The sequence below is a fragment of the Drosophila takahashii genome, chromosome 2L (genome assembly GCF_030179915.1).
Source record: "Drosophila takahashii strain IR98-3 E-12201 chromosome 2L, DtakHiC1v2, whole genome shotgun sequence".
Classification (NCBI taxonomy): Eukaryota; Metazoa; Arthropoda; class Insecta; order Diptera; family Drosophilidae; genus Drosophila; species Drosophila takahashii.
The window spans coordinates 11,247,813-11,316,156 of NC_091678.1; the positions used below are offsets into that span (position 1 = coordinate 11,247,813).

Here is a 68,344-nt window from a genome sequence, read left to right on the forward strand (position 1 = left end):
GGGGGTCAGACCCTCCCCCTTCCCACAACAAACCCCCTAAAATGTTACTTGAAGCGTGGCAGCCTTGACTTTTTGTAGATTATTGCGCATACGCCCCGTGCAACGCAACGTGTAATTTAAATGCAATTAAAATAATAATTTATCTTGCTCCGCGCGGCTTGTCAACCTGAGCGATGTTGAAGGTGGGAGGATCACACACGGTTCGCTCTGCACACCTAAGCCGTCCCCATGGAGAGGTATAAATAAATACCAACGCGATACATTTGTCGGTGATAAATGAGTTGAAACTGACAACTCAAATGAAGGTCTGAAAAAAGGTGCTACCGGAATTTTTAAGTGAGTTGTAAGGTGAGTGCGCTTAGAAACCACATCATTTGTTTCGTATGCATTAAGCCATTAGCTGTGAATGGAGTCTCGTTAAGTAAAAGAAGGGAATAACACAACAGGGTTGGAAAAATAAATAGATCGTAGCTTACTCATTTACAATCCAAAAAAAACGTATCTCGAAAGTTTTAGTTTTAAATATTGCGTACTGAGTAAGTACACAATAAGTTAGTATTACAAAACATGTAAGACATAATACGTTAAGAATGCCAATGAAATTGTTACGAAAGAGCACAACAACATTATGCATTTTAATACGTCGTCCATAAATGTTTTAATTAAATTATAAAAATAAACGCTGCACAATAAATCAAATGCGGCGCTGAACCCAAAAATATTCGCATCGCGTCGTCTCGCCTGCACCGTAATCAGAAAACAATAAACAAATAAAATAACAATTAATTGGATTTTTACTACCCTTTTGTTATTGTCACCTCGCCCCCGGGGCTGGGGCATTTAAATTTTCATAATAAAATGTAATTTATTGCATTTGCATAAACCGTGTGCGTGCGTGTGCGTGCAATTGAATCAACACCGAGCAGTAAAGTAGCCAAAGAACAAAAAGCTGAGGAAATAAAGAACAGCAACGGCAACAGCAGCAACAAAGCTGGAATCCTGGCAATAAAATGGCCACCAAACTGTTGGCAATAGCCACCGGCTGCCACAATAAAAATCCCTTTTTGATTTATTCGCCTGCCGTCATATGGGAGAAGATCGAGTGGCATGAATGCGAATTAATCGCTTAATTGCTTTGCCAGCGGGACTAAAGGAATTTTAAACACGGTAGTTGATCAAGTAAATTAAGCACGCGACCAGATTAAGATATTCATAAAGAAGGTCGGTTTTAAGTGCGAAAACCACGGCAGGCTGAGTTATTTAATCCCGTGTCGTGCATGAGGTGTCATAACGAATTTCAGAAAATTATATTTTTAATTAGGCAGTTGACCCACTACCACCGTCAGTGTTGCCAATACAGCTTTTTTATAGCATATATTTTTTGTATGTGAGTTTTAAATCAACAAAATATTTAATCTTATGTTAGTATATTATATTTAACCAAATTTATTTTTAACAGATTTGTAACTTTTACGTGTTTTAAATAAACAAAAACCTCAATTACTATTTTATTAAAAATTGTAAGCTATTTTACAAAATAAATGTCAAAAATGTTATTTTTTTAACACCTGAGATGCAGATTCAATTTTTATAAACCATCTTCGGCTGGCAACACTATTTTCAGCCAGTTGTCCTCGCTAATGGCTAAACAAGCGCCATCTGGCTCCCATCCCAGGACCCCTAAACCAGTGACATGGTTGTGCGTGGTTGCGTGGCGCACACTCTTTGGCGGTTGAGGTGCCACTAGCTCTCGTCCCCTGCCCCCTGACACCGCATGACCCCTTACTGACCCCCCACCACCTCACCCCCCTGATGATGCATATAAAAACACTTGTGGCTGATGGGCGGCTGCTGGATGGCGGATAGTGCATCATGTCATCGCACGGCCAACGCAAATGCAATTTAAAGCAAACAATTTTTTGAAATGACCTACATCCTGGGCAGGACACAGTGCACGCAGTGCACAGATAGCAACAAAATGGGACCTGTTTTCACAGCACCGCACACAACATCATTAAAAATTAATTCACGCTCGATGTCCTGCGCCTGCTAAAAAATAAAGGGAGAGCAAGTAGAGTAAAGTGAAGTGCAGTCCGACAGTAAGTGCACTGAAAAAACATGTATCACCCTTAATACGAAATTAATTTTTACAAAATTATTTGTCTTAATTTAATTTTAAAAAGTTTTTGGCTTTTTCTTACATTTTTTGGATCGATTATTGAAAAAAAAACCATAGTACAATGACAGTGACAATAAGTTTGTATTTTCATCAATACTGATTTCAGGAATTTTGATTTTAGATTTATTTAAGAGCTGTATTAAACTGAAAATTATTGATCAAGAAATTTCAACTTTCCTAATATCCTTTCTATTTCACATTCGATTTCGCAGTGGATGAAAGGGGAACTGTGCTAGGCAACAACAGCAATCGAGTGCACACGTTTTGCGGTCGCCGTGCACTTTATAATGTTGTCCTGCCCGGCAAAAAGGATCCTCCCCTTCCTCTCCCCCACTCCGACCACGACCAGGACCAACGGCGGGTCCTGGCCCATTTCGTTTCGTGATGACTTAATGAGCATAATAAGCTCAACGCCGAAATTACCTTTTTAAATGAACATGATGCTGCCCGTCTGCCACCCAAAACAGTCTAGTTTTAGGTGTGCGGAAAACAATCCAACACCCACTCACACACACACGCAGACACACAAATGGATAGCCTCACAGGACGAAAGGGACACACAGGTGGGTAGTGCGCCAAATGGGGATTAAAAGTAGCATAGACAAGCGGTTACATATTCAAATTAAGATTTTAATGTTCACACAAAAGGCGGCCATGCCAAAATAACCATTTTAAATGTATACATCTGTGGGTGGGTCCTGGCAAAATGAGTGTGTATGTGTGCGGATGGGTGTGCTTTAAAGGATGCCAAAGAAATGCAAATGCAAATTAATTAGTTCGCCGTTTGATTGAGCTACAGTTAAGTAGCTTACCGAAATCGTTTGTCTCGATAAGGTTTTTGGAATGGATAATGGCGCTGTTAATGGCATAGACACACAATAATAGCATTGGTTAGATAATTCCCAGCTCAATCCCTATTATGGAACGAACACATATGCATACGCAGAGAAAATTGATTTTAAACTGATGTACTTATTGTATCAGAATGGAAATGCCACTGGCTTAAATTTGATGTTATTCAGTACATGGATAACCATTGAATCTGTATAATTGGCTACAAAACCTTGTGCGATATTGAATAAATAAATCTTTTTAGTGAGAGTTGCAAGATTATAAAGCGTTTCACGAATTTGAAAATTAAAAACTCTTAAGTTGATTTTCTTATTCGAAAGAAGTGTCCTTTTAGGAAACTATATTTTCAAAAAATATTGAATTATAAAAGCATGTTTATATAAATACCTACATTATTTCAATATTTTAAAAATACACCTCCATTAAACTCCTTGCAACTCGTTCTTTAATTTAACTTTTAAAGAATATTTACACCTTCTGACAAAGTAAAATATTATTTTAAGTTTAAAGCCACTGAAGTGCAACAAATCTTTGGAGGTCTTAAAAGCACTCACAATTTTAAATTGGAAGTAAGAATCGTCCAGGCGTCGACCGAATAATCTTTAGCCATCCTCACTGCGTATACGCTACGTCAACCACACACACTTTGCAGCACCATAATCAAATTAAAGCATAATTTTTTACGACGTCATAGTCATAAATATGAACGATGAGAAATTGTGCCCAAAACATGGATCGTAAACGGACGACTGGGAGGAGGGGTATGAAGGATGCAGGTCCTTGCAAGTGATTTCGCATTTCCGCTAAGCGGCTGGGCAAGAAAAATAAAATTAAATGCATAAATCATTTCGGCGATGCTTTAAAATTGAATACGCATTCGTCAGCAATAAATCGCCGAGGCCAAAGGACACGGCTGCTGTAGTTCAGTGGCCCATTTTGAATCCAGGATCTCTTGGCTTCGAGCTCGGTCACATATGCGCTTTTGCGCCTTTGGGGAAATTGCTACAATTCGTTTCATATTTCATGTGGCTTCGGTTTTGGGTTTTGGCTTCCGCTTCTGTTTGTGGACGCGAACTCTCCTCCATGAGTTATTATTGGCAAGCGCGGATACCCGAAGAGCCAGCGGAGCTGGAATTGCTTGCAGCTCATTTGCATATTGAATGCAATGGAAAATGCTGCCTTATTTATGGCTAACTTTTTGGCTGAGCACAATTAGCCCGCTATTGCTGGCCATACAAATAAGGCATACTTTTGTGGGAAAGTCAGGTTATATCAATTAAAGTACCTTGTGAGATTTATAAAACCAAATGAGTCACCTTTTCAATAGGTGTATCCCCAGATCGATTTATTTGGGTAGTAAAGATTAAAAGTGTTCGATGTCTAAGTAAATAATTGTGATTAAAGAATTTTCTGACATTCCGCACTCAAATGTTCTTGATAGAAATTATGAAAACAATCTGATATTTTCTAACAATTTACTGGATTTTATCTCATACTATCCCATTCATAAGAGGCCAGCTTTTCTTATTGATTAAAGTAATTACCACCTGTAAATATTTTTTCATTAGGTGCTTATACTGATAGTGCTCACAAAAACAGCAAAAATTTCTTGATAAGAAAAATTCAGGTGCAGTCCTTATACTCTTTGTATTGCCTCATCCTCAAGATAAGAATAAGTTAAAAAGTTTATGTCGTGAATGGTTTTACAACGCGTTCCATTGTAATGATTTGGTCACGGTAATATACATCAAGTTTTTATGTACTTTCCCGCAACCATTCAATAAAAAAGTTATATGACTTTTTCGAAGAAAGTCGTCGGCCTTAAAATAATCTTAATTACTTTTAATCGGCAATTGAAATTGAAGGCATCTGCATTACGGTCAATACTTGATAATGGGAATTAGCTCATTATTAATTTTGATTCCATCAGTTAAGAGCTAATTAAAAATTGATGGTCATGTGGATTTGCAGTAGTTATTTCAAGCTTTTGAAGAACTTTTTTAAGTTTGCTGAAAATTAATTTTAAAACGTAAAATTATAGTAATTTTATTTCCGGCACCATCTGCATAACACTGCAGCGATCACCGAACTTGTGCCTTTTGCAATCTCATTTTGCCATGTAAAATGCCTTTGGAAAATTTGTCGCTGCTCCTTGGTGTATGGTAATTTTCCCCAAAACATGCTCGCACACCGCTCCCGAGGTCTTTTTTTAATTTCGGATGAAACAATGCGCAAGGGAAGACATTGCAGGATATTCGGGTGGAAGAGGGCAAACCGTGTCGTCGAAACGAACGAGAATCGAATTTATGGTCTAACAAGCGCTGTCAAAATGTGAGAATTGAGTGCCTCCGCCGAGGTCCTCGGTACTCCTGGCTTCCGTTCCCTTGGCCCAGCTGCTCCCCAGACATTTGCATCTCGCATATAAATCGCATTAGCAGCACGCAATTACTAGACCTCCGCACATGGGCGCACGAACTGCGGTTTCGGAGCTCTGGAACCCGAAACACTGCTAGTTCTTGCCCCCCGATAAGAAATTATCAGAGACAATGTCATAAAGGAATATTACTTTAATTTACGTTTCTTTAAAAATAGTACAGACCGCAGTGACAATGACAGCGTAGATCAATAAAACCGATCTAATCGCTTCAGTCGGTGCCCGAAAAAAATATATATATATCACATTTGACTAGGTACACAGTCTACCCGATTCTGGATCACAGCAGAATGGGGCACTTGTACATAATGTTAATCTTATCAATATCCTTGGAGCTGAGACCCACGCGCTGTCCAATTGTCGCACTGGCATCCAGGGGCACTATTGTATCCTCGCCGTTCACGGAGAAGGCTCCGGGACGATAGTGCAGACAGCTGTCGTAGTCGTAGCCCATTTCGAAGTCGGTCACCACGTTGTCGGCATACTTCTGGAAATTGAACTCCTTGCCGGGCACAATGTTGTCATAGACCACGTTTATGTAGCCATCCCGAATGGCCGAGCTCTGCTGGTGATAAAAGCCCAGGGCGTGCATAAACTCATGCAGGATGGTTCCCGGCCGGAAGCATCCTTCGCCCAGCGGGTAGATCTCCAGATTCATCTCCTGTGGCCTTCCTTGGTAGCCCACTGCCGTGTAGCAACCTCCCGACTTGGCCGTAACCGTCAGATAGGCCGCATCCTCGTCGGTGGCCTCCCTGAATCTCAAACAGGTGTTCTGCTCCAGGGTCGAGATGCCGCTTTCGATGGCCCTCTTGTGCGCCGCATCGAAGTCCTCCGATATCCTGTAGACCACCACATTGCCGGGCCATCTCTTTTCCGTATTGATAAGTCCATTGCGGGCCATGGGAGCTCCGGGCTCCAGATTCCTCTGCTGCTCCTCCGTCAGCATCATGTCGCCCTCCACAAAGCCAGCCGCCTCCTCCGGATCATAGACACCTGCTGGCAGGGGTTTGCCAGAGTTAAGCACCACTTGCAGCAGCAGAAGGTATATTATTCCAAGCCGCGACATCTTGCCAGTTGGGTTCCTCGAACTACACTAGTAAAGTGGCCAGGGCGAACGGCCAAATAAATATAAAGCTCTCTCGACGGCTGACCATACATTTCCGATTAGATACAAACGGGCAAAAACCTATTTCGCAAAATGATAGTGACAATCAAAACGCCCAATTAGATCAAGGTTTATGGCATGTCACCTTTCCGTGAGCCAGGCGCCCTGGTGAAAACCTTCCATTAGTCATGTAAGTTTACGATAAATATCTCTAACATACGTCATGATTTGTCTTTTGGATTGTCGCAATTAACAGCGAGTGATAGCGAATTATATGTATAAACCCCAAAATTCAAGTGGCGCAGTGATTGGATTCTCAAGTGCGGACGAAAATACCAAAAACAAATATATAATTAAAACCTCTGCTCCCCCGAATATGAGTAATTCCTTTAAAATCGTCAATTGATAACGGCCCAACAACCACGACACGCGTAATCGTTCTGCCAAATACAAGTGTTCGTTGGCTTGTCTATTAGGTGCTCAAATTCCAGGTCTTATCGCTGCACAGGGTTCTCTTCGATTCTACAACCCGGGGACTACGTGATAAGCCATTCAAGGCGATAAATACAGCAATCATAAGTTCTTAACTGAGTTCTCTAGAGAAAATATAACTGAAAAGAGAAAATTGAATTAAGAGTATTCTATGCTAACTTGCTACTCTCAAAATAGGGAACAGTATTTTATAAAAATTTGTTTTAATTAAATGTTAAAAATATATGTTTAGCATGATTAGCGACAAAATATAATTTAATAAATTGAAAATACGTTTTTTGTGGCTATAAAAAATGTTGGAACGAAAATATAATTCCACGAATAAAGTTTGTTGAGTTTAAGCATAAGAACAGTTTAATAACATTTTAAATCGAAATATCGTATGTTGCCTAGACATAACCGGGGCACTTGTACATTTTGTTCAGCTTCCGAATATCCTTTTCGCTCATGTAGAGTCGCTGACCCATATTCGTGGCCCCTTCCTTCAAGGGCTCAATTGTGGGCAGACCGTTTTTGGAAAACGCCTTGGGAATATAGTGCATGACACTTTCGTAGTCGTAGCCCTCACCAAAGTCGTGCCACGAGGTAGATTTGTCCTCGTTAACGAAATTAATTTTGTACTCCGGATTAATATTTTCCCACTTGATGCGAACGTACTCGTTCCGATTGCTTGCCACATGCTGATGCTCGAATCCTAGGACGTGGAGGAGTTCGTGTATTATGGAACCGATACGAAAGCAACCCTCTCCGAGCGGATAAATTTGTAGGTTCACTATTTGCACCCGATTCCTGAAGCCCAAATAAACGGAATTACAGCCCGCTCCTTTCGAAGTAATGACGAGCGCCTTGGAACGTTCTTCTGCGGTGGCTGGCTTGAAAACAACACACGACTTTGCCTCTATGATGGAAATGGCCCTAAGGATTTCCCGACGATGTGCTTCGCCTTTGATGATTTGGTCAGAGGAACTATATAAACAAATATATATATCATACATACCAAAGTCGTTATCCTCGATTACATACTGCACAATGCCGTTCGGCCAGTGAAAAATCGCGTTGCTTATTCCGTTTCGGGATCGAAAGGGCACACCTATGATGTCTCCTTGAAAATATTCCGACTGCAGTTCCGGATCTGTGGCAGGCTTACCAAAAACTTCGCGATCGAACAGGAAGATTAGAGCCAATGCCAGGGAAAACATGTTGAAGCCGATAACCAAACTGCACTGAATAGCTAACCGTAGTAGTGGGGATTATAGACTCATTAGCCCATGCCCGATATAATATACCATGATAATATATTGAAATATTTATTGTACCAGGCAATAATGCATAACAAATGCATTGAAAAAGCTTTGGTGCCTACTATTAGTTGATTTAAATTAATGCTGAAAAGTACAACTTTAACTAATTCACAGCACAAATGTTTGCATACTTTTAGATGTATACCGAAATATTTTACCATATTGTCTTACCTTATGAATATTTCATTGCCTTTGCAATTGAACGAAGGTTCTGGGACTTAAATTCAAAACTCTTGCAATAATTATTGCATTATAATTATAATAAAAGCGTTTTTATTTTTAAAAACTCCTTCTACTTATTACACCTGCCTGGGGCACTTGTACATGACATTCAGCTTGTTAATATCGGACTGGGTCATTTGCAGTCGCTGTCCCATTAGCTCCTCGGCTCCCTCCTGCAGCGGCACAATGGTCATCTCGCCGTTCTTAGAGAACGCATACGCCGTGTAGTGCAGCACACTGGAGTAGTCGTAGGGTTCGCCGTAGTCCTCGACGGTTTCGTTATCGTACTTGTTGAAGTTGCCCTCGGTGCCCTCGGTAATGTTCTCCTCAGCGATGCGAACGTATTCATCGCGATTCCATGTGCTCTGCTGGTGGTAGAAACCCAGGGCGTGGAGGAACTCATGGACAATTGTGCCCAGACGGAAACAGCCCGTGTCCAGGGCATAATTCTGCAGATTCAGCTGCTGCACTCGGTTGAGATGGCCCACATATGAGTAACATCCTCCCGCCTCCGAGGTTACGTTCACGTAATATGCCTGATCAGTGGTGGCCTCCTTGAAAACCAAGCAAGAACTTTGCTCAATTATGCGAATGCCTCGCAGAATGTGGTCACGATGTTCGGCATCTGAATTGAAAATATGAAATATTTTTTACGGAATTTACTAACTTTTCTAAAGTCCTCACCAATATCGCGATTGATGTGGTAATAGACAATGCGATTGGGCCATCTGTAGGCTTCATTGCGAAGTCCATTCCTTCCCTGCGGACTGGGAACCATGTCGCCCTCAATATAGCCAGCTGTCAGCTCAGGATCGGTTTCAATCCTTGGCTGGTTAGAAGGAGCAGCCCAGCAGCAGCTGGCCAGGAATAGAACCACTAAAGTCAGGGACCAGGTCTTCATGTTGATGGCTCCACGGTCGGCACGTTACTGTTTAGGGCGCCAATTATGAGGTGACAAAGCGGTATAGTTTGCCAATGGATAATTTATGGTATTTGCCATAGTTAAGCTTTTATGGCCAGCTAAATTGACCAATGGTCAGCGCTAAGATGGTATCTAATCGGTTGAGGTTGCCTGCATAATATACGTCGGCATACGTAATCTAAAGTCAGCCAGCATTTCAGGAATTCCCGCTGCCAGCAAGATAAGATCTACATCCATTTTTAATAGATGATGTTGCGATGAGGAAGCAATTCGTTCGTTAACCCTATATTCCTTAAAGTATTAATAGAATTGTAAAATGTCATTTACTTTCCATCATTCAGAGAAAAATGTACTCCGTTCCTTAATTTAACTTCATTTACATAAAATTGGTCTTGCAACAACTTTACATCCCCAAGCTGTCTTTTACATTTGTTTTCGATACGAAAATAACAAAGACTAACCGGCCATGACCTGTCCCGTTGCGTCATCTTTCAGGATTCCCAATCTCAATCAGCATAACAATGCCTTACCACCCCAAATTAAAGAAAATCACTGACAAAATTAATCTGAAGGCAAGTGACAGCGACGAACATTCGCCTAATTGCATTTGTCAACACAATAAACAGATTATATTTCGCACGACAAGAAGGTGGCAATAATAAAATGAAATTTATCATCATTAAGTTGCGAAAACCGGTAGAAAATTCTGAATGGGGGTACGATAAAAAATATTCACTCCTTAACGGTGGGGCATTTGTACATGGCGTTCAGCTTTTTTATATCAGTTTCACTCAGTTCCAGTCGCTGGCCAATGACATCCTCCTTGCCCTCCTCCAAAGCCACTATGGTCCTCTCGCCGTTTTTTGAAAATGCATAGGGACCGTAATGCATTACGCTGCCATAGTCGTATTTCTCGCCAAAATCGTTGACTGTCTCTTGGGTATATTTATCGAAATTGAACTCCATGCCCTCGGTGATATTCTCCTCCACAATTTGCACATACTCATCCCGATCGGCTGCACTTTGCTGGTGGAAAAATCCCAGGGCATGCAGGAACTCGTGAACAATCGTATAGAGTCGGAAGCATCCGACTCCTATCTCATTATTCTGAAGATTCAGTTGTTGCACTCGATTTAGATAGCCGATGTAAGAGAAACAACCACCCTCTTCGGAGGTCACATTCACATAATACTTTTGATCGGTGGTGGCCTCCTTGAAGGTCAGGCACGAAATCGATTCAATTTTGTGAATGGCGCTAACAATGTGGTTCCGGTGCTCTTCATCTGTTAAAAAATAATTACAATTTATTTAAGTGTTTCATAGGATTTTTATTACTCACCTATGTAGCTATTTATATGATAGTAGATGATGCGGTTAGGCCACCGATATGTCTCATTGCGCCAAATATTTCTCAGCGATCCACTGGGCACCATATCACCCTCGATATACCCAGCTGTTAGCTCCGGATCCGTTTCAATTCGCTCAGATGGGGCTGCCAAACAGCCGCTGATCAGAACTAAAATCAGAAATAAAGAACTGTAATAATACATGTTAATTGTTAAACACCTCATTCAATACTGTCTAGCCAATTTAATGCACGAGCGCTAATCAAGCCCGTTATTAACGTTAATCTTTCGAATTTATGATTTTTAAATTAGTAGTGCCGATTTGAAGTGCTATCTAATCGTTGGGCTAGTCTGAATGATCGGCAGCTAACAAAGGGTTCTTATCTAAGGTTAATTTGTAAGGAAATTTATAAATGTGCTTGTGATAAATAGCATATTTTTGGGGTGAAACTATTAAAGAAATAAAATATTATGACATTTTTAATATGTTTGTAATATGTAAATGAATGCAGAAATTAAGATTCCGTAGGTGACTTGGTAGTTATTAGCTTTTACGGAGAAAATGTATTTTTGAACTGTATTTTGAAATGCAATCAAGAGGAATAATCTTACTGCATTGTTTTCAAAACGAATAAAAACCTCTCGCTCTTGAGAGTTTAAAGTCAGTTCAAAAATGCTTTTCCAGCTACTCACTTTGCTCTTCACCATTGGTTCTCTGGGCCATGCTCGACCTCCCCTTGAAATTCTGGAGGACGACATTGTACTCATCCCAGAACAGCAGGAGTTTTTTGAGGGAAGCCCACAAACTCGTATTGCAAGATCCTGGGCACAGTACTATTGGAAGGAAAGCACATTGGTCTATAGCTTTGGCGAGGGATTATGTAAGTAGAAATTGTTTAAATATATTATAGAACATTTTATTTTACCCCCGTCATAAATAGCTACCTCGGACATAGATCGTGTTGAAAGTGCCATGTCTGAAATATCATCTCAAACCTGTGTAAGATTTCGCCGGACAGCAGACCGTCTTGAGCCACAAGTGATAATTCAAAGGCAAGGTCCTGGTTGTAAATCCTCAGTGGGATATTTGGGTCGAGCAAACCAAACTCTCAATTTGGCCAAAGGCTGCATGTCCAGTAAAATCATTCAGCATGAACTACTTCACGCTTTGTCCTTCTATCACACCCAAAGCGATCCGCAAAGGGATAGCTATGTAGAGATCCATATGGAAAACATTAAGTCTGGTCATGAACACAACTTCAAGAAACTTCTGCCCAATGGAGTGAGTGATTTTGGCCTGGGCTACGATTACGATAGCATCATGCACTATGGTCCATTAGCATTTTCGAAGAACGGAAAACCTACAATTGTTCCTCTCAAAGCGGATGCAAAAATTGGACAGGCCACTCAGCTGAGTCCGATTGATGTGGAAACTCTAAAGCGGATGTACTGCTAATGGTTAAATATTCAGATAAGAGACTAGTAAATAATTATAAGCAATCAATTTAATTTAAATTAAAATCTATTAAATTGTATTTTATTTATTTTTTTTACCTTGGAAAATGCATCCTCAAATCAAATTGTACTTGCTTGTTAGCTAGAGATAAAAAAGCCTTTCCAATTGTGTTAATTTCATACACATAGCCAGACTACATCCTCTCTCAAAGTAATCGCAACATTTGCAATTCTAACGAGTTGTTGCACTTGACAGGAAACTAGAGTCTCCCCCCAGCCGAAAAACCTCTACCACAGACCGGTTAATCTGCAAAACAAAAAGCCCCGGCCAGCGTAGAGGAAGTGTTTGCCTTTGCCGGCAACTAAAAATTGAATATTTAGTGGTCGTAATTAAAAATTAGCGCGCCAGGCAACTAACCATGCGACGACCGAGCACCCCGCACCCAAAGTCCGAGTCCTTCCGTATTCCGTATAATCCCAGGACCAACTATCTGCGTAGAACGTCCCGTATTCTCGGCCCTCCATCTCCCTCTCCCCCTCCCCCTCCCCATCACACAAGGACTCGCATTTACATACATATATTTGGTTTTTTAATGGCACAAATTGTACTAAAGCCAAAGCTTCTCCAGAGCTACCTGCCCACAAAACGGAAGTCGTAAACATTTAATTTATGCAAGCAGTGCATTTGCTTTTTTAGTTGCGACTAAAGATGGGCCAACGTCATCCAGTACGGAATAGGTGGTTTAGCTCTTGTGTTGCTTCTGCTTTTATCAGCTTTTTAAGTGGGTTGCTCTGGCGACAAGGCATTTAAAATGTATACTTACCTTTGGAATTAATTTTGGGAGAGTGGTTGAATTTAATAAGACTTTACTTGAATAGAAACCTAATGAATCAGCTCTCAAAATTTAAGTTTTTAATACAATTTTTAATCTGTATTTAGATTTTTTATACGGTCAAATGAAATTTATGATCCTCATCACATTTTGTTTCTGATCTCTACTATTTTACTTGTTTGTATAAAAGTTAAATTCCTTATAAAAAATCATAAGAAAACCTAACTATTCCCTGCTCTTTAAACCCAAACTCAATTAAATCAGTTTTTTATCAAATTTCGTCCTTGCCCAGCAACCCAACGCGATTATCACGCTCTCAAGTCATAATGTCTTGGGAATTTCCTGCTTTTTATTTTGAGAAAATATTGCCGGCATAATAAAGAGAATTTAATGGGTTAAGGCGGCCACTAGGACGCCTGGCCATCAAGTTTTCGCCAAGAGCAGTAAAAAAGTCAGCTGGCTGGCGGCCCGCTTTCTTTTCGCTTTCTTTTCCATGGCTCTTTGTGCTGTGTATGGTGTGTTGGTCCCTCGCTCTTCTTATGATCGTTCTAATTTTATGACATTCTATTTTCATGCATAGCAAACGAGACGCATGTGTGGGTGGTTGCGGGTGTTTTTGGGGGATATTATAAGGGGCTTTCAGGGGGTGGTCCTGGGGTGGGGCGCGTGCAGCCATAGCCATTTCATAGTCAGACATGAATGCTGCGCTTTGTTGCCCTGCTACGCCTTTGTTTGTATTGCCCTCAGGGGTAAAGTTTTTAGGATAATAACTTCCTGCGACTTTACGAGCCAAGGCAAAAGCCAAAAACCCACCAGCAGCAGCGGCAACTAAAGGGAAATGAGAATACTTAAGCAGAGTACACTGCAATTAAGGTTGTCGGTATTTAATGAGCATTCATTTACCAAATTATGTGCTAAAGACTTTAAACTTTTTCTCTCTTTTATAATTAAACTCAATTTTATATTTTTAAATGGAAAACATTGATTTAAAATGCTATGAGATGTAAACATTAATGGTTTAAATAATATATTAAATGATAAAAACATTTTAAATAATTAATTAACTCGAGCATAATTTAACAGCTTTAAATGGATGAGATGATCTTTTAAAATATTCAAGTAACGTTTTAGATACCTTCTTTTGTTGCCAAAAAGTCTCGCAGTGCAACAGAGGAACTGCATATGAACAACGTGGTGGAGGCAAGCCCTGAAAAATATCTCAAGACCTCCACTTAAAGCAGCCAGCGAGTAAAAGCAAAAGCAAATGCCAACACATCAGCGGTGCTAAGGGGAGAAGGGCTGGCAGACCGCAGAAACTTTTGACGCTGTCGACAGGCATGAAAAGCTGAGAAATAGTCCTGCCAAGATAACGTTTTAATAGCCAGATCAAAATATTTTTAAAAAGCGTACAATAATATTAATATCAATAAATTTTGTTTATTTAAATAAACTAAACTAAACTAATTTAATACCTATTATAATATCTTACAACATAGTGGCCTCAAAGCACCAGCTCATGTGTGGCTTAACAAGCTTAATACAAGCAAACTGAAATTATAACATGTTATAAATAAATATTTAACAATTATTTTGTAGTAATACTACTTGCTAAAAAAATATAGTATCTTATCCTTTATTATATTTTTTATTTAAGAAAAATTCTCAGTCTATGGCGATCAACACTGTTGAGAAATAAGGCGGAATAAAATGGGATGTTTTGGGATGAGGGATGCGGTGGCATATTAAAGACAGACAGCTGTAGTAGGAGCACCGTCGTGGCTGTGGGCATAATCTCAGACATAATTACACACACAACTCACAGGACCTGGCCAAAGGAATGCCAGGACTCGGAGCCTGGTTCTGATTCTGGGCCGGAGACTGACAAATGCAGTCACACATGAATGGGCTTTCTTCGGGGCTTTTTCTAGGTTGTTTTTACTTTTAACGGGGCCAGGGGAAAGTTGACTTAAAGGTGAAAATGCCACACCTGAGGACTTTTCTCGGGAGGGCAAACTTTTAAAGTGCATTTAAAATTAATTAAGCATACGACGTGTTGCCAGCTCAAAAAGTATTGCATGACTGGTACTGGAATAAAAGCGAATCCTTGCTGCTTTATCTGGCAATTAACAAGTTTCCTCCTTTTTCCTTTTTGCTGTAATTGATTTAAGGCCTTCGAATCAAAGTTGAATCCCTGCGATGGCGAAATGGTGAAATCCCTTTCCTACTTCATTCGCATGCTGTTGCTTCATGCGCGGCTTGAAAAGTTTAGACACAATATCGCTAATGATAATTACAAGCTAAAAACTTTTTCTGCATTCCCTTTGGCCCTCTATACATTTGTGCATTTGCCTTGAGCTTCAGTTGGCAACACAAGCATAAATATAAAATTTTCAGTGGTTAGCACAAAAGTTCAGCAAAGCCAGAGGGAGCGATAAGGGATTGTGGATGCATAAACGGGATATTTTAGCCCCCTAAATTCGTATTTTTCCCAGACTCCGTCAGTTCTAATTAAGCGCCATTATTGCGACTAGCAGTCAATGCATATTAAGATATCAGACATCCCGTCTTGGAAATCATGGGATAACTTCAGGTTTTTTATAAATCACTTTTATAAATTAAATTTATAAGAAAAGTAATTTTTGTCTAGGTTCTAAAATAAATTTGTGCAATATATTTTGACAATTTATAATTCAAATATATTTTTTGTTTATTTAAAACAACAAAATAAGTGCCGTCTAAAAATGAAATACAAAATGCCCTTAGTTAAGTAATAGTTTCTTAATGGGGGTGCAAAAAAAACCCTTTTCCAACCTTCAGTTCAGTACAAATAGACTCATTAGACCTTGAAAGCAGGTCGAGAGCCAGCCCACAAGCCCAGTCGAACAACATGGCGCTAATGAAGTACAAATTGGCTAATGGGGCGGGTCGAAGCCTGAAATCGACGGCGATGGAGACGTCGACAGGGTCTAATTATCAATGAGCGGGACACGCCTGTCGAAGTTCAACTTCCTCTTATGAGGGAGTTATGGGCGGAAGATGGAGACAGGACAGCCTAAGCTCGGAGCGAGCGAGATGCATGGGCTTTTTATGTGAAAACTTTTGTGCATTTTCATGGCGAAACTTTAATGGATTAATTTACCAAAATGTTCGTGCCAGAGGAAATTGAAACATAGTGGGTGGCGGAGCAGGGCAGAGTCTGCTCCGAAGTTGAAGATTTATGGCTTACGGCATAGACGACGCCATCCAACCCCGGCTTAGTGGCCGCTGATCATTTCCAGAGATGGCAAAACATGGAAAGCTGCAAATTTATATTATTTTTTTCCAGTCTCTTTGCGTTTGGTTTGCTTGCGATATTCTAATTTCATTACCCACCATCAGTGGCAAAAGTTTTATTAACTTTTGGCAAGTTTTTGCTGCACAGAAATCATGAATATTTTATTGCATATTTTCAGGCCACTCACACACACACATTTTCTTCCTCACATGCACACATTTTTCCCAAACACAGACAGGGAAAGAGAGTAAAAGAAGCGAAAGTCAATGATGCGTGTGAGCCAGCGCCTTTTATCAATTTAATTTAATTAAAATTAATTCCCCAATAATTGACTTTTAATATGCAATCATTTGTATCAACGGACTAGAGTCGCAGAAGGAGGCAGCATTCTGCTGTGCGGCATTAAAAAAATGTGAATTATTTAATTGCTCATTTGTCGACGCTGCATCGAGGTGAGAAATGTGAAGTACGAGAAGGATGCCTGCAGTATCTGTAAAAAATGGTGATAATCGAATGATTTGGGGCGTGCTTTTTACTCACTTTCAATCCAGCCTGCAGACTAACGCGAAAATATTTCAGTCCTGTCACATAAAAGGGTTTGCTATTCATTTCGATGGCTAAATTGATAAGTTTAAGCAACCGCAGGTTTTCCTGCGGATTTGTAGAGTACTGTAGGATTTGTTCCCAGTGGGTTAGGTAATACATGGAGCTAAGTGAATCTGTCTATATTAAGAGCAAAAATAATTGGAACCATTAAAAATAATCTACACGTATCAATAATCGCTTACAGTAAATGCCAAGTTTGAACCAAGCTGGCCTAAAGAAAGCAGTTCAACTGTTTTGGCCCCAAACCAAATTGCGTAAATGTAATTTGACATGGGATTCTGTTAAAAAAATATTTAATATAAAAATTATTTTTTAAATTAAATAATTTTAATTTGCTCACCGTATAAGCCTTAAATGAGAGAGCGCACAAAAGACCAGCGGCGAAGGCAAACATGATAAAAACCCGCACAGTGTACTGGGCCTCCAACTGCTGGCAAAAATGATTTAGGGCCACATTTTTTCTAAGAGTTTTCACAATTAGTTTCTTCAGATGTTCGGCCATATGAGGACGTTCCCTGGCAGCCAAAATCTCTTGAATAGCCAACTCCAAGTCCCGTTTGAGCAACAGATAACTACCATTGAGATGAACAATTAATTCACACAGCAAACTAGTCTCCCCAAACATCATGGAGTCGATGATAATCCCCACCCACACATTACTCAACAGCAGTGGCACAAACAAATGCAAGGGATCCGAGTCAAAGGGAAAGACCATGGAGTATAGAAAGTCCTTACTTTGGTTAATGATCGAAAATACAGGAGCGATGAGGTAAAGAGAAATAACTGCTCCATACATGGCGGAAACCAATCTATTTATCAGCATTTGTCCATCGACTTTGCGAAACATTTCGGGCTCCTTTCGCGGATCAATATAGATATTGGCGTAGAATACTTGAAGAAACTTCTGAAGGCTCTCGAAGTGCAGGAGGATATGAGCACTTCGGAATTGAGCTTCCACCAAGATCAAATAGGTTGGCATGCCGGTGAGGAAGTCGTCCAAGTTCCCATTTCTAGCTTCGATACGCAGATATCTTAGTTCCGCATCGTTGTGCTGCATAAAGATCAGGCAGCCCAGAACAGCCATAACCTTGTCCAGATATCGACCCCACTTTCCAGTGCTCGGATCCAAGGGCCAGAATATGTGATTCAGGCGAAACACAGCCAAGGGCCAGGCCAACTTCACTTTCTGACCATCAGCAAAACGGGGCACGTAGCGAACCATAATGTCAAAGTCAAGACTGTTGAATGACGACGGCTCTCCTCCGACTTATATATATGCACCCGGGATTAGACGGGAGCACAGACGATGACAGTTTCTCAACTTTTAAATGAACGCTCCCATGCGTGCAATGGCTCAATTAAGTTATTATCCTCCAGTCCCTAGCCAAACGGAAACATTTGAAAGTTTCACATTAATATTGCCTCATTTACGATGTAATGGCTTGTCCTCAAATAATTGAGACAACTTTTTCAGGACCACGACGGGGGAATTGGCCCTTATTAGGGGTTATTAAACGCAGGTAATGATGTAAACAGGGGTAAACAATGAATTTAAATGTTGGAAAACATTTTAAATTATTGTTACCCAAAAAAATTAGATAAATATTTGTTCATACAATTTTAATTTCTACAAATCACAATTATTTGAACCAAATAATTCATATCCTCATCATGTACAATGCATTTTTGAACAACTGCAGGAATTATTTAAAAAGACGTAGATATTGTTTACTTAGAATAAGAAAATGTTTCATTGAACTATCAGACTTTTATTTTTTTTAATTTCTGTACGTATATTCACTGTAATCCCTAAATTAGGCCCATTTCATTTTGTTGGTCTTCAAAATTATTTTAAGTAACATTAGTTTAAATCAAACATTTCATATTAAATAAGTAAATATTTCACTGTACTAAAGAGTATACATATACCTTTGTTTTCATATTACAAAAAACTTTTTTTTCATTGCAAGTAATTTTTTTGTTGACAAATTCCTTTTATAACGAATCAAATTTTATTTATTTGCCCATCTTTAATTAGCATTAATCATTGATTAAAAGTGATTGCTTATAATATTTGAACAAGCACTGGCTTTGTAATTTAAATTAAACAAAAAAAACCGACAAGTACCAGAATAAATAACCGTATTAATTACTAACCTGGCGTAAATATTTGTCATTTAAAGCATTGTTAATGTGTGACATATTTTTGCACTTTCTGTAAAGCCAACATTTGCACAGTCATGAACTCCCCCGTCTGGCATCTGGGGCATGAAAAACTCACTTAACAAATTCATAAAAATCAATTAATTCAAACGCGCAACTTTCGCACGCTTTTGCAGCTTTCCCAGCTTTTCCGGATTACTCCCAGCGATGCCATTTGTCCCGGTCCGCCTGCATCCGCTGCGGTCTGCACTGGAGATAGTGGCGGCAACAGTTTGTGTTATGAATATTTTAAGAGGCAGCCGTCTGTCTCTCCCTTGTCTAACCGAATAGAAAAACGACAATAAGGCAGCAGGGCCAAAAGCAGCGGGTTGAGGGCGAAATATAAAGGACACCAACGGCGTAGAAACTGCAGTTTGCTCGCCACATTCATCTTAATTTCCTGTCACGACAATGACAACGAGGTTCGTTGGCTTGGTGGTTCAGTGGGTTGCCTTCGTGGGCAGTACTTGTCAGTGCTGCCATTTTGTCCTCTTTCCGGACAGATCTGTCCTTTTTTTAACGGCTTTATCCGGAAAAAATTTCAAACATCCCCTATCCGGAAATCTATCCTTTTTTCAAAAAAAAGGTTTTGAGTGTTATTTTTGCTAGTCGAAAGTGTATAAACCTGTTTTTATATGCTAAAATGCCTTTTTAACCATCATTCTTACAGTTCGGCACTTACAAAATAATTCTTTTTACAAATTATCAAAGAGACGTAAAGCAGTCAATGGATTTTCTTTATAGTACGATTTTTTCTGTAGCAAAAAAAGAGGAAAGCACTTTTAAAATTTCTTAATTTTTACTCTCTGCTTTATTGTCAGAAAAAAAATTCAGATTTGAACGACTATTTTTCGGGTTTGACGCAGATATTTAATTTTTTTGTATTACGAATATAGTTACTTGAAATGCATTAATTACACTATTCAGCATCAAAAATTAACCTCGATGAATGCTATATTTTTGGATTCGTTACGAATTCCCAAGTTTAAAAGATAAAGGGTGTATCTTTTAAAAAACTTTAACATCGAATCAAACCATGCATCCATTTGCCTCTGAGAGCTCCGCAAAGTTGGCCAATTTCAGCATTTTTCGAACTTTGAGGTCCTTTTGCTAAGAATCCTTGCGTCGGGAAACTTTTTGGAAAACGCAGTTTAACTTGGGAATGCGTAACGAATCCAAAAATATAGCATCCATCGAGGTAAATTTAAAAAGCACTAAAAATGCTGCACAGTGTTATTATAATAATTTTAGATTATTACGTATACGCACAAAAATTTACCATGGTAAAATGATCAAACAAAGAAGGTTGTGAGTCGGGCGCAGTAGATCATTACATAATTAAATTTTATTTAAAATCCATTTATATTAAGTAAATATATAACCCATTGGTAAAAACAGAAAAATGTAGGCACATTTACTTTTGTCCTTTTTTTTGTCCTTTTCTTAAATTTTTTGTCCTTTTTTTTCCTGTTTTTTGTGGCTTATCTGTCCTGTTTTTCAAGCTGAGTGATGGCAGCACTGGTACTTGTGCACTGTCCACTGAAAGTCCTGAATCCTGACCAACCAGCCAAGTGTTCGTCTAGCCAAGCGGCTGACCGAAGTCCAGAAAACAACAAGAGCCCCACACATTTCACTGCCATTTTGTATGCACTTTGCCGGCAAGGCTACAATGTATTGTTTATGAAGTTTGCCGAGGCCTGCCGACTTAATGCCAAAGTTTTCGAATGAGCTAAGGTGAGAGTCATGCATCATAAAAGTCATCGGGGGAATTTATCTTATAAATTTAAATTACCAACGTCCATTGTCTGGTATTTCTCTTGACAAAAGGTCAGGACTGTCTAAATAATATTAAAATCATTTTGCAAATACTTAGAAATTTACAAAAAAAAAGGCACCTAACAGCAAAATTTTTTTAATAAAATATTTAAATAAATATTTTTGAATGTTTTAAAAAACTATCCAAATATTATCTTAAAATAACTTAAGTATTTTTTAAAAGATTTGTTATATTGTGGTATGGTATAGAGCCACACCAGTTCGGCTTTTTAGAGGACCTCCTTTTGTCTTTCTCGATCCCAGTGTTCCGCTCATTTTTTTCGTGTTGAGCGCTTTTTAAGCCTTTGTAGCGGCTGTTGCTTTGGCTCTAGCCTTGGCATCTGTATCTGTTACTGTGTCTGTAGCCGAGCCTGAAACTGTGCCGGCTTTGTAGCCCATAGATGGAATTGCTGGGCATCCTGGCGAATCCTTGTAGTTGTTGTGCGTGGCACTGGCAATGCCAAATGCCGTCAAAAAGCAAAGGGCCAGAAGCGTTTCTCTTTCGCCCGGGCGTTTCGCATAAACTAGGGTGGTGGTGGCACGCCCCCTTTCGCCATATCCCTTCCCATCGTCCTTTGTCCGCCGTTTCGGCCACTTCCACCACCCAACTCTTTTGCTCGATGTTATCGCGTGCCACAGGATATTGCACTCTAAGCCAGTAGATGGCGTCATGTAAAGCTGGACAACATCCGATTAAAACTTTACGATGTGCGTGTGTCCGCCAGTTATACCACACCCCCTATATCTCCGCCCATGGTTTTTGTGTCTCTGTCTGGGCATGAGCATGGAGGGGGGGGGGGGCGGGGTGCGGAAGGGCGGGAAGGGGTGTGAGACGTCCCGTTGGTCAGCAAGTGGATAAATTCTCATTTACTGCTCTTTTAAGCATGCTGTTTTTGTCGCTTCTTCTTATCCCTGCTTTGCTAGTTATATTTGTTATGAAGCTATTGGGGAAACTATGACTTTAAACAAGTATATTGTGCAGTCTATGAAGATTTAATTAATAAAAAATATTAGCTAAATAATATTTAATTACTTATAAAGTTTAAATTCAAGACGCCTTTATATTATAAATATTTTAAAGTTAATAAAGTTTATAATATAAACAAAAGTTATTTATAAATAAAACAGATAGGATAACTTACTGGTGTAACAAATAAAACCTAAATAAAATATTATTTTTCACAACATTTTTCTTTTTAACCTGATAAAACTAATTTTACAAAACATTTAAAAATGTTTTTAGAAAATAAGTACTGCAAATAAACTATCTTTTTCTCGCAATTTGTTTGCTTAACCAATCTGATATCCTTCCATTGAAAATAAACCCCTCAAATCAATCTGTAAACGATTCGCTGACCCAAGCTGAATTTTCGATCGAATCAGTTGCAGGTCATTAGGTCGTTTCCCCAAAGAGCTGAGGTATCACTTAGTCCACCCCCTGTCGCCCAATGTCCGCTGTCGTTCAGTTTCAGCGTGTAAATTGTCCACTCGTTATGCGGGAGGTGGTGGTCCTGCCACAATGGGGTGGTATGGGATGGGGTTAAGGACGAAGGACGAGGGGCCAGGGGCGTCTGAGTGGCAGGGTAATAGCGCGGCATGTTAAACTGACCGCAAGCATTGTTTATCATTAAGTGCGGCCCATGGCCAGAAAGAGTGGGCCCTGGGATCGGGATCCGGCCAGTTCCTGGGTCAGCATGTGTCACATGACATATGTGCAACTGCAATGCACTGAGTGCCAGTGCTCCTCGTTCTCAGCCTGGACTCAATATTTTCTTTTTTCCCTTATTTTTTTTGCTTGCCCAAACATGTGTATTGCGGCTGCCTTGGGTTAATGGAGTCGTTAGTTAGGACCACTAAAAACCAAATGAAAAGCTCAACTTTAAGCGCTCCAACATTAAATAAAGGAAATAAAATAAACTTAAAAGTTTATTTTTTTAGCCATTTTCGGCAAGCAATTCGGCCCACCATCCTTTTGCAGCGAGTGCATGCAAAACTTTTGTAATTAGGAAGCAATGTCGGTCATTAGTGCGGGAAATGTTGGCCAGGGGCGGTGGTTGAGGAGGGGCAGTGGCTGGATGGCTGGGGCAAGGGAATGGCCACAAAAAGGCGCCAGCAGTCAAAACAACAATGCAAATGTTCAGCGGGGAAAAACTCTCCAATTTTTCTTCCACATGGAGGAAGATGGAATGCACTTCCAGATAATTAGGGAATTTTTAAGGACTAAGATAGTAACGCAAACTATTTCTCAGATGCATAAAAAATTAAAAGATAAATATATTTAACTTAAAAAATAGAAACAAATTTGTATTGTTAATAGTAACAATTTTTAACCCTTAAAGGTTGTATAACGTATTAGTTAAAAGACTAAAAATTTATTTATTTAAATTAATTAGCATAAAAATTAAAAACGAGATTTAAATTCTGTAAAAAATATACATCGTTTTCTGCCATTTACAAAGAAACAAACCCCTTTATTCTTAAAGTTCAACTAGTTATATTTATGGAAGCTAGATAAAATCCCAACATTTCCTATCGTACAGATTTATAATATAAATGGCTAAAACTTATCCAATGTGTCCTACTGCAACGCGTTGTCCAAATGCCCAGGGAACTCCCAACTCCAAACGGGATTGAAACAAAGAAATGGAACCTCTGCGGACCTCCGCGACAATGGCCATGAAGATGGGGACTCGTCCAGGAGTTGGCTGGCTGGCACAATTGGACGGGCATCGAGCGTAATTTTAATAAAGTTTGAATGTAAAACTTTTCGATTTGAAATGCGCATAAAAGTTAACTATTTCCGACGGTCCGGCTCTATAGCAGAAAAGTGAAAAAGCCCGAGCGCCAAAAGCTGAGAATGTGTGTGAAAAAGTTTCCATTTTTGCTGCCCGTTGCGGTGATCATTCGATGGGAGGTGGCCATGAAGGGGTGGACAAATATCCAAACCCTGGCAAACAGCGGATGTGACGACCACTGGCCACGCCCACAGTGACTGACAGGAGGCGCCGTTGCAGTCACAGTAGAAGTCTTAGTCTCAGTCAAAGACTCAGTCGCAGTCGTCTGGCCATGGCCATAAATTAAAGCCAACAAACCGAGTGCGGAAGCAGAGTGTGGAGAGAAGAGCGGACAAGTGGATTTTCAGCCGTTACATCTTGGCCAAGGGAACGGGAATGAGAAAAGGAATGGGATTGCGACTGAGCCTGGAACTGTGACCAAACGGAAGCGCAAGCTGGGCTGCTAAGTAGCCTCGAGCTTCGCTGGCTAACGATCAACTTGTCCAGTCAGAGAAAAGATAACCATTTTATTTCGCTTAGGAATGCAAGTGGTACGGCGAATAATGTTCTCAAAGCAATGTTTTTGGTTTAAATCTTTTAAAGCTTTTCCATTTAAACCATAAACCCAGTTATAATAATTACAATTTTTAATATTTATTCCAATTTTTGGTCAGCCAACTTAACAAAGGTTTTTTCTAAGGCAGAACTTGGCTACAACGGATGGAAGTTTTTCAGCACCCACAATTTGCGGGAATCTTACACACTTTCGCAGTATTTCATATTACGCGGTCTCTTATCGCTAATCAATCACAAGTAGTTCTTAAGGCCGCACATTTTGCGATTATCAACCATATATTAGCTGTTAATTCTCTGTTAATTCAGTCGAAAATGATTGGCGCTTGGTTTCGGTTGTTCCTGCTGGGCACTCTGTGCTCTGTGGCTTTGCCAGCTCCCTACAGCAATCACTATGAGGAAACGGATCCAGAGCTGACTGCAGGATATTTCCAGGGTGACATGGATGTAGACTTCGACCGGAACGGAGAGCTGTCCGAGGAACTTCGCTGGCCGAATGCCACAGTACCCTACAGGATCTCCGAGGAGTTTGGTAAGATGCCGAGAAATATCTTTTATATGTAACTTAAACAAAATATAATCTTTTTAGATGCTCCCTATGTGGAATACATTAAGCTTGGCATGCAATTCATAGAGCATTACTCTTGTATTCGCTATGTGCCCGCTGCTGAGGACGAGGAAACCTATGTTATGGTGCTGCCCTCCACCTCGGGATGTAGCTCAAAAGTGGGTTACAAGCCAGGTGAAAGAACCGTTAAACTGAAACCTGGCCCACTGGACACTGGCTGCTTCAAACTTGGTACCATCCAACATGAACTGCTACACAATTTGGGCTTCCACCATCAGCAGTGCTCGCCGGATCGAGATGAATACGTGAAGATCGTAGAGGAGAACATCTCCGAGGGCCACGAGAAGAACTTTGTCAAGTACGAAGAAGACGTAGTGGGGAGTTTCGATCAGCCCTACGATTATGGGAGCATTTTGCACTACAGTTCCTTGGCTTTTTCGATCAATGGTGAGGAGACGATTATTGCTCTGAAACCAGAGGGTCAGGCGATGATGGGTCAGCGATTGAAGATGAGTGAGATCGATATCAAACGTCTCAATACCATGTACAAGTGTCCCATTCAATTGTAAAACTTGCAATAAATGTAAAATAAACGTTAAAACGTTTGTATTCACCTGAAATAATTTTAGAAATTCTCTCAGCTGCTCAAACGAATTAAGAATTGTAAAAATTTTAAACAATAAGCTCATCCATAAACCCTAATCTTTGCTAATCTTGCATACAATCAATAGAAATTATAAGTGCTTTCGACTGATCGATGTTTAAACATTATTTAACTGCCGATAGATTAACTCTCTTGACTGCAAAATTACATCTCTTAAGTTACACACAAAACACATTTTTTTGGGGAAAGTCCAATAACTTGAAGATAAGCAGCAAGTCGAACTACCTAATCAGCTACTAATTTCTCCCTGGTTTTATGGCTTTGCATTTTCCAAACAAGTGAAACCACCAAAACTCACTCCTTCATCGAAACACGAATATAGCCGCATCAGCTGATTAGATAATAACAAAGACGCTTATCTTATCTACAGTGGAAGTGTAGGGCACTCACCTGGCATATTACTAGACTGACGAATTTTGTTCTTTATTGTTTTATAACGAACCAAGCTAAAGTATGGTAACACACCACTGGAAGGCAGCTCATTAGTTAGTCATAAAGTGAGTGGAGAGACAAGTTTGGAGCACTCAGTCAGTCGAAAAGCAGCAAGCATTCCAAAACCACCTAACTTGAAAATGACGAACCACTAATTGAGGACGTCCCTTCCAGTCGATGAAAATATTATTTGTAAATAGCTTATGGCTCTGCAATGTGTCGTAAAGCCCAAAATGTGGTTGGGTCTTAAGCAGATCCTACTCTACGTGGGCCTACTGCTCTGTGTCCTGCTTCAGGTCTGCAGGAGCAAAACACAATCGCAAATGTTCTGCCCCACTGTCTGTCACTGTGATCTTCATGCCCAGCGAAATCGAGCGATATGCAGGTGAGTTGTCATTGGGTTAAGGGAATAACTTCAGTTTCGTTGTATATGTACCTTATTTTTTGTGTAGCGCCAAGCGCTTGATAAGCGCCAATATAGAAATGCCCAAGACAGTTGAGCTATTGGACCTGAGCTACAATGATATAACAACCATTGAAGATGACTCCTTCAAGGTAAGAAATTTAAAATATTTTGAAAGTGAATCATATTATTAGTATTACCATTATCTTACTTATTCCACAGACGACCATTCACCTGCTAAACTTGACATTGGCACACAATGCCATCCACACACTTTATGGCGAAGCCTTTTCGGAGCTGAGCAGACTTCGATACCTGGATCTTTCGTACAATCGCCTGGAGCAGATCGATGAGCATATCCTTGAGTCGAACAGCCAACTGATCCACCTCAATCTGGAGGGCAATAAGTTGTCCACCCTGGGCAAGGGACCCATTTTAAGGAGTCCCTCGCTTCGCTCTCTCAATCTTCGCAACTCGCAGGTGAATCAATTGGGAAACCAGCTGCTGAGTGGTCTGCCCCAATTGCGTCAGCTGGATTTGGCTCGGAATATGCTAGTGACGCTAAGTCCTGGCGACTTTCATGCCCCGCGCTATTTGGCCTCGCTGAATTTGGAGGACAACCCCTTCAATTGCGATCGGGCTTTGGCCAAAGTGGCCACTGGCCTACGACAGCGTGGAGTGGCCATTTTCATGAGCGACTGCGTGGAGGAGGAGGTGCCTTCTCCCCAGGAGGATGTAGATGTGAATGTCGTGGAGGATGCCACGAAGAAGCTAGAACGCATGGAGCACTTCGAGCCTAGCACCCAAGGACCTCAGTCGGTGCTCTCCGTCTGGCGGGAGTTGGACTCCAGTGAGGAGGAGAGCAGTGAGCAGGAGGACGACGACCAGATGTCATCGCTCAGCGATGTTTGCGAGGGCAGCCGGGAGAAGCTCTGCCTGAGATACCGCACTTGCTTGGAGCGCGTGAGTCATGAACTGCTGGCCGGGGGAAACTCGCAGCTGGACGAGGAAATCATACGCACACACTCCTACGACGAGGATGACCTCAAGCTGGCCTTTGTGGTGGGCGGAGCCACGGGCGTCTGCATGGTCATCTTCATCATCACCTTTGCCCTGTGCATCAAGAGTTGCTGTGAGATGCGCAAGAAGAAAAGCAACGCGGAGGTAGTCGAAGCGGATTCAGGTAGGTTTACTCAAATAGGATATTAAACAAGAAAGGAAGCTACCTTCGGCCAGCCGAAGCTTATATACCCTTGTAGATAAAAGAATACTCACTCGGTGCAGTTCCAGGTTCAGCGTTTCGATTTATTTCAATTTTGTTTTTAAGTAGTCAAGAATCAAAACGCCTACTTCCTACAAAGTTACAATGATCCGGCTGGCTCCGACATATGTACTACCTGCAATAGAAAGAAGACCTTCGGGAAAGTTTCATCGCGATAGCTTTAAAACTGAGAGACTAGTTCGCATAGAAACGGACAGACGGACAGACGGACAGACGGACATGGCTAGATAGACTCGGCTATTGGTGCTGATCAAGAATATATATACTTTATGTGGTCGGAAACGTCTCCTTCACTGCGTTGCAAACATCTGACTGAAATTATAATACCCTCTACAAGGGTATAAAAAGTTAATTATTTGAATTTCATTGTCCTTTAGCTCCCTTGGATCCCTCGCAGGAGAGCCTGCCCACCATACACACCTGGTCACCGCAGCGGACTCGCCACCCCAGACGCTCCAATCCTCAGCGTGCATCGCGTGCCGTTGTCCGCCAGCCCTACGGACCGCAGGACAATTTCGTATCGCGGCTCTTTGGTCGTCCGGCCCGCAGTCAGTACTACCGGACCATCAATCAGAACACGGCCACCCTCATCCGGCGACTGAGTCGGAGCAACCTCTTCACGAGTCGGGATCGGGAGCCCAGTTCTCCCACCACTCCACCGACAACTTCTACGGCCAGGTTCTACACGGATGTGGTCGCAAGTGGAGCCGCGCGACCGGAGACGCCGCCTCCAAACTACGGCGATGTGGTGGTCATCGAGAATTGTGATAACAAGTGAAGGAAACTCCTCTCTTGTGAAGGCAAACATTCGTTTTAGCTAGTAAATATTCTATAATATCGCTCTTCTCCTCCCTAACTCATTTATAATAAAAATCTGTATAAGATTATGACCAAACAATATATTAATCGATTTCAAAAACAATTCATTTAAATTTTTTTATACTTACTATATTATTTTTAAACTGTTTTCCACTTAGCCCACGAAGATCTCTTAGCAAAACCCACAACATGTTGTTCAAAAGGCCCTTGAAAACTTCAATGTTTTCCCATTCTCATCGTGCACACAAAAATATCAATTGGGGAATTCCAGCATTTTTGCTTCTTCTTTTGGATAAGCATTACTTTTACAAGACTTGGACTTGCAGCTGCAACAAATCGCAATAAAAACTTTTGACAAAACTATCAAAGTTGGCATGGTGTGTTGGGGGATGGGTAAGGGCCAACTGTGAAATTGCCACAGGAAAATCCCCGAAAAATTCAAGTAGCAAAAGTTTACACACTCAAATAAATGCTGAAACGCGGAAGAAGATGGGTGGTCTTTTTGGGCCCCCCTCCAATCCTCCCCGGCAGACAAATCGAAAACACCACAAAGGAAAATAAAAACCGCACAGAAAAAATGCCAAAGAATAAAACTGAAAAAAAGAACGGCAAACCCAACAATTTGCACTGCAAAGCGGCAAAAGTGTCTCCAAAGAAACAACCACCAAAGCCCGACCAGATACGGAAAAAGAATAAATATATATATAGTGGAAGAAAGAAGGTCCAAGTTATGTTGCAATGGGAGAAAAAAGAAGGGCATATTGTAGCAAAAAACTGCATGTGGCAATGCACTGAACGAATTACGTCATCTTCAAAAATTAAACTAAAAACAAAGCAAGGAATTATATCTCAATTTTGTTATTTTACCAAAAAGCATTTAAATCTTAAAAACATTTTTAAATAGTCAAGAATAACTATTATAAACTTGTGAATTTAATTATTTAAAAATAAATTAAAACATAAGACTTTCTTTTCAAAAACTAAGTCTCTAACTTTATTGGTTAATATTTTTAAAATATGTCCAGCAAATGTTCATGAAAGTCGTTAAATTATTTTTATAAATACATTCCTTGCAGTTACCTGGTTACAATCACAATTCGAACGGATAGATCCTTTTGAAGCACTCTTTTAATTCATCCTTCATTTGCCAGCTCACTTGTAAAGCAAATTTGCTGTGTGGCATTTTCATGGGTTCTGCTGTTAAGTGTTTGTCTAGCTGTCTCTCTATATATCTATCCATCCCATCCAAACGTATCTGTGTTTTGTGGTGCCAACTTTCATTGCACTGAGCTTTCAGCGCTGCGGTGCACAAAAGTTAACGTATCCTGGGACCAAAGTTGCGTTGTCAACAACCAAAACGCAGGAAAAAAGCGGATTTGGGAAAACTGGGACTGTGGGGAAGCTTGGCGAAAAAATGCTCTCACCAGGAGGTCTGAGGAAGCACAGCTGCAGAGCGTGAAAAAATATCTAAATCCAACATTAATGAAAAACTTTTTGCATAATCCACGATGAAGCCGCCAGGCAAAGGCACCAAACCGAAATCAAACCCCCGTTTGCCCCAAAGGAGATGCAGCCAAGCGGAGTGGGAACTCCCCATCGAGTGAATAAAATGCAATAGAAGAGGGCCAGGATAACAAAGCAACAGATTCCGGTGGGAGCCGGAGGCAGGATCGAATTTTTGAGCCATTGAAGGACACGCCAAGCGGCTTAAAAGGTGCTGAAGGTTACCCCCAAGAAAGAAGTAAGTGATGAGATGGCTCAGACTTCGGGGTTTGGGGTGGCGAAAGTTGAACTAAATCTTAGCTGTGGCTTGAAAAACCTTGCGGCTCGATTTGAAAGGGGAATTGGTGTAAGGAAAACTGATTGGAAAATGGTTGAGAATGGATCAAAGGGTGAGGTGTCCTTTGAAAGATAACCTTTAAAATTTCCCTTTATAACAATATTTTTTAAATAAGTGCTATATTAGGCCTAGTACTCACTTCAATCAAAAAGGCAACGAAACGAAAATTTCTATACAAAAATTACAGGCGGAAAATTTCGTGATCAAAAATTTGTATGGAGATTTTCATTTCGTAGGCTTTTCGATTAAAGTGAGTACTAGGCCTTAATGAAAAATAACAATTGAGTTTTTTATGGAATATGTTTTTGACAGGTGTTGCTACAGGAAAGTAGATTTACTTACCATAGTCATTAAACTTACATATTTTAAAAATCATTAATAAAAAAACAAATTTTAAAGATTATGTTTTATCAAATATTTATTATTATTACTTTTAAAGAATAAGAAATTTAATTAAATGTTCATTTCTGTTACTACATATTATCTCCCTGGCAAATAAAATAAAAAGGTTTGTCACAAGAAAAGTCTGAAAGTCCATACTTCGACAATGATAGGCAGTCCTTAGCTCTTCTGTTGGGGTTTCTAATCCATTTAAGGTATTGTGCTGGCCTGCCGGATGCAACAGATACGTAATCGCCCTCAATTTTTCGATCATTTATACCTGTCCAGTACCAAGCTATCTTAAGTTTATCGGTAATGGCGTTGAACTCGACTTCATTTCCTATTGACGCAAGGTGACCTCCCTTTCGACGACAAATGTGTTCAGCCGTGGCCCAATCTTTCTTTATTTTCTTCTCGATATAGAAAAATCTCGAACCGATTCGCTCGAAACCAGGCAGAATAATCGTATCATTGTTTTTGGGCACGATTTCCTCAACGGAATCATCTTGTATTTCCTTTACTCCTGTATCGCAGTTCTCCTGGATCATTTTCTTCAACGCTTCCTCCATGGATATTTGCAGAGTTTCCATCGAGGTTTGTAGGGATTTAAGTTGACCCTCGATCCTATCCAATTTAGTTTTGCTATCAGAAAGACCGTCTGCAAAAGTGTTCATCTTGTGCTGGTGCTGGATATTGTGATCAAACAAGGGATGCAATGCCGAAAGGCAAAAGGCCCCACACTGATTTGGTGCATCCTTTAGCACACAAACTGAACAAGTATCCTGTGACTTGACCGCGTAAAAAAGAAGCAATGCGATCAAGAAATATGTCTCCGAATGCAACATATCGGCACGAATGGTTTCAATGAACTGACTTTGGTTTTTGGATTTGATCAATTTAAATGGCAAGGGGCCCCCCATTCTTGCTGATAAGCCTATTTACATTTTTGGAAAGAAGGAAAAATAAGATATGATATAATAATTTTTATTTCTTAGGGGCTGTCTTCGATTGCCTGCGATATCTAAATAATTGTTGAAATATTTGTTTACAAATTGATATCTGTTGTTTATTCAGATGTGCTTCGCAGATAATAAATACAATAAAATTATATTTCGCAAAATTAATATTATTCGTCTACATATATATATCGAATATCCCGCTTCTTAGTTACACAATCCCTAATCTATACATCTCTATTTCATAAGTTTCAGTTACCCGTGATTTGTTTGCGGAGTGTTAAACGCTACATGGCCATTTGCCAGCACTTTGCCCGCTGCAGAGTAAATAAATTAAATTCTTATTTGCTGGCATTCGGAGGGGCGGCAATAGCCCCCGGGCTTGGTGTAAAACTTTCAGGAGGTGCCGGACACGGTCGCCGTGTCGCCTGCGACTTTCTACCCTTCTGTCTTTCTGTACCTGGCCAGCTCCTGGCCGTGTGTTGCAATAACAAACTCATGCTAATTGCTTTGCTAACAACTAGCAGCAACAGCAACATCACAAGCAGCAGCAGCAACTTGGACTTGCACTGACAATAAGAGGGCAGAAAGCGCAGCTACGACAATAAATATCAGCAGGAACAGGGAAGGAGCTTGCTAAAAGTCCTGGCTACCTTTAATTACGGTTTCGCAGGACATCGGACCACACTTTCGCACACTCACACAAGCTGCTAACTAGTTGCACATGGCACAGATACACTCATGACACGATTGACCTCTTGCCTTCCGGATGTTGCAGGTGCCACATGCCCAACGCTTCAAGCCAGTGTCCAAAGCACTGGGAAAAACCACCGAGATACATATTTTAATTCAATTTTAAAATAATAAGTAATAAAAAATGTAATAATATTTGATTATATCTGTTGAAATATTCAATAGAAGATTTTAAGAATATTTCTTATTAAAAACGAACGTTTATATAAGTTTTTCTAATAAATCATAATGGTTATGGTATTTCCTTTTTACTGAACTTTAGATAAATTTTCTTCCAGTGTTTCTCCTCCTTCCGCCTCTGGTTTATAGAATTTGCACACGAACTTGCGATAATTGCTGGGAAATGAAATAAAAATGCAATTAAAGCCGGCGACGCTGCAGAGCTGAAGAGCTGGACCCCGCTCGTTGAAATGAGCATTCAATTAAGCAGCAGCCAACGAGCTGCGAGAGCGTGTCCTCCTGGACTGGCAGTGTCCTGGGAGTGTCCTGTTTTCGGTGTCCGTCCGCCAGTCGTGTCCGTCTGTCAGGGGCATGCACACTTGGCGGCGACATCGTCGAGGGCGTTTACAAAATGATTTTTATCTTTATCAAATTAGAAAACGACAACAGCAAACGGGCGAAAACCCTGGACCAGCCGATCCCGATCCCAATCGCCATCCCGATCCCTGCGTCACTCTTCGGTACGGTGGAATCCCTTATCCGGGCCAGTCCAGTCAGCCGTGTCTTGGCAGTGTCATAGCAATTAAAACTCTGCCATGCCATTGTGCAGATTACATCGCCGTCGAGTCAGGGGCGTTCTTGGTCAATGGGCAGATGTTAAATGCTTTGAAGTTTATTTCTAGATTTGCACGACTGCCCTCTGTGAATCTATGTTAAAGTATATGAATGGAAATGTATAAAAGTGGGCGGCTACCGCATCTGGAGTCTGATACTATTAGCAGATTAGGTTTGTCCACAGTATGGGGTGCTAAGTATAAATGGATGACTTTAAGTCAAATAAAAACTATAGATTTAATTTAAAAGCAATTTAGTTTTTCAGTATATTTGGGTGGTCCTGAGTAAAAGTCCTATACATTCTATTATCCACAGTTTTCGCGGTAGCTAATAATACAAAAAACCGATGTTTGTCGATATTTTCAATAATGTGGCCTATAAAATTGGACTCACGTTAATTACTCTCAATACATAACGCCATTAGTAAGGAATAGGGCCCACTGTAAACCATTGCCCATGCCTTTGGAATTCGACGCCAAAGTTTAAACTCCCAAATTTTCACAATTTCTTTGATGAAAAACCAAATCTGAAAATTTAATTTTCAATAGAACTAATTTTTAACTTCGATGGAATCTACTGTCTTCTTTATGCTAAAGAATTTCAAGGGGATATTTTATTGAATTTTTTTATTTATTTTAAAATTTTATTTTTCCAACACAAAAGAATTAAAATCAATTTAGCAGCAGTGCTTGCATTTGGGTTGTTTGGTTTGAAAATTTATCCCTGGCGACAGTTAATTTTTAATTTACACACAAGTTCACAAAGCCCAGTTCATTGCCTCATTCGCTTTCTTAATGCCGTTTGGCGACTGTTTTCAATTTGCATGAGCCGGGCACAAAAGGACACACTCGCAGGGGAGGCAGGGATGAAGGACTTTCGGCATTTTACACGTGACAGGTGAGTGGGAGGGGGTTGGGGTGCAAAACACCCCTCAAATGCGCCCAGGGGACACTCGTGTTTTTTCGCTTTTGCTCCAACTTTTTCACCACTCTGCTAAACTTCCACTAAACATTTGCCTTCAATTTTTGTGCTTCTATTTTTTTCCCCATGAACTTGTTTGGCAGTTGCCTGTCGTTTCTGTTGCTTTTTCTGCGGCTGTCTCTGCCATAGTCGATGTACTAAACATTTTTTAATGGCTTGTTTTGTGGCCCAAAGTTGTTGACTGGTTGACTGGCCAGCAACCTTTTAATGAGTTTGTTTCCTCACAGAAAAGGCGAGGAGAGTGGGCGCTGACTTTTATTATTCATGGCTTCATCAATATTTTCCAAGCAAATCATAAAAACTTCACGCTTCCTCCGGCAGCAAGGGTTACAAATACACGTAGAAAAAGGTTTAAATATGGTTGAAGATATTTAAAAGATTTTTTAAATGAAACAATTGAAATGTCGACATTTCTAGTGATTATTTTTGTATGTGTCAGTGCACTTCTACTTTGTAGGAGTAGTAATCATAATTAAAATATGAAACTAAAAAAAATTTTGACTGATTTAGTTGAAGTAGACATTTTTTTGTACGGTGTGCAATCAAACTATAAGCAGTTAAGCTTTTTTCCTGCGTTAACCTCTGAGTGCAGCTCGGCTCATTAGCTGCCATTTTACAGCATTCCGCAATTTTGTTTGCTCAATTTCATAAGCAATTGTGCATTGCATTGCACTGCGCCTAAATGTATGCAGCTCACACAAGAGATGCTAATGTATGCCAAACACACAAATGCTCACCCACATGCTTTCGCATATTTCTGATTTTCAAAACGGACGCAAACGAAGTTGCCGCTCACAAAAGCACGCAAAGTTGCTTCTGTGCTCCGTTCAGCATTTTTCCTTTACTTTCCTTGGGCTTGTGAATATGTGGAGAAAGTTTTCCCTGCTCTACGAATTTTTTCCTTTCTGAGCTGCAATTTTTTCTTGCTTTCAAGGAACACGAGGGTAGATTGCTAAAATAAAGTCAATTCGGCAACAGGGAGACCAAAAGTTCCTTAAAAAACTTGAACAAACCTAAAAATAATACTTTTAATTACTTTCTTTTTATGTATTTATGGGATTGGTTAGGTTATTATTCATTTACATAATTTAAGCCCCTTTTTTATTGAAGAAATCAATAACGTTTCTTGAAGTAAATGTTTTTTAAAGTTAAAAACACTATATGTTTAAGCACTATGCACAATATTAATTATAATAGCGCAATGTTTCAGAATTATTATTAACTGTGTCTATTTACATTTAGTTAGAGATTTAATTAAGGAGGGGTTTTCAAAAAACTGTAAGTTGCACACTTTTTGAATACCACATTTCCTTTAACTCTTCACCCGGCTGGAGAAAATATATATCCTCACTTTTAAACGAACTAAAACCTTTTATTCTACGAGTAACTTGAAACCGATATAGAAACATTTATTTAGCACCTTTTCTTTAATACGCACTGGAAAACCGAATCATTGTTAAAGTTAGATGTGGAAATAATACCAAACTCGCTTCATTTGCAGTAGTCTATATTAATAGGTGTGTTGGGTGGAAATAAAAAAGCGGAAAGCAAATGCGTTTGTCTGAACTGTGCAAGAACTTTCTGAAGTAGTTCCGGCTTGTTTGCCATGCATCATAAATCCATTTTGTGACCGCAAGACCAGGAGCTGGAGAAAAACTCTTTGGGCCGGGTCAAGTGGACAAAGTGGTCAAGTGGCTGATTAGCCTTTAATTTGCGGCCCTTTGTTAATTAAGATCCGGTGATCCCGCCGGGTCATCGGAGATGGATAGCTGGATAGCTGCCACTAAAAGCCCTTGTTCCCCCGTTTGGGGACAAAAGTAATTATACCACCCGAAGGGGTTTGTCCGATGTCCATTCAATTTTCGCCCTCATTGCGGGGCGTGGTAGCTGTTAATTTCCGGTGCTCATATTTGGCAGACAGTCACGCCACGCCCACTTACACACAGCGACACAAGCAACAAATTGCACCACATCCTGCGACGATGTCGATGACGTTGCTCAATGTTAATGATGACCATCCACATGACGATGCGATGGCCAAGCGACGCAGGACTGAGGAGCAATTCAATTGCAGTCTCCACGGTGCAAAAATACAAACAACAGTAAACCAAGGGAAACAACAGCCAGTGGCTGACAGCCTTGTAACTGTCAGGCATAACATACTAAATCTATTATCCCCTCACACAGAGGGAGAAGCCCCCATTCTTTATTTGCCCTAACCGAACGCATGCATTTTTGTTTCCCTCTTAATGTTTACTAACAAAAATACGCTGGGGGCTCTGAGGGAATTAGGGGATTTTTCGAATTGCGCAATAAAATATGCACAGAATTTAATTGTAGTTGTGAAATGTAAAATATGTTATCAAAATGTATATATTTCATATTATTAATTATGAAAGAATTTAATATACTACTAGGCAAAAAAATAGAAATATCAATATTTAAAATATTATTTATAAACGCAAAAATACCTTAAATAAGTATTCAGAATTGTCTAAAATTATTCAGTTGTTGCTTGAGGGCCCCGTTTTCCCGCCCCATAAGTCACGAGTAACCCGAATGCCCAAGAGTCGTTGTAAAAACAGCCATCAAATGCTCATTCAATGCGCTGCATTGTCCTCGTCCCTCGTCCTTTATCCTGTCCGTTGTCCAGTCAACCGGCGAGTGTCCCGAAACACCCCTTTCCACTTTGCACTCTACACTCCCTCCCACCGTAAGTGTTTGCAGCAATCAGTTATGACCCCTTTGTAACAGCAGCAGCAGTAGAACGAGCAACAACCATGCACATTTCTGGCATCCTTGGCAACTTGCTTGCCCACTTCCTGTGGCGATTGTCAACAGAGAACGTAGGTTATGTATTTTTCCTTTTTTCGGTTTTTGTCGGTTTTATTCCCACCGGCCATGACGTTGGCAGCCTCTATAAATCTGCACAAATTGGCAGCCCTGTGGCTGCATTAAAAAATATTTTATAAAAGAGCAAAAGTAAATAAATACAGCGCGAAAAACGAAGGCCAGGCACATGTTGCCAGTCAGTTCTTTATGCGGTGTCCTCCCTGGACATATTTTTTCTTTCCCTTTTTTTTGCCAACATCTGTTTGTTTATTTATGCTTGCAACGTTTATAAATCGCTTTCCAAAAAACGCAACCGGAAGAAGGAGAGCACAAGGCGAAATCGGTGACTGACCAAGCGACACATCCTTGGCATCCCCATTCCCATTCCACAAAGGTGACTGCGAACAACGTGGCGTATGCGCGCTGTCCTCGATTGAGTTGTCACGACTGGTTGGCTGCACTTTCCACACCCCCTCTGGGGCCACCAGAACCACCCCCTTAGAGTCTACCTCCTGGCTTGGCTTGCTGCATGCTGACCACACAACTTCATAAATCAGTCGACAAAACCGCATCGAGCTCTGGCGTTTTGATGACCTTATTACCTGTCAGCCAGGAGTCGCAATTCCAGAAGCTAAGCATTGTTAAATATTTAAACGACGAACTATGGAGCTTGTTAAATATAAATATAATAAAATTAATAAATATCAAAATAAATATTTTTTTGAATCATTGTTCATGAACAGTTAGTTATATTTTAGTAAAGGTAATAATATGAAAGATTAAAATATATTTATATCTTAAAATCGGTTGGTCATAGACCTGCTAATTATACGCACTTTTTTTATAATTTATTTTTGCACAATAAATAAGATTAAAAAAATATTTCCTTTATATTTATTTAACTGCTTAAACATATTAAATTTGTTTTTGCCAACACGAAGAAGCATTATTGGTGGCATAATAATAAGGAATGGGCCTCGCCTAGCCTAATAACCAAAAAAAGACTCTTACCAAAACATTGTATCCCACTGTGCTTCGCAGGTGCACTCGGTGCTTGGCCATTGATTTGGGTTTGCTTTGAGTGGAACAGGGAGCATGGAGCACGGAGCCGAGCTCACCTCGTTGCGTTTGGCTTCTGAATCGAATCACGCGCCTTCCGCATCGCAAATATTTGCCCACTGGCGATATTTCATTTGCCTCCCCGACTCCGAGGCGGACAACTCATAAATCTTTGAGGACGAGGACTGATGGGTCGATGGGCAAACGAATGTAATCGGGGGAAAGCTTCCCGTTTTCATTGAGGGCTAGGCAACCACTGAAGGAGCAATCGTTAGACTGACAAACAGACATCAACATCACGTCGACCGCGAACGGAGATGGAGGCGAGGCGAAAGAGAATCGAAATCAATATTTTCATCAGAATGAAAAATGACCCGGCCAGATGAAGGGGCAGCGGGAAATTGTCCAGAATCCATAAAACCACTTGAAGCCGCCGTAAGCGATTCGGGACCCTTTTTGAATGAAGTGCGGCGTCTCTGGAGGCTTTGAGGCTTATATTTATTGTATGCCAGTGATTAGCGAAAATAACTCGAGCAGTTACGTGAATTTGCAAACGTCGCATAATTGATTAAACACGAAGACCGAGCGACTTAATCAACGGAGCGAGCAACGTGGCGTATACGCAATGCGAGCGGAAAATATCCTTGAGACGCAGGGCATGCCAATGAAGCTTAAGATGCTGTGATGAACAAGAGATTCAGAAATAGAAACAAATACAGATTCGGAACAGGCAAAAAGGAAAAAAAATACACAAAGATACCAATCAGCAGGAAAAACAATGATGGGCACGAAATTGGCAGGGGAAGGGGGAGGCAGATGAAGTAAGGTCCTTAATAGATGGAGCAGATGGGCCTGGCTTCAGGTACATGGATTACAAGTGGGGTTTGGTGGGGTATGGCATAGATTGTGGATATTCGTCAATTCCTAAGAAGACGATAAGTCTTTAACTAGCATTCTGCAATGTAGGTTTATATACATTTTAGTAGGCCTATTAAATGGTATGGTACATGATTGAAAAACTATAAAAATATTAAATATCCTACATACAAAGAAAAAATATTATTATTTATATCTTAAATAAAATAAAAAGTAACTTTTAAACAATCAAATATAAACCAATACGGAGATTAAACAAATTTAATATCAATTAATTGCTATCTTATTTTTTTAGGAAATAATAAAATACAATATTAATAATTTGTTGCGACATTTACTTCTAGAAATGCTACAATTACCTACCAATAAAAAGTCTAAACTCACTTCTAACGCTTCTTAAACACTAGACCTCAATTTGTTTATATGGGTCTAGTCCTTACCCTCCAAAAAATCTATTAGTAAATCTGGGCTGCGTCCTTACTCTAAAAAAATGTATTAGTGTATCTGAGCTTAGTCATATTGACAGTATCCGTTTCTTTATCGTCTCGAGCACCCTTCTGTTGTTTTTTCTGTTTTCTGTCTTTGTTGCTGCTTTTGGCTGCCGCTGGTGTTGTTATTGTTCCTGTTTTGGGCACACTCTGCTACGTGACACTGACATGGATTTTCGAGTTGTTTGTCGCTCTATGTGCGAGTGTGTCTTTCGTTGCCTGCCCGGGGATGTCCTTTATGTCCTTAGAGGCACTCGCACACACGTGCTCGCTTATGAGGTGCCGTTCTATCGCTGCCTACCCGTTCATTTGGCATGTTCGTGCCCCAAGACCTACTTGCACTTTGTCAATTCGCAAATCTTTTTGTACGCCATTCTTTTAGCCGAATTTAGCCGCTGTCTCCGTCATCAAAGGAAAGGAAACCCACACCCTGTACCCGAAAAGAGGAGCAAAGTTTACAGAACTGAACCCGAACAAATGTTGCGGGGGAAATCGGGGACACAAATCCTTAAGAGCTTCAGGCATTGGCGGTAACTGTGGCTCAAGCATTCTCACAATTGTGCGAGTTAACTTTGATGAATTCAATTATTTGTGCACAACATCCAGCCTTTGCCTACAGCTTTTGTCACAATATTAGCTTTCTTTTGTTTTAAATCTCTGTATATTTCAACGAATGTTGAACTTATAAATTTGATTATACTTATAATTCCAGTAATTTTCTAATTGTTTTAGAAAAATTAAATATATTGGTGAATATAAATAAAAAATAAATTTTTATTTATTTAATATACAAAGTCTATGGATTTTTCTACAATCCTCCTAAACTTTTATAGCACATGCTTGGATCTGTTTCAAGGCTATTATTCTGAACGCAGCTGTGCCGCAGTGCACGTATTTTGTCTTCGCCCTCGTTCAATGAGTTTGTCCCGTCGTCGTGCTTAGAAGGAATTGAAATTCCCCCATGTCCTCACGTCCCCACAGTCGTCGTCTCAATCTGTAAAGTGGATTTATTTCGTCGAAATCGAAAGTTGATTTCTCCCATATCCCCATGGTCGTGTGTGTGTGTCATTGTGTCACGCCCCACTGTACAGTTGTACGAGTTGTACCCTTTACCATTCTCCGGTTTCTAGGTCCTTCGTGTGTGGGCGAAACATTAAAGGATTTATCAATTTACGCAATGGAAGTTTCGGAAGTCAAACAGGTTATTCTTCCGCCAGATTTGTGCCTTATTATATAGTTGCGGGGTGATTGATTAAATTGTTTCCGGTCCCCTGGAGGTATATATGCCAAGATGGCTGGCAAAAAGTTCGAAAAGCTCAATGGTCGGGGGCTAAAGGAGTTAAGTAATAAGTTTGATCCATGATTGAAATTACCCAAGGGCCATCTCGGCATTTCTGAAACCTCAAAGAACTTTACTGGCTTTTGAGGCAGCAATAACTTAATTTATCGGTAATCAATGAATCTGTATCGTCTTTCGCAGGCTGCACGAAAAAAAAAATATCTATTTAAATTTGAATACACAATTTATAAGCCGTACCATTTAAAATTTAAAAAAAATTTAATTATCAAGTAAAGTCCCTATATTATTGGGTTTAAAAAAATTAACTGCAACAATAATAATAATAATTGAATATTGCAGTATATGTATTTAGCAGGAATCCTGTAAGTAATCCCATCAACTGCATTTGCTAAGCCAAATACGTCAAATTAACGCCAGGAGCAGGGATTCAAATTCAACCATAAACAAGTGCAAATGCAAATTGCTTTTAGCGTTCGGAACAACAAAAACGAGAGCAGTCCGCAGAAGCCACAGCAAAACTGAGGGCAGAATTATGACTAGCACTGTAGCACTGAGAGCTCTGAGGTCAACATATTATGCTTTATTAACGACGAGCATCGTAAAAATTGTAAATGGAAATTCCAACTTGGTTTATGATTATGTTCTGGGTCGTCAGAAATATCAACCAACTTTGGTGGGCAGTGGGAAGGAATATACGAATGACGAAATGGCGGAATGCGGAATGCTGCTGCAAATTGGTCACAAACAATGCAAACAGTTAAAACCAAAATCGAAAAAATAAAATCTCCTGAATTGCAATTAAACGATTTCATGCATATATGTAAATGCATTGCATAATGCTCAATTGCCGGAATCCGCGGAGCCATGCGAAATGAAATTACAAAATGTAACCATCAGCAGCAACAGATCCCAGATTCCCAACAACCATCAACCAGGCCAATTGCAATAACAATGAAAACACTGGCAAAACCACTGGGCCAACCCATAACAACAACTATTAAATTAATGTTGAAAACTGAAATCAATTTATTTGTAGAAAATCATGACGCATGAGGAAGCACCCAAGGGGAGAGACAAGGGTACAGGGGAAAGAGGCTTTCCCACACATTATTTAATGAATAAATCAGACTGACTGGCCCTGTGTCGAGCGAAAAGCCACGACAAATAACCAAAATCACACAAAATTCAATTGCAGCCGCCCACACAAAAAAGCCAACAATCATTTTTAGTCGTTCTTCAAATCGTTTTCCAATCAAATTCGATTCGGTGACTTTTTTGGCGGAAATTTTGATTTGTTGCCATGTCAAGGAAGTATTTATAATTATACCCTTGCAGAGGGAATTATGATTTCAGTCAGAAGTTTGCAACGCAGTGAAGGAGACGTTTCCGACCCCATAAAGTATATATATTTTTGATCAGCATCACAAGACGAGTCGATCTAGCCATGTCCGTCTGTCCGTCCGTCTGTCCGTCTGTCCGTCTGTCCGTCTGTCTGTTTCTACGCAAACTAGTCTCTCAGTTTTTGAGCTATCGGGAAGAAACTTTCGCAAAAGTCTTCTTTCTATTGCAGGTAGTATATATGTCGGAGCCGACCGGATCGGACAACTATATCTTATAGCTCCCATAGGAACAATCGGAAAAAAAAAACTTTAAAAAATTCTAGCTTCGGTGTTTTTTGAAATATTACCTTCTTCTTTTGGGGATGTTATTTTTTAAATATTTCTGAATTTCGAATTAATTATTTAAAAAATCGGACTACTATATCATATAGCTGCCATAGGAACGATCGGAAAACAAATGGAAAATTAATACGAAATAAATTCTAGCTTCTTTGGTTTTTATTGTATTCTCTTCTACTCTAGGATATGACTCTTTTTAAATATTTCTGAATTTCGAATTAATTATTTAAAAAATCGGACTACTATATCATATAGCTGCCATAGGAACGATCGGAAAATTAATGGAAAATAAATGGAAAAGTAATAGGAAATAAATTCTAGCTTCTTTGATTTTTATTGTATTATCTTCTACTCTAGGATATGACTCTTTTTAAATATTTCCGAATTTCAATTTTAATTTGATCATAATCGGACGACTATCACTATGGACGGCAGTCCATGTAGTGACGAAGCGCACCAGGAGAGTGTGCGAAGGCGACTACTATTATATAGCCGCAAAATTGAAAATCTGCTGTGATAGTCCGATCGTAATGAGTAATACACCAATCGAAAGGTATTGCAGAAACTTAAAGGATTGCATACCAAGACTTTAAGAAAATCAATTGGCTTGGGAGAGAGAGCGGTGAAAGTGAAAAAGTGAAAATTTCGAAATTTGGAGCTGTTGGGGCCGGTGGGGATAAATGCCCCTTCGCAATGTTTTAGTTGTATTCCTTTTGAAAATACCCGTCGAATGAGGGGTCATTTGTCAAAATCCGACGCTCCGTTCAAAAGTTATAGCCAAAATAAGATTTTCTTCTTCTTCCCAAAATGAAAATTTAATTCTGTTTGTCAGTTTGTCAGTTTGTCAGTTTGTCAGTTTGTCAGTTTGTCAGTTTGTCCAAAATATGTTTTTTAAGTTCTGAAAATTTGATATGACGTTCATCACATCGATATAAAAAACCTTTGTTCTACCACTTTTGGAAAAACCCGCTAGTTTAGCGGGAAAACAGCTATAAATAGCTAAAATTCGGGAAGCCGTAACTTCTATACTACTAAAGCTACAGACTTGTGCTGCATCTCGTTTGAAAGGTATTTTTAAATGCTATAAACGCCTTCTATATGTAATTTGTGTAAATGTAATAGTTAAAAAGATATGAACAAAAGAAAATTTGTTTAAACTTTTTTTTTAGCTTTTTTTTAATTTTCTCAAAAACGGCTCTAACGATTTTCCTTACAACTTTAAACTGTATAGCCCTTGAGATTCCTTAAATTTTGGTATATATCATGTTTATGTAAAAAATCGCGTTTAAAAGTTTTTCAGAAACGAAAATAGCCACTTTTGCCAGCTCGAACAACTAAAGCTTCCTGAGTATTGAATTTTGTGTGAGGGTATCCGAACTGTATTTTAGGGTCATAGAATCATTTCAATTGTTTTAAGGAGTTCCAAATAGGAAACTTTTGTTTTACGACTTTTGGAAAAACCCGCTGCTTTAGCGGAAAAAAAGCTAGAAATAGCTAAATTTCGTTAGTTTGTAAGTTCTACACTACTGAAGCTACAGACATGTGCTATACCTCGTTTAAAAGGTATTTTGAAATACTTAAACGGTTTTTAACTTAATTTGTTTAAATACAATGGCTTACAAATTATGATTGACCAATTTAAATTTAAATGTATATATTAGCTCCTATGAGAGCAAATGTAAACAAACAAAAACTTCTGATATCAAATAAAAACACCTCTTAACGAGGTAAAAAACTAGTGACGATCGCACCTTCAACATACAAAAGTTCTGATATCAACATTTGTGACGAAAAATTATTACACTCGTCATTAAATACACTTTCTAAGATTTTCTCATTCGGCACGCAGCAATAGAAAATGCCTATGAAGGTAAAAAGGCTAAAATAGTATGCTAGGGCGGGCCGAAAGAGAAAATATTAGAAAGTGTATTTAATGACGAGTGTAATAATTTTTCGTCACAAATGTTGATATCAGAACTTTTGTATGTTGAAGGTGCGATCGTCACTAGTTTTTTACCTCGTTAAGAGGTGTTTTTATTTGATATCATATAGCTGCCATAGGAACGATCGGAAAATTAATGAGAAATATTAGAAAATTAACATTTTTGCGATTTGTTAATTAATAGGAATGATCTGCAAGGGTATATAAGCTTCGGCTGGCCGAAGCTAGCTTCCTTTCTTGTTTTCTAATTTGTTATTTGTGTTTTCGTTGAATTATAAAATTTTAACATGAATTTTAAACTCTTATTCATAAAATTCTAAATTTGTATTGTTCTGGTTTTCTTTTCCATTTTAAATTATTTTTATTAATTCAGATAGCTCAAATACCTAAAAACCGCTAGGACTAAATAACTTTTCAATTCCAAGAGTACACGCGTCATATATTTACCCCTTATTAGCCATACATATATCATTGCACATACATATGTATCCATATGTTTCCAATTTACAAGCATATTTATTTTTTCAATGGCAAATCTGTGCGAAGCTCAATCCAGGCTCAGGCATGCCAACGAGTCCCGGGAGCCTTCTAGTTGGCCAATTAAATTCAAATACATAATTGATAAGCGGCTAATTTAACGGGTCGACGCACAGAGCTGAAATAACAACAATACGGGGCAATAATGACAGGAATAACAATATGCACGAAGGGTCGAATTAATGACAAGTAACAGGATAACGATTTCAGCACGAACTCAAACACAACGGCACATCGGCCAGCTCAAGCCAAAATTGAAGTCCCAGTCGGCAATTCCACGGACATTTATAGTTTATTTGATTTGAATTTGTTGTTGACAGTACATAAAGTGCAAATATTCTCTGTAATATTCTCTTGCAGTCCCATTTTGTTTGGCCAAAAAGTTCCCGTTTCCGTCTTTTCCCCCCTCTATGTGTGTCGGGTCGGCCTTATAAATAAGTTAAATAGTTTTGTCAAATTTATTTGATTACGCAATTTATAATTTGCGCTTATCCTTGGGGAAGGATCACGTGCCACGAGTGCAGACTGCCATATCGCAATTTCGGCATTTGATTTGTGTTTGCCATGCGTAATTGCGCACCGGAAGTGCAGGACGTCATTAATGATGCTCCCCATGCATTTCGGTTCGGTGTAGTTTGTTTCGTTTGTGGGTGGTGCACATATGTATGTGTTTTTGACTAGGCTGGAAAACCTTACACTGGCGCCATCCGCACGTTTACTTGCAACACTTATTTGCTATTTTGGAAAGCTTTTAATTAAAGAAGGTTTATTTTTAGGACGGGTGAAGCTTACGGGAATAGCTACATTTTACATGTCTGTATAAAGTAATGTAGAAACAGATGGCAGAAAATACCGATATATCGATACTGTACCGATATTTTACACAAGTAAAATGTACTCTAGTTTTAAATTTAAAGTAGGCTTTAAACGTTGAATTCTCACACGTTTTTAAGAGTTAATGCCCACTTTAAATTTAACATGCGGAAGAAAAAATAAGCTTTAATTTAGTAAATTTATCCAGCCCATCTCGATAAATTTTAAGAAATAAGTAACAAATCAGCCCTTCACAAGAAAACACAAGATCAATATTTTATAATACCTCTTGTCATTTATTTCTCCATTCTGTGTTTTCTTATGCTGTTCTCTGTTCCTTCGTTCATATTATGTATTTATAATATTTTTAGTCGTTCATCTTCCTGTTTAATGTTGAATCTTAACTTGGTTTTAATTATATTATTTATGTATACCATTTACTTATAATTTCCAGTTTGTAATTAGAATAATGAGCAAGTTTATATTAATTTATAATTAATTTATGTAAGTATGCCGTTTACTTTCTTCCATTTTCTCTTAACAGTTAGGCTTTTTGCAAATGTGTCTTTTACGCTGACTAATGTTTAATAGTTTTCGTTTCTTTTAAACTATTTCTCGAAATTCTTTGTAGACTTTCCATATAAAATAACATAAGCTTTGTCTATAGGTGTAGGTGTGTGTGTCGTTAATGAGCGTATTAAGTGTGTGTTTTTTGAGAACGAAAGACTTTTATTTCTTTTATCCAAATTTCAAGCTTTTTTGAACAATTTTGATATTTATTTTAAGCCGTTTTGCGGGTCTCTGGAATATACAGAATGTTTATGACTTACATGTGTGTACGTTTATATGTATTCCATACTGTTTTAGTTTTGCATTAAACATTTATATTTTAAATCTCATAATGACAAATTTAATGAAACAACAATTTCTCTCACAATTTAAAAGTTGCTTTTGGGTTTATTTTAGAAATATTATTTAAATGTGATCGACAGCAATAACAGAATTTATTTACGTTAAGTAGTAACTGTTTTGTTTTAATTTGACATGAATGTATGCTTACTTCCCAGTTGCTTTCTATTATGATTATTAGGTCTCAATTTAAGTGCTAAATGTGGCAATTAAAAATTAACAAAATTAAACCAAACAAAGAGCGGCAAATCATGAAATATAAACCTTTGGGATCTCTTCTGTCCTCTGTATACATTTTTGAAGAGAGAGACTAGGTTTTAGGGGATCGTTTTATTACATGTTCTATATACGTTTTTTTTTTTTTGTTTCGGATGGCTTTATATAAATGTTCCATATAGAAAGATGCTTGTATATAGGGTTTATAGAGAGCAAAAGTGTGTTCATATTTTAATTATAGTTCATTTTGTTTTCCTTTTCTTGTGGTTTTGTTTTAGCAAAAAGCACGATTTCCAAAAAGCAAAAATCGCATTGTCAAAAATTTGATTTAATTCGTAAGTTAATAATGGTAGATTTAATTGTTTTTCATTTTGTTTTCCATTCCATTAAGACCAATAAACATTACATTTGTTTGTATTTCCTTTTTCAATATATTCATATGCCTTTAGAAAATTATGGACTACACATACAAACATTCGATTTCCTTATAAAAATAAACAAACATAGAAAATCTTGCAGAACATTATTATATTATTACATACCTCGGTAAATTTTATTTTCTTTTTTTTTGTATCTTGATATGGAATTGTTGTTTTGCAAAAATTTGAATACATAAATATGTTTATTACTTTCGAGTTGAAGTTATGCGAAGGAATTGAATGCCATTTTACAGTGGATCTGTGGTGAACAGGAGTGAGTGAGAATGTAGCTGATACCGGAAGATACCGGTAGTATGTACCGAGTGGGGGATATAGAAGGGAAATGTCGGATAGCGATCTTAACTGTACGGTGTGTATATTGTGTTCTGCCTTCGGTGGCCTACCAGGTATATCCATTGTCGTTTCTCACACATTCCCACCCACGCCACTTAAAGTCAGTCAAGGTCCCCAGCCCACGCACACACGCAAACAAACACCAGACAATCACCCACCCATCCAAACTTGCACGCACTCCAGCTCAGATTACGCATACGCACGGGTGACCCGCCATCGCACTGCAACATCGTCATCGTTTAACAAACAGCTCTTAAGACTTACGACTTACAATTGATTACTCGGTTTAAGTTGTGTGTTAAATTAGGTTTATTACATATTTACTATATATTAAATATTCTGCTAATATTTCTTCTAATGCTTGTATGATCCTTCTTTTGCATGCTCTTCCTTTTGCCGCCCTAACTAACTACATTATCTAACCTTCTAATGGGTGTAAGAATGTTTGTTTTGTTTTTAATTTTTTTTGGGATTTCCCCTGTTGCCCACTGCCAACTTAAAGCTGAACAGGTGAGACAGAGAGAAACTTTTGAAATTGTGTATGCTTGGTTAATGACTTTTCGAGTTAAATGTTTTAATATATATTACCTTATATAATCGTATTTTTAGTTTAAGTTAATTAGTAGGTATTGATTTATAAATTGTTTTACTTTGTTTGGATTTCATTTTTCGTTAAGTATTTTTAATGGAAGACATTTTTTATACAAGTTTAAGACACAGAAAATATTCTTTCTTTATATTTTGTATATGTTTGTAAGTGTTTTTTTGTGTTTAGATTGAGTGAGAGTGTGTGTAGATGTGAATATGTGTGTTCGAGTAATTTGTTTTTTAAATAGTTTTTTTATTAGTTTAGAAAAGAAATAAATATTTTTTATTTCAGAACTCCGATAGATATGTAAATTTCTATGTAGGCCTATTAAATTAAAGAAAACACAAAGAACATACGGTATAGTCTAACAAATAAATAAAACGATTACTCTAGTCGATCGTTTTGGTTTTTACCTTCTGTTTCTTTTATATGAATGAGGTTTGTATAAAAATGTATATAAAATAAATTATTATTCCACTTTGTTTTATTATTTTTTGTTTTCTGCAAAACTAATCAAATATTTATTTAATAATTAACTTGTTTTTCCTTCGTATTCGTTTTGCTTTCTTCTGTTCAATATTGGATGTCAACCATATACATACGTATCAGATATGAACTGCCTTTATCATTGTTCTGGTTTTACTTTGGTTTTTTGTTGTGTTTTTGTTGTTTTTACATTGCTGTCGGGTATTTCAAGTCTTCCATTTGTTCAGTGAATTCGATTTCGTTTGGTTGTAAAATATATAATACTTGATATTTGTGCGTACGCAGTTGAGTGCAAAAGTAACTCCGTTTATTTAGTATTAAAGTTGTACGATAGAAAACAGGAAAAATAACGAATTATTTATCGGTAGGAATTTTGCTCATGTTGAATATTTTCTGATACTATTTACATAATCCGACTGATAACTGTTTTTCCGTCATTATTACATTCGGTTAAAGATTTTTGCACTGCCACTTTCTTTTACGTCTCTTAATTTGTCTTAAGGTGGAAATCAATTGATAACTGGTAAACAAAGCTCGCTCTAGAAAATATTTATATTCGACTAAACAGTTTATTTTTAAATGCTATTCGTATTGCACATACATACATACAGAATTTATGTTTAGCTATCGTTTTTTGTCTAATTGTCAATGAAAATCGTTTTCTGCAAATTATTGTCTACAAACATAATTATATAAACTTGTTAGTATTATCTGTGTAACGTTTCTCGTTTTGCGAATCACCTAATAAATACATATTTGATTTTTCCCTTTACCTCATTTAGTGGTAAGAGGTTGACTAACAACTTCCACTTGGATCTCAAATCAACAAACTCAAACTGCGTATTTCTTTCGATCAAAAGACATGATTTCTCATCATCCGCTTATTGTTTTCGACACAAAACAAGTGCAAACCTAATTCTCAAAACTCATTTAGTGCTCATATCACGCATTGGCCAGCACAAAGGTCACGGTGACCATTAGGAGATGGGCCACAATCACCGAGCCGGACATGTGCAGCAGTGTGCTGCCACGCCCACATTGCTGGATCTCGATCTCCTCGGGATGATAATTGATGCACTTTTTGGGTCGGCGTCGCGACTCCTGCTCCTGACCCTGTCGTCTCGTACTGCAGGCTCCTGCAGGGATTACAGAAACGATATTTCGATATTAAGAAAGGCTTTTCTATTGGCTATCAGCAATACCCACCGATTACGCCCGCCTCCTCCAAAGGCTCGATATCCAATTGCTTGGAACCGCACGGACACAGGGTGTCCACCACCAACAGGATAAGATTGCTGTGCGGGATCTTCTGGACGCTGAAGGGACGCTCGCAACCAGATGCATGACAGTTGGTTAATTTGCCCTAAAAAAAAGTAAGATGAAGATATCAGTTAAGCTCACTCAAAAATATCAAAAATAACGAAAATATCGATATTGATCATGGAGTTATCTGCACCTACCTTGAGTGGATTGTTCTGGCCACCCTGATTGAGTCGCTCCGGCTGAAGCATGTAGAGATCTGTGCGGAGATCGCACCTTCTGGCATTCTGGGGATCCGGTGAAAATCGTGGTCCCACATGGGGCTTATGTTGTCTAGGTGGTGGCGTTGTATACTCCTAGAAATAAAGTTACAATTGTAAATCTTTCGTAAAATATATCTTAAAATCTTACCACATCGGCTGTGGTAAAGAACTCATCCATTTCCTGGTCCACCTGCATGTTATATTCATTTTCATTTCCGAACTCGTATTCATCAGAGTAATTGTTATCCACAAATACAACATCCTCGTTGTCATAGGTGTACTCCTCCTGCGGCCAGGCTCTCAGCGATGCGGGCATAAAGGACAGCCAAGTGGCGCTCAAAGCCAATAGATGATTGAAGAACCAGGAGCCCAGGCGATTTGGTTGCAAGATGCCGCCTGCAGCCGTGTAGGGATTGTCCGCATCGGAGCAGACGCCCTGGTAGTCGTTGACCGTTACCCTTTTGTAGATGCGATCCTGGACCAGGGAGTCCATGATGGTCCCATCGATCTGGCCGAAGAACTTGCCCGTGTGCTCCATCTCTTCGGATATGATCACAAATCCGCTGTTGTCCAAGACATAGCAGTCGAGATTGTCCGAAGCGCAGGTTCTCTTGCAGCCCGTCATTCCAGTGCACTAATAGAATAAAGGATTTAGTATCGGTATTATCATCAATTAGGCTGTCATAAAACAATAGGTAATACAAGCAATTTTCTTTTATTACCTAAAATTTTAAATATTTTTCTTAACTTTAAGGATACTTACAGCTGAGGTGATATTAATAAAATGTTTCGCCAGCGAATCGTGCTGGAACTGAAGACCCACAACTCCCGCAGGAGCTTTGTGACCTCGGTGTTCCACAAATATAGCATGTGAAGCGGTCACCAGGGTTGCATTCGACTTGATGGCATAGCCCGAACCGAAGGGTACACTGTACACAAAACTATCCGGCTCAACGGAGTGCTGATCTATGGCTCGCTTGTACCAAGATGTGTCCATGGCTCTTACATTATCCTCGCTAAAGTGTCTGGAAAATTAAAAAATAATTAGGATATAGCCAACAATCGTCAGTCTTTTACTTACGGTTCGGGAGTGTCCTCGGGTCGCTTGACATGATCAATCCACCGGAGAAGACCCGATCTTGTTGCCACGAACGAAGTAGCAACCACAAACTTCTGATAGCCTTGCCTAAGAATAAAATATAAAATGTATATCAGGCATCTGGAATTTTCAAGTTTTTAATCATTTGGGGCCAGCATAAGATCTTTCTAAGGGAAATTCGTTCAAGCCTTCTCCATGTGGCTGGTCCTCTAAAGCGATTGCATTGTTCAACTCTACTCCAAATTCAATCAAATTACTCTTCGATTTACCTCTTGAGGATTGCCATCAATGTGGCGATTGGACTATAGAAATTATTTATACAAAATTGGTGCATATCAGTTCAAAATTGCATTTGTTTAAATAAATATTTTGAAATTAGTTGCGGTGGGGAAGAATATTTTTGCATTATGGTTATTCAGGTGAAAAAGTGCAGAGTTATAGCAAAAAGTAAAATTGTTTGCCATCAAAGAAATAGAGTGAGGAAAATATATGCGGAGAGAAAATGGTTTTTTGTGCTTTAGTAAAAATTATTTGTAAATAAAAATGTAATACTATTTTCTTAAGAGTTTAAAGTAAATTTAAAATAATAATTTAAAAACTGTGTTTACATTCTAATATTTTAATTTACATAATATTAATTTTTGAAAAGATACATTTTTATAATCAAAATAAAACAAATGTATTTAGAAACCAAAATAATGAAAAGACTATTTCGATATATACAACATTGGTCATTCAAACTTACTGCTTATCCTCCTTGCCGCTGGAGGATCCTGTGGTGTTCCTGTCGAGTCCATCGGTGACCATGGCATCGCGCACCAAGCTCTGGATGAGGGTTCGATCGCAGAAGTAGGGCTCTGCCTTGCGAGATCCCTGAGAGTTTGAGTGCTGCGATCCAAAGTGGCTCGATCCGGGCGCATTGCCGTTGGAGCCACTGTGCATGTTGTGATGTGGCTGCGGTGACTTGGGTCGAACCTGGTTTGGGTGAGAGATTTTTGGTATTAGTATGGAGCCTAGAGAAAAAACAATCCCCCCTTTGAGAACCCATTGACCTAGTTAGATTGCTTACCGACATCCACTTCCAACCGGGGCGTCCAGCGCGAGATAGAAAGTGCAATACCTGCTCCTCGGGCGATCCGAAGCTCGGCTCCTGATCCCGTGAGGAATACTCGCCGGAACTCTCCCGCTCCTTTTCCAAATCACTGACGCTATTGTACTCGCAGTACACCCAGTCGGGATGTACGCGCCAGTTGTCTCCCTTAAAGTATTCGGTAACTGAAAATAAAATGAATTTAGATCGAATTTCATAAAGATATGTATATGTGATATCCCTCTCACCATTGTTACGCGAATGCCGAATCTCCTGCTGGGAAACAAACTCATGGCTACCGTATTTCTCCGGGAGCACAATAGCCAGGGTAAATGGTGTGTCCTCGATGGGGCCGTAGAAGTACCGATGCGTCCTGGTCGAAACCCTTTTCGAGTCATCGTAGTGGTTCATCACGGTAAATTCCGTTTCCCCCTCCTTTGGTTTTATCATATCGCCGCGCATCTAAAGCAGGAAAATTTTTACAACCATTTATTATTCATTAAAAAAATATATGTTAAATTTAAAAATACAAGTTCAAGTAAAATGTTTTAAAGAAATAAAATAAATAAATATTATTTATAATTTAAAGAATACAATTAAATATTAGAATATTATATTTCGTATACCTATTTATTTTTGAACATTATTTATATTTATATTAAAATATTATTTATTTTATATTTTAATATATTTTAATGTTATGAATTACCCACCTCGTTCAGAAGATTCTTGTTTATTTCTAGGGGTTCGTTATTATTTCCGAACTCCGTTTCCGGCAGTTCCAACTCCGTGATGTCGACCGAGGCGTACTTCGGTTTCAGCTGGTCGATATACTGGTTGGCATCGCCCAGGGGCCGCAGATCGGGGTGGTAGAGCACTCGCCCGTTGTTATCCACGATAAACGAATAGCCATTCGGGCCCAGCTTGTAGTGGGGGATCACCTTGCGGATCTCCTCGATGGGCACATCGGTGCCCACCACTCCCAGCAGATTGGCAACGCGCACCGAATGGTTTCGTCTATCGAAGACCGGAGTTGAAACTGTCGTCACCAGGCGTCGCTGGTACTCCGAATCGCGTCCAAGTCCCCCGGACTTTCCGGCCACAAACACGGGACTCCAGTGAACCGGATGATCGGCCTGGTACATGATCATCGGACGGGCCATCACCAGGGCATAGTCGATGACCTTGCGACGGGCCTCGTCGTAGTCGTTGATCTGGACAAAGAATCCCTTGTTCGAACAGGCCATATCGTGCAGATTACTTCGGCTGCCGGAATCGCTGCCAATCAGATAGGTGAAGATGCGGACGGGCATGTGCGGCCAGTTGTACTGCTTGATCACGTCCTTGTGCGACTCCGAGGTGCTCTCCGTGATCAGCATGATGGCCTGATTGCACTGGCTACCGGCCCCCGATTGATTGTACTAGAAATTGGAATTTATTAATATTTCTTTTTATTTACTATTTTATTTATAATCTCCGCTTACCTTGTGCAGCAAACTGAAGGCGTACTCCAGGCCCGCCGTAAAGTTGGCCGTATCTTGCAGCTTGATGGCCTTGACCGCTGACTTAATTTCCTGGATATTGTCGGGCGTGGCTCGAACCATGCGGTCCTTGAAGCACGGCACCGGTGTCTTAACCACCTCCGAGAAGGTGATCAGGTTCACGAAGTCGTCTTCGCCCAGGGTGTCCAGGATGTTGAAGGCGGTGGCCATGCCCAGGTCAAAGGACTTCTCTGTCATGGCTGACGAGGCATCCAGGAGAATCATCTAATGGGAAATATACAATTAGTTTTGGTTAAATAAATATTTAGAAAATATAAGCTTAAAAAAAATATTATAAAACAGGCGAAACTAGTTAGGATAAATTTATAAGTTTTAATAAGAAACAAAAATATATATTACATAATAAAAAGAACACCTACAACACTTAATAAATGTTTTAAAATATTTAAAAAATCACATTCGTAGATTTTTTGCTAAGCTTCATTTTTAAAGACTAAAATAAATCGCTTAATTTAACTGGCCTTCGTTTCAGATTCATTGTAAATTTTTTTTTTATTTTACGAAAGGTCTATAAGGTAGTACAGCAAAATAAAATACATTTATTTAAATTTGCAGACAAAATAAGAATCCTTTTTAAAAATTGTAAAGGACGTTCTCTTGTAAAACTTAAAAGCGTATGAAAATGTAGAATTTAAATTCCACTTTTAACATGTGTAATATACATACATGCCGTCTTAAACAAGTTTTTCAATTGATACTCACAATATCCTTGGGCGACGAGGCTGCCTGGACGAACCAATTGTGGGTGCGAAAGTCGTGGATGAGCTTGCTGCCCTTGGAGCCCTCCGGGGGCCAGGCGGTGCCCGGGAAGCGGCGCAGGAAGCCCGTGGAGGAGCCAAAGTACTGCCACGACAATGCCGGATCTTGCTCTAAGTTGTTCTGGAACAGCGGGTCCAAGTGGCCGCTCCACTGCAGCGCCGACTTGACGTCCGCCTCCTCCAAGTCGACGCCGTGCGGCACCAGAATCGAGCTTAGACTGAGATTGACCGGCAGCCGCTCGAAGCGCCGCATGAACCGGATGTCCATGTGGCGGGCTCCGTCCGCCAGCTTGCCATCGGCATTATATTCGTTGATCCGCCGGGCATCGTAGTGCTGCTGTCCGCCCATCGGCGACTCCGCCTGCCCTCCCTGGCCCTCCAGCTCGGACAGGGCCGCCTGCTCGGCGGAGTCCATCAGGCGCTGTAAGAGAGAAGAGTTCGGGATTCAGTCACTGCCATCAATCTGCTTAAATATTTCTCTAGGGGATTGGTATAGTGGGTTCGAGGGAAAGTTGCCGGGAAAACTTTCCGCGCTTTATGCAATTTATTCTCTTCGCTGCGACTTAAATTGCACAAAGCACTGGAGTTTGCTTTGCCTCATTTTGCCTTCTTTTTTGCAAACTTTCAGTTCGACTTGGGTGTGTATGTATGTATGTGGAGTATAATTCCAAGCCCTGAGTTATCTGCACAGTGTTCAATATGGAGCTAAAAAGTATGCCTCAATTTAAGCTACTCAAATGATTTATTATTGTTGCCTACTCTAAGTATTTATTAGGAAATGTTTGGAAAATAAATTTAATTTAAAATTGACTTTGGAAATATGTTATCTGGATTTTAAGTCCCATTCATTTTAAACTCGAAACATTTTTAAAATAAACCAAAATGTGAATGACTTTTTAAATTTATTTTTGGGGAAAATAAAACATATTTAAAACCCAATTTGGTAATTGCAAGTTCTTAGCTTCAAATTAATCTCCATTTTAAGCCGATCAACCTGACTGTATTCATGGGTGGCGTCTTTAGAGCTCGCATATTCAATCGCATTCCAATTTACGACCCAGCCGGAATTCAACAAATCACTGGGATGCTGCTGAGGATTTTGAAAAGTTCGGGGCACAAATTATCTTTACAAATTTAGCTCGGTGCCCACAGTATGCATTTTCATAAGACGCAAACAAGAACTTTAGCTGCAGCGAAATTAGACCCAGAGGGGGCTGGTCTCCCCCTTATCCTTGTTCCGAAGAAGGAGGACAAACACCTGCAGTTATAGACACTGGGGATGGGCCACGCCCACAGCCACACGCCTCCCATGGGGATGATGGGGTGGTGCACCTGAAGATGCTGCAGTGGCTGCCGAGGAGCTAAGCTGCATGTGGGTGCATTGAAATAGTTCAACTACTTTTGCACAATGGGAACGTAGAGCTGGAAAATAGAATGAAAATGCTTGAACTCGGCGGTTCTCGGTTCTCGGTTCTCTGGGGCATACAGAAGCATAGTCACCAGTCCGAGAGTCTGAAGAAGATTTCAATGTAAATTGGCTGCCGTTGGGAAAACGCTGGTGCCACGGGAATGTGTCAGCGGCTTAGACAAATGTGCAGCTGGCGGGGGAGAAAGGGGGCAAAGGAATGCCAGATAGAGGGTGGGATGGAAAGAAAGTTGTTGCACCGAAAACTTCTTTCCAGGTGTCCACCTCCCATCCCCGCCTCTTTCATCCAGCCAACTCTCAAAGTTATTTGCTGGAGCTCGAATTAGTTAAGGAGTCTTAAAGTTTGCCCAAAAAGGTGTTGAGTAGCGAGCTAGTTAAGGCATTAAATAATAAACACTGCCGAAAGTGAGTCAATAGAAAGGAGCACACTGGGGGTAAGCGACTGAGCGACTGGTAACCAAGGGGAAGCGACCAGGAAGTTTCTATCGGATTTCGAGTCTTTGCTTGGCTGCAGCCAGACGAAGAGGAAACTTGGTTGCCATAGTTGCCCCCCAGGCAGGTAAAAAGGAGCTAAACTTGCTACGAAGTAGTTATTCAATTTGAAGTTGAAACTGCAAGGAATAAAGGGTTGAGAGGAGTGACATAACCACTTTTCTTACTTTTTAATTGATTTTTAGATTTAAAGGGATTTTATTGAATTTTATATTGAATTATTTTCATTTAAAAATAAAAAAACATTTATGAGCTTTATTTAAGACTATATATTTATATTATATATATTTTTCTTACAGAAAAATTCTACTACTTTTTTATATTTTTTTTTAAATTTGTGTAAAATATCTTAAACTGCTTGGCAGTCAAAAATAAGTTCTTGTATCACGATTAACACCCCCTAAGATGTTTACCCTCTGAACCCCTAGTTATTTGCAAGGGCCAGCGATGTCATATCCATGTAAATAATTGCCAACATGCGTAGTCGCTTTGTCTAACACAACTCGGGACGGAACATGATGGAAAAGGGCGGCAGACAAAACATGGCCGTGTATTATGAAATATTTGTTGTACATTTTTGTTGCAACAATATTATGCACTTATGGAAAGGTCGAGGCAGTGCGAGAAGAAAAGAAATGCACAGGAAGGGGCGCAAAAAAAATATAAGAAGGTGTCTGTGAAATGGCGAAAAAGGGTTGCATGGATGGGTGAATAGATGGATAGATGGGTGGGTGGAAATTTTTCTTTGGCTCGGAGACCAACCGACCCTGAGCAATGCCCTCTCGCACACAATTCTCAGTTGACACCAGCTGGCTTCCCTGTCGCTCGTCTGTGCAGCTGTCGACATCTTAACATTCAAAAGCCAACAATGACAACGCCAACGATGGCTGCGAATGGGAATGGAAGTGGGAATGGAAGTGGGAATGGAAGTGGGACTGGGAGTCTAGAAGACCGAGACCTGCTCAAATGTCAGCGGTGCAGTGTCTGGGCTCTGCCGGAATTAGCAAAATGCAGCTACTTGCACGCAATTTGTTCGCCAGAAGGATAAGGATAAGGACTCAAGGACTCTGGGCGTTGGCTGGAGGAGCAACAGCCTGAGAGTGTGCTGGGCGCAAGGAACGAAAAAACGAATACGCGTTGACCATTTGCCAAGTGAAAAGCCAGATCCAGCCGAGTGATTTTTTCCACCCACTCTCTTCTCTGTTCTCTGGATAATGCAAGATGTGTGTTTAAGCTACGATTTCTGTCCGACCTCAGACTTTTCGTTTCGTTTCTTTGCCTTTCTTTTTCCCCAGCCAGCTTTCCCAGCTTTTTCAGCGATTTTTTTCCTTACCCGGTCGCCCCAATATATTTGCCATCTGAATGGACGTGCCAAATGTTGGAGCAATAAGTTGTGCAGCCGAAAAAGAAATTTATATTACGTTTTAATATGAGTTCAGCTAAATATTTGACGACGTTCAGGGTCGTATTTGTAGGTATGTAAACCCCTGATTAGTATGAGTGGGCGACCAACTGACATCAAGTGGCTGGCACCTCTTCTGGTACCTGTCCTCTTCAAGTCTGTCCTCCTGCTCTGTCCTGGCCAAATCTGTTGGGTACTTTTAGCCACAAGTGTGACTGGCTGACTGGGCTGCGTCGACACATTCACACTCACACTTAATGCGGTCCTCTTTGGGGATTAGAAACGCTCTTTACCCAGCCAAAGTGCAACTTTACATTGTGGTTGTCCCCTTTCTACTCGACTAAAACCCATAAGATTGTTGTTAAGCTCAGCTGTGGAGTTTTTACTATGCCAACCTGAGCTAAATTCATAGATAAAATACCTTATGATATTATCTAGGATATAACATAAAAACATTACTGCTCCATCTAGAACTAAATTCAGATATAAAATATCTTATGTAATAATCTTGGATATAGAAAATTCACTATTTAATTTATACAACTTTTATTACATTTCCAGGCATGGACAACAAATATTCTATAGAGTTTTAATATTATTAAAGTAGGTACTTAACTTTTCAAGATCAGTAAATCTGTCGCAAGTGCAATTACAACATTGAGTAAGTGTCAACAAATTTGTGTGCTGTCATTCTGGAGATTCTTTTCTCTCTCGTCTTTTTTAGTGGAAGGCAAATGCTTTTAGTGTGAAGACATTTTTTGCCGCGTTGCTGCATGTTTCTATTTAAAACACCCGAACAGCTTTCCAATATACTCAATACACACAGACACACACATCTAGCCATCCATCTCTCTCGCTCTAGCTGCGTCTGCCTTCTCGCTTGCACAATGTCAACGTCAAAGTGCAAGTGGCATTATGGCAAAGAAGTCAACAGCGCACAGGATGTGGGAGTGGGTGGGTGGCAGTAAGGGGGTGGTGGTGGCCAAAAGGAAATCGAGCCAAAGAGAGACACTGTGCAAAACAGTGATGGCCACTAAGTACTTAAAAAAAGCCAAATGGACTCAATTAATATTATTTGTCAAAGAAATTTTATTAGTAATTTAAGTCCGTACATTTTAAAATATGAAAACATTTTATTTATCACTTCAATTGAAGCATTACAGTTGTTACAGTTGTGGGCGCCAAAATTAGAGTGAGATTTAAAGAAATGTTGTATTTTCAGCAATATATACAGGTTTTAAAATTATTAAATACTTTTAAAATAAAAATAATTAAAAATATTTAATAAAATACATATGGAATATGTGGTGTCTTTCCCCAAGCAAAATCAATTTTTTAAAGGCCAGATCTAGCTGACAAAATGACAAATGGCCAGCACTATTTGAAAATGAATGGCGAGTGCAGGGGGCGTGGCTCTACCCTTTTTCCGCCATTAAATGCAATTTTAAAGTCAATTTTAGCTTGCAACCGAATGCAAATAAATGCTGTCAGCAACAGGACACGATTAGTGGGAGTACAGGGTCGGGGAAAGAGGGAAGGGGGAGATCCTTAAAGGTTTCACGTTGCATTCGCAACAGCTCTGTTAAAACGGCATTGACAGGCGTTGATAGAAATCGAATTAGCAACGGCTATTGCCACACGTTTTTACGCTGTATACAAATTATTACGCATACGCCTCCGAACAAAGTGGAAAATGAGATGCGTGCATGTGTGTGTGTGTGGGTGTGGTGTGGTGTGATGTGTGCGTACTCGTATGTATTTGCGGCATCTGCAGTTGCCTTTATGTTTACAGGCAATTAGCATTTTAATGCCGCACCAAACAAAGGGCAACTGCAACTGCAGGTGCCCAACCGAGTGATGCAGACAGGGAAAGAAAGAAGAGAGTGCACATATAGGGCTCTGGCTATGACGTTGATGGAGGTCGATGTTGGGGTGAAAGGCGGGCAAAGGGCGTGCCAGGGGCGGGCCAAAGGGGGCCGGCACCTGCTCGTCTGGTCGCGCTCGAGTTGCTTTTCATTATTTTTCATGTTCGACATGAGCACAAATTGTCGAAGGCTGCCGAAGGGGCAGGCGGGGCGCTACTATATACTATAGCACTTAGTTCGCTGTTCCCGACCAGAGTCGGCTACATAAATTTCATAGTTTGGGGTCTAAGAAAATTAACTAGTCCCGACTGATTTTTTAACAGAATTGTCTAAACTCTAAAGTCACGTGCAGGCCATTTAATTTTATAACGATCACCGACAGATCCGAGGCATTGAACTAAACAGAAAACATTTTATAATATATTATAAGCAAAAGAAACCAGTTCTAAGATGCTTGTGTTTTTTTTTAAATTTTTATTTTCTACCCTAACATGTGCGGGCTATTAAAACCACGTATACGCAATGTTGTTTATACAACACTCAACCTGCATTGGCAGTTGTTTATTCACAAATAGTCGAACAAATTAGAATTAGTATCGATTGTGGTTAGTTTAGTATATTTTATTGAGCTTTTTTCGTGGTTTTTGCATTGCACTTTGTGTTTATATAATTATTTTTATATTTTTATGTAATTAAGTAGAAGATTAGACGGCCGATGACGGTGTCATCCACGATTTTGATGCTGCCGATTAACGCAGTTGAGGTGGCTCTGAATATTGTTTACGTCGATCACCAGGTTACCGTTGCTGGTATAAAAGCCGCCATTACAGGCAGGTGCAGCCATACAGCATCCAACAATCAGGCAGCCAATTAGCAGCAGTAAGACAAAGGTGTGCGAATCCATTTTCAAGCGAACTGATCGTTGCAATCAGCGATGAGACACTGCCGACCCAGGTCATCTCTGAACCCAGATTATATGCGAGAAAAATCAAATCGGGAGATTCCCAGAATCAATTGCAACGTTCTACGCAGGTATCAATTATCGCAGTGCTCTCGCAGCTCAAAACTCGTTATTTACTCAAGGAATTTCCAATGAGAATTGTTGATCGCATTATCAAGTGTCAAGTGTATTCACATGTCTACAATAATCTTTTCTTTTATGCCAATAAGCATCAAAAGCTTTATAGTTGCCCCCTCCTAGCGACGCCTCTGCCCAATAGAACTTGTCGGTCGGCTTTAAACCGAGAGTGCCATAAAACCAGTAATATTTACATAGCGATTATGAAGTGGGCATCGCCCCTGTTAATAGTTATCGCGATTCCATCCCCACATCTTCGGTGAAGCATAGCTAAGCCGCATGGAAAATTGCTAGCATGGGAATGTTTTTGGATGATTAATTAGAAATTACATAAAACATTGGATTATTCACCCAAGAGAGTGTTTTTTTATAAACTACAATTACATTTTAATGTATTTAATATATTTAATGTATTTAATCTGCCTGTATCTGTATCACAAATGTGATTATTATCAGCTAGGGCGCACTTCTCAACGACTTTACGACTTCGGTCTGTCGGAAATACTTTCGATGCTACATGACCTAAAAAAAAATCTAGCATGATAACGGATCGTAAGCCAGCACCCAGCCGTCGCCGGGGACACGTCTTAAATTTATCTGCGACAAAGACCTTGCGCTATAAGGAGTTCAGTTTTTTGAATTGAGTTGATAACCCTCACGCCGGTTGATTTCAAATTAATGGGGCTTCGTATGCCTTTTCGGTCAGGAGGTCTTTTGCCTAATCTTTCCGCAGTCCAAACAAAGCAAAGCAAAAAATACGCACACTAAACAAATTTAATCAATATTCAGCGGATATCGTAAAAGATTATTTATGTATACCCACGCACTGAGTCGATGTGCCAGGGGTGTCGACAGGCCATGCGTTGATTATAACATTTAATTAATAAGCTCTGGCTTGTTGGCCACCAAGTGTTTGTACTTTCACCAGCACTCTCGTGAAGTTGTAAATAATTTCATAATTAAATTAAATAGATGCGAAAAGTTGATGCAGTGGGGTATATAAAACAATTTGCCATAGGGAGCGGCAGAGGGAAAAACTTTCCACTAGATGAATGGCCTGACATAAAAGACGAATGACGAAAGGCAGAGAGAACGAGGGAATCGCAGGCCGGGGTCTTAATGGGGGAGGGGATTAGGAAGACTGGCCAAGGAGACACTTTTCCGAAACAATCAATCAAAACGCTACGCTTGAAATACAGTAAACTGTTTCAGTTAAAAAAAAACATTGGCATTAAAAGGAAAGAGCATTGGTACTCTAGAAACAAGGATCAGCGCTTTAAAAATATAATTAACAAATATTTACCGTGTTGTTATGTTTTTATAAAATTCTTGTTCATCATAACCGAAGAATTTTAACTTTTTAGACCGTAATTTTGTAATTTCTTTATGAGCATTAGCAGTCGAGGCAGAGATCAAGGCTTTGATCTCGAAAAGAAAAAAAAAACTAAAACATAATCATGCACAATATATTTAAATGAGTATCTAGACAAGTCTCTCTTCTATATAAGCCCTGGGAGACACTTTCTTTATTTACACGTCACACGAGAATGGCTCTTGCTCTCATGCATGTACAAAACCCGAGCATCTCAAAAACAATGAATTTTAGAGGTACACCCAAAAAAAATAGTCATAGAAACGAAATTATTGTTTGAGCTTTCAAATTTTACCTTCAAAAGTATTAGATTTAAACCTTTGGTTTAGAAATGAAACTACAAAATATTATTAAATATGAAATTAACTCTACTGAGTATGAAATTTGTATTATTTTTATTTGTTTTTATTTTTAATACAACGCTTACGGAGTTAACACTTTTCACTTTTTTTTGTGTGTATATATGTCCTATCAGTCCGAGCTCGATCTCTCTTACTCAATCTCTCGCCTTATCAGTAAGGCGCTCTGAGTGTACCTTCTTGTACATACATATATACTAAGAATACAATTGGGCTCTAGCTCTGTTTCTGCGGGACATAGACTTCAGTTCGTTTACTACCTTCGCCCTAGAATGGCTCGTCTGACCGGGATAGGAATAATTTCAATCGTGTGCCTGTTCCTGGCATCTTGGCAAGTCCAAGTCCTGGGCCAGTACCAGAACCAGAAACAAAGGCAGACTTGCGGTGATTCGTCGATACACTTTTGTGTGGCTCGTGATAGTTGCTCGCTTAAACTGGGCTATCGATCTCTAACGAACGGCAACCTAGGATGTACTTCCACGGCGGTCTGCTGTCCCCAGGCCTTTATAGTAAGTTTAAAATGCCAGTAATCAAGGACTTTCAAGACTTGGCTTAGTTATCTAATCATTTTGAGGGTGGGCAGGGAGCAACATAAATTACAAAACTTTATTCGTTAGCTTTTTACGGACCGACTTAAAGTGCTAGCGCAAAATTATAAAAGAAATGTATTTTTTATAAAAATAGTGTTGGCAGCTAAAATTCTGTAATTAAAAAAATTACCAATCTTCATGAAATGGGAAAATACAATTTTTGTATTTGCAAAAGCGAACACTTGCAAAGTTTCATAAAATAACTCAAACTAGTCTCAATTACTGAATTAGTCACCAAAATGCTTTAATGAAAAAATATGGATAAAAATAAATGGTAATGATATACAAAATATGCGATCCTCTATGGAAAAAATTTATTTCGATTTTTTCTTGCGAGTGGACGATAAAAAACGCCTATCACGTTTGACGAGGAATGAGCCAAAAGTAAAAAATTTATTTCCAATTTTTTGCGCATTATTCTTATGAAGCAGGCCGCTCTATAATTTTACGAACTTTTTCATAAATGAAATAAAAAAAGGTTAAAAATGTTTAGCAAAATGCAAACTTAAAATGCAAAATTTAGCAATTAAAATATCAACTATCATGGCCTATCTTTATACCCTTGCAGAGGGTATTATGATTTCAGTCAGAAGTTTGCAACGCAGTGAAGGAGACGTTTCCGACCCCATAAAGTATATATATTCTTGATCAGCATCACTAGACGAGTCGATCTAGCCATGTCCGTCTGTCCGTCTGTCCGTCTGTCCGTCCGTTTCTACGCAAACTAGTCTCTCAGTTTTAAAGCTATCGCGATGAAACTTTCCCAAAAGTCTTCTTTCTATTGCAGGTAGTATATAAGTCGGAACCAACCGGATCGGATAACTATATCTTATAGCTCACATAGGAAGGAAACGTTAAAAAAATTCTAGCTTCGGTGTTTTTTGAAATAAAACCTTCTACTCTTGGAAATATTATTTTTTAAATATTTCAGAATTTCGAATAAAATATTTTAAAAATCGGACGACTATATCATATAGCTGCCATAGGAACGATCGGAAAATTAATGGGAAAGTTACACAGAAATAAATTTTAGCTTTTTTGGTTTTTATTGTATTCTCTTCTACTTTAGGACATGACTCTTTTTAAATATTTCCGAATTTCAATTTTCATTTTATCAAAATCGGACGACTATATCATATAGCTGTCATAGGAACGATCGAAAAATTAATGGGAAATTAATTGGAAACAAATTATACCTCCGTTGGTTTTTATTGTATTCTCTTATACTCTAGGATATGATTTTTTTTAATATTTCAGAGTTTTGAATTAAATTTAACAAAAATCGGACGACTATATTATATAGCTGCAATAGGGAAGGATAGAAAAAATAATATTAAAATAATACGAAATTTAGAATTTTGGCGATTTGTAATTTAATAGGAACGATCTGCAAGGGTATATAAGCTTCGGCTGGCCGAAGCTAGCTTTCTTTCTTGTTTTTTCTTAAATTACATTTTTGTATTATTCCAGCATGAGCCAGTCGTCATCATAGATCCAGTGACTGACAACAGCTGCGGACGCATTAACGGGAAAGGATTGAGCTTCGGAATAGGTGACTTAAAATACCTCGCCCAGGAGAATGAAATTCCATGGATGGTGGCTGTGCTCGATGTGTCAACAAAAATCTACGTGGCCGGCGGCTCCTTGATCGCTCCCCATATAGTGATCACAGCGCGAGTGAAAATCGATAACATGAACGCCAACCAGCTTCTTGTTCGAGCTGGCGAATGGGACTTTAAGACCGAGACCGAGAAGTATCCTTATGTGGACGTTGAGGTCCAGCAGGTCGTGCGTCATCCTGGTTTCGTTGAGGCAACCGGAGCCAACAATGCCGCCCTTCTGTTCCTCAAACGATCGCTACCAGAGACCCCCCACATTAATACCATTTGCATGCCGACTCAACAGAAGAATTTCGACTACAGCCGCTGCATCTTCACGGGCTGGGGTAAGAAGTCCTTCGAAGACTATTCGTATATGAACATCATGAAGAGGATTGAGCTACCTGTGGTCCAGACCAGAACGTGTGAGCAAGCCATAAGCAGCGTTTTAAAAAGACGATTCCATCTCGATAACAGTCTGATGTGCGCCGGCGGTAATACCGACGAGGATGCCTGCACAGGCGATGGTGGCTCTCCGCTGGCCTGTCCGATCCCGAACGAACCTAATCGCTATGAACTGGCGGGTATTGTCAACTTCGGCGTAGGTTGCGGAATGAGGGGCGTCCCGGGCGTTTATGTTAATGTGGCCAACATTCGGGAATGGATTATTGCGGAGACCGATAAGGGTCCCCTTCCCGACGATCGTCAAAATGTAGGTCCTGTGACAAGCCCACAAGCCGCAAGCTTTATCGTTAAAAACGATAACCAGTATAACATAGTTAATTATGAAGAAGTGAAAGATAACTATCCCTCAATCGCAACTAATGGGTTCATCATTCAGGAGGCAAATCCAAATCTGGCTTCTGGCGATGGAAACAATGATCAACGAATAATTTATTATCAAACCGAACATCAAACAATTGGATCTCAACAGTCCGTTGGGCAAAATAGCTTAGGAAACTATTATCCAAACCAACAGCAGGGAATTGGATCTCAACAGCACGTTGGCAATATTTGGCCAAATGGCTTGGGAAACTATTATCCAAACCAACAGCAGGGAATTGGATCTCGACAGCCCAATGGGAATAATTGGCAAAATAACTTTGGAAACTCCAATCCAAACGATCAGCAAGGAATTGGATCTTCACAGGTCCTTGAAATTAAACTAACCGAGCAAGGTTCCAACCAGGGCGAATCTAACTCAGAACTATTTTCTACTACAATGGGCTATGAATACAATTAAAATTTTTAAAAATATTCAATAAAAACTGTTTAAGAAGTATACTTTTCAATTATTGTATTCTCAAGTGGAATAACTATTATACGTAAATCAAATAATTCAAAAAAAGTTTTAAATAAATAATCTCACTGAAATTCGCAGTTTTCTCTTTAGTATACTTTTCAATTATTGTATTCTCAAGTGGAATAACTCTTATACGTAAATCAAATAATTCAAAAAAAGTATTTAATAAATAATCTCACTGAAATTCGCAGTTTTCTCTTTATTTTTTGTTTAAAAAAAAATTGTTTTCAGAAAAGGCATATAATAATTATTAATGTTTGATTAAATTCAGATTTAATTTTAGCTCGCTTTCAAAAGGGGCGGCAGAGGAATTATCATTTTGTATTAATTGGAATTTTATCGAAATTTATTATTGATCTTTTTCTACGTATCAGTCAATTATAGAATTTCTCGACTTAGACCTGCAGAAGAACAAGGGCCAATTTAGGCAATCGCTTTAGGTACCAAGTGATTCCGTTTATCGATAATCCACTGCGCATCATTAACCCGTCGCGGCCCGTGGCAAATTACCCGGATAGCGGGAGGACTTCATTGATACGGAGGACACAGTGGAGAGCCACAAAGAGAACAGACCGCAGGGACCGCAGAAAGGGGCGGCTCCTCCTCGGTGGCATTCACTTCGTCCCTTTGCCATGGGCGGAGCTCCGGTCCCGTGACATCGCTGGGCACGCACACGCAGCAGCTGCGGGCGCCATCAAAAACTTGTGATTGTGGCGGGGCGCACTTTAATTTCAATTTGGCTCCGACCTCGGCACCACCCAAAAGACTCCCCCCCCAGATCCACCGAGCACCACCGCAATCAGACTGGCCCCACGGCAATTTATTGTTTTCCACTTTACGCCAGTGTCCCACTGGAGACGGTGTCCTGTGTCCGCGTGTTATTGTTTTGTTGTGTTTTTTAGTGCCCTCCTCAAATTTGAGAGTTTGAGTTCGCCCGCCGCCGGTTCTCCCTTGAGCTTTGAGAGATTGAGCCACTTGTCAATTGTAGGCACATCCCAAGAACTGTGAAAACTGAGAGTTTGGGGATGGTACAGACAGAAAAAAAAGCTTAACAAATATTATTTTTGACTGTATGATAAATGAGTAATTTTTATGTTTTGGAAAATTCGGTTTTCTATTAAGGTAAATATATACCAAGTTATATAGTTTCCGAGATCTCAGCGTTCATACAGACAGACAGACGGACAGACGGACAGACGGACAGACAGACGGACAGACGGACATGGCTAGATCGACTCGGCTAGTTATGCTGATCAAGAATATATATACTTTATGGGGTTGGAAACGCTTCCTTCTCCCTGTTACATACTTTTGCACGAATACAATATACCCTTTTACTCTACGAGTAACGGGTATAAATATCGGAAATCGAAATACCTTTCTTCAATTTATTTCATATGTATGTTTTGAACAAAAGACACTTTTAAGACAGGCAACATATTTTTCTTCATTTTTACCTTTTAAATTGTTATATAATTATGTAAGTAAGACAAAACACATTTAATTTAAGATGAATAAAAAACTGTCATGTTTATTTGAATTTGTTTCAGTGCAAAAGAGTCAGGGATATTCACTTACCATGACAGCATTCCGCTTGAAATCCATAAAGTTCTTCACCTCGGCGGCCAATTCACGCAGCAGGATAATGCCGTCCTTGCGCTTCACTTCGATGTCGTTGTCCTTGAAGCGCTGCAAATGAAAAACCAAAATCATCAGATACAGATACACAATTCTCAGTACATTCTACTGTCATAAACTATAAAAGCTGATGGGCGCCGGTTCGAGAATACAACAAAAATAAAAACAACAAAAAACGTAAAGGGTTAAAGGGCTGTAAAACTTTTGCGCTTTCTTATTGTCCAACATAAAACGGTGATGTACTTCTGAAATGGCTCTCGGCCTGGAAATTGCCTATGTAGGCGCAGTTTCTATGGCTCCAGGCGACTCTTAAATTGATATTAAATTGATTTTAATGTATCTTATTAATTCAATTAGGTTTTCATTAGCCAAACGCGCGGTTTTGTTGCCATTTTCTTAAAAGCTTTCCAGCTTAAGCGTGGCAAATGCCGCTGGCCATCAAAGTAAATCAA

The 68,344-nt window shown here is 39.5% G+C and overlaps 12 protein-coding genes across 13 annotated transcripts in view; 4 read left to right on the top strand and 8 right to left on the bottom strand.

Moving 5' to 3' along the window:
• Nucleotides 1–5,583: 5,583 nt before the first annotated feature.
• On the bottom strand, nt 5,584–7,102 carry LOC108061246 (seminal metalloprotease 1). Its single transcript, XM_017147336.3, has one exon. It carries the CDS (start codon nt 6,529–6,531, stop codon nt 5,746–5,748), a length of 786 nt encoding a protein of 261 aa, XP_017002825.2. The 5' UTR covers nt 6,532–7,102; the 3' UTR covers nt 5,584–5,745.
• A 144-nt stretch (nt 7,103–7,246) lies between these two features.
• On the bottom strand, nt 7,247–8,289 carry Semp1 (Seminal metalloprotease-1). The gene is made up of 2 exons (XM_017147351.3): nt 8,060–8,289; nt 7,247–8,005 (listed from the first exon to the last, which is right to left on the bottom strand). The coding sequence occupies exons 1-2, from the start codon at nt 8,259–8,261 to the stop codon at nt 7,452–7,454; spliced, it is 756 nt and encodes a 251-aa protein (XP_017002840.2). The 5' UTR covers nt 8,262–8,289; the 3' UTR covers nt 7,247–7,451.
• A 330-nt stretch (nt 8,290–8,619) lies between these two features.
• LOC108061244 (seminal metalloprotease 1) lies at nt 8,620–9,508 on the bottom strand. Its single transcript, XM_017147334.2, has 2 exons — nt 9,270–9,508; nt 8,620–9,210 (listed from the first exon to the last, which is right to left on the bottom strand). The coding sequence occupies exons 1-2, from the start codon at nt 9,484–9,486 to the stop codon at nt 8,663–8,665; spliced, it is 765 nt and encodes a 254-aa protein (XP_017002823.2). The 5' UTR covers nt 9,487–9,508; the 3' UTR covers nt 8,620–8,662.
• A 568-nt stretch (nt 9,509–10,076) lies between these two features.
• LOC108061242 (seminal metalloprotease 1) lies at nt 10,077–11,080 on the bottom strand. The gene is made up of 2 exons (XM_017147333.3): nt 10,847–11,080; nt 10,077–10,790 (listed from the first exon to the last, which is right to left on the bottom strand). The coding sequence occupies exons 1-2, from the start codon at nt 11,076–11,078 to the stop codon at nt 10,240–10,242; spliced, it is 783 nt and encodes a 260-aa protein (XP_017002822.3). The 5' UTR covers nt 11,079–11,080; the 3' UTR covers nt 10,077–10,239.
• Nucleotides 11,081–11,526: 446 nt separating this feature from the next.
• On the top strand, nt 11,527–12,344 carry LOC108061268 (zinc metalloproteinase nas-14). The gene is made up of 2 exons (XM_017147356.3): nt 11,527–11,734; nt 11,795–12,344. The coding sequence occupies exons 1-2, from the start codon at nt 11,527–11,529 to the stop codon at nt 12,307–12,309; spliced, it is 723 nt and encodes a 240-aa protein (XP_017002845.2). The 3' UTR covers nt 12,310–12,344.
• Nucleotides 12,345–16,836: 4,492 nt separating this feature from the next.
• On the bottom strand, nt 16,837–18,243 carry Or35a (Odorant receptor 35a). Its single transcript, XM_017147362.2, has 4 exons — nt 17,362–18,243; nt 17,204–17,299; nt 16,956–17,138; nt 16,837–16,905 (listed from the first exon to the last, which is right to left on the bottom strand). The coding sequence occupies exons 1-4, from the start codon at nt 18,241–18,243 to the stop codon at nt 16,837–16,839; spliced, it is 1,230 nt and encodes a 409-aa protein (XP_017002851.2).
• A 6,457-nt stretch (nt 18,244–24,700) lies between these two features.
• On the top strand, nt 24,701–25,554 carry LOC108061253 (seminal metalloprotease 1). Its single transcript, XM_017147343.2, has 2 exons — nt 24,701–24,917; nt 24,975–25,554. The coding sequence occupies exons 1-2, from the start codon at nt 24,701–24,703 to the stop codon at nt 25,520–25,522; spliced, it is 765 nt and encodes a 254-aa protein (XP_017002832.2). The 3' UTR covers nt 25,523–25,554.
• A 698-nt stretch (nt 25,555–26,252) lies between these two features.
• On the top strand, nt 26,253–28,658 carry LOC108061342 (uncharacterized). The gene is made up of 4 exons (XM_017147468.3): nt 26,253–26,434; nt 26,502–26,604; nt 26,675–27,635; nt 28,112–28,658. Exons 1-4 carry the CDS (start codon nt 26,253–26,255, stop codon nt 28,510–28,512), a joined length of 1,647 nt encoding a protein of 548 aa, XP_017002957.2. The 3' UTR covers nt 28,513–28,658.
• Nucleotides 28,659–29,973: 1,315 nt separating this feature from the next.
• Nucleotides 29,974–31,619, bottom strand: LOC138912817 (uncharacterized). The gene is made up of 2 exons (XM_070214200.1): nt 31,055–31,619; nt 29,974–29,999 (listed from the first exon to the last, which is right to left on the bottom strand). The coding sequence occupies exons 1-2, from the start codon at nt 31,617–31,619 to the stop codon at nt 29,974–29,976; spliced, it is 591 nt and encodes a 196-aa protein (XP_070070301.1).
• Nucleotides 31,620–46,037: 14,418 nt separating this feature from the next.
• stol (voltage-dependent calcium channel subunit stolid) overlaps nt 46,038–68,344 on the bottom strand; it is a 46,659-nt gene continuing 24,352 nt past the window's right edge. The window contains exons 3-16 of one of the 2 annotated variants that reach the window (XM_017147398.3): nt 67,833–67,943; nt 54,714–55,190; nt 53,934–54,215; nt 53,163–53,870; nt 52,698–52,911; nt 52,429–52,634; nt 52,105–52,334; nt 51,629–51,661; nt 51,342–51,446; nt 51,024–51,285; nt 50,409–50,894; nt 50,198–50,353; nt 49,944–50,100; nt 46,038–49,873 (exon numbers count right to left, since the gene is read on the bottom strand). In XM_017147398.3, the coding sequence (XP_017002887.1) occupies nt 49,680–49,873; nt 49,944–50,100; nt 50,198–50,353; nt 50,409–50,894; nt 51,024–51,285; nt 51,342–51,446; nt 51,629–51,661; nt 52,105–52,334; nt 52,429–52,634; nt 52,698–52,911; nt 53,163–53,870; nt 53,934–54,215; nt 54,714–55,190; nt 67,833–67,943 (3,621 nt within the window). In that variant the 3' untranslated portion in view covers nt 46,038–49,679. The remainder of the gene's footprint in view (nt 49,874–49,943; nt 50,101–50,197; nt 50,354–50,408; nt 50,895–51,023; nt 51,286–51,341; nt 51,447–51,628; nt 51,662–52,104; nt 52,335–52,428; nt 52,635–52,697; nt 52,912–53,162; nt 53,871–53,933; nt 54,216–54,713; nt 55,191–67,832; nt 67,944–68,344) is intronic. The other variant, XM_017147399.3, reaches the window with a different exon arrangement.
• LOC108061293 (uncharacterized) lies at nt 60,555–60,915 on the bottom strand. Its single transcript, XM_017147401.3, has one exon. It carries the CDS (start codon nt 60,856–60,858, stop codon nt 60,679–60,681), a length of 180 nt encoding a protein of 59 aa, XP_017002890.1. The 5' UTR covers nt 60,859–60,915; the 3' UTR covers nt 60,555–60,678.
• LOC108061292 (phenoloxidase-activating factor 2) lies at nt 63,006–66,438 on the top strand. Its single transcript, XM_017147400.3, has 2 exons — nt 63,006–63,272; nt 64,824–66,438. The coding sequence occupies exons 1-2, from the start codon at nt 63,036–63,038 to the stop codon at nt 66,192–66,194; spliced, it is 1,608 nt and encodes a 535-aa protein (XP_017002889.2). The 5' UTR covers nt 63,006–63,035; the 3' UTR covers nt 66,195–66,438.

What these genes read in the sequence shown, in the direction of transcription:
- LOC108061246 (XM_017147336.3), bottom strand. Translation starts at nt 6,531, where the DNA reads ATGTCGCGGCTTGGAATAATATACCTTCTGCTGCTGCAAGTGGTGCTT.
- Semp1 (XM_017147351.3), bottom strand. Translation starts at nt 8,261, where the DNA reads ATGTTTTCCCTGGCATTGGCTCTAATCTTCCTGTTCGATCGCGAAGTT. An exon ending in AATCGAGGATAACGACTTTG is followed by an intron (nt 8,006 to 8,059) that starts GTATGTATGATA and finishes AAATCATCAAAG; the next exon opens with GCGAAGCACATCGTCGGGAA.
- LOC108061244 (XM_017147334.2), bottom strand. Translation starts at nt 9,486, where the DNA reads ATGAAGACCTGGTCCCTGACTTTAGTGGTTCTATTCCTGGCCAGCTGC. An exon ending in CCACATCAATCGCGATATTG is followed by an intron (nt 9,211 to 9,269) that starts GTGAGGACTTTA and finishes TTTTCAATTCAG; the next exon opens with ATGCCGAACATCGTGACCAC.
- LOC108061242 (XM_017147333.3), bottom strand. Translation starts at nt 11,078, where the DNA reads ATGAGGTGTTTAACAATTAACATGTATTATTACAGTTCTTTATTTCTG. An exon ending in TCATATAAATAGCTACATAG is followed by an intron (nt 10,791 to 10,846) that starts GTGAGTAATAAA and finishes ATTTTTTAACAG; the next exon opens with ATGAAGAGCACCGGAACCAC.
- LOC108061268 (XM_017147356.3), top strand. Translation starts at nt 11,527, where the DNA reads ATGCTTTTCCAGCTACTCACTTTGCTCTTCACCATTGGTTCTCTGGGC. An exon ending in TAGCTTTGGCGAGGGATTAT is followed by an intron (nt 11,735 to 11,794) that starts GTAAGTAGAAAT and finishes CGTCATAAATAG; the next exon opens with CTACCTCGGACATAGATCGT.
- Or35a (XM_017147362.2), bottom strand. Translation starts at nt 18,243, where the DNA reads ATGGTTCGCTACGTGCCCCGTTTTGCTGATGGTCAGAAAGTGAAGTTG. An exon ending in TCTCATTTAAGGCTTATACG is followed by an intron (nt 17,300 to 17,361) that starts GTGAGCAAATTA and finishes TTTTTTTAACAG; the next exon opens with AATCCCATGTCAAATTACAT. An exon ending in GTCTGCAGGCTGGATTGAAA is followed by an intron (nt 16,906 to 16,955) that starts GTGAGTAAAAAG and finishes CATTTTTTACAG; the next exon opens with ATACTGCAGGCATCCTTCTC.
- LOC108061253 (XM_017147343.2), top strand. Translation starts at nt 24,701, where the DNA reads ATGATTGGCGCTTGGTTTCGGTTGTTCCTGCTGGGCACTCTGTGCTCT. An exon ending in CAGGATCTCCGAGGAGTTTG is followed by an intron (nt 24,918 to 24,974) that starts GTAAGATGCCGA and finishes TAATCTTTTTAG; the next exon opens with ATGCTCCCTATGTGGAATAC.
- LOC108061342 (XM_017147468.3), top strand. Translation starts at nt 26,253, where the DNA reads ATGGCTCTGCAATGTGTCGTAAAGCCCAAAATGTGGTTGGGTCTTAAG. An exon ending in TTGAAGATGACTCCTTCAAG is followed by an intron (nt 26,605 to 26,674) that starts GTAAGAAATTTA and finishes CTTATTCCACAG; the next exon opens with ACGACCATTCACCTGCTAAA. An exon ending in GGTAGTCGAAGCGGATTCAG is followed by an intron (nt 27,636 to 28,111) that starts GTAGGTTTACTC and finishes ATTGTCCTTTAG; the next exon opens with CTCCCTTGGATCCCTCGCAG.
- LOC138912817 (XM_070214200.1), bottom strand. Translation starts at nt 31,619, where the DNA reads ATGTTGCATTCGGAGACATATTTCTTGATCGCATTGCTTCTTTTTTAC. An exon ending in GATAGCTTGGTACTGGACAG is followed by an intron (nt 30,000 to 31,054) that starts GTATAAATGATC and finishes CACGCTCTGCAG; the next exon opens with CTGTGCTTCCTCAGACCTCC.
- LOC108061293 (XM_017147401.3), bottom strand. Translation starts at nt 60,858, where the DNA reads ATGGATTCGCACACCTTTGTCTTACTGCTGCTAATTGGCTGCCTGATT.
- LOC108061292 (XM_017147400.3), top strand. Translation starts at nt 63,036, where the DNA reads ATGGCTCGTCTGACCGGGATAGGAATAATTTCAATCGTGTGCCTGTTC. An exon ending in GCTGTCCCCAGGCCTTTATA is followed by an intron (nt 63,273 to 64,823) that starts GTAAGTTTAAAA and finishes GTATTATTCCAG; the next exon opens with CATGAGCCAGTCGTCATCAT.